This window comes from Ambystoma mexicanum, chromosome 5q (genome assembly GCF_040938575.1).
Source record: "Ambystoma mexicanum isolate Mex_15411 chromosome 5q, UKY_AmexF1_1, whole genome shotgun sequence".
NCBI lineage: Eukaryota > Metazoa > Chordata > Amphibia > Caudata > Ambystomatidae > Ambystoma > Ambystoma mexicanum.
Genome location: NC_090933.1, coordinates 1,234,286,464 through 1,234,358,552, shown reverse-complemented (window position 1 = coordinate 1,234,358,552; position 72,089 = coordinate 1,234,286,464). Strand labels below are relative to the sequence as shown.

General features: G+C 46.9%; 1 long non-coding RNA gene across 1 annotated transcript; it reads right to left on the bottom strand.

The window, feature by feature from the left end:
• Positions 1-16,968: 16,968 nt before the first annotated feature.
• Positions 16,969-68,356, bottom strand: LOC138498698 (uncharacterized). The gene is made up of 2 exons (XR_011278843.1): positions 68,263-68,356; positions 16,969-17,460 (listed from the first exon to the last, which is right to left on the bottom strand). It is a non-coding gene; the product is annotated as an uncharacterized lncRNA (long non-coding RNA).
• Positions 68,357-72,089: the final 3,733 nt, after the last annotated feature.

The window sequence follows — 72,089 nt, the reverse complement described above, 5'->3', positions numbered from 1 at the left end:
TTCCAGGAAGTCAGGGGGTGGCTAACCATCACGGGTCCGCCGGTCTCGTAATGATGCCCGTTGTCTTGTTTGAGCCAGCTTGTTAAGGTTCCTGAATTATGATGAGACCCTCTCTTTCGCTGAGAGTCTCTTTTCCTTGATTTTTTAGATTTTACTTATGATACTGACACAATTGTAGAATTAAGAGGCTGGCTTGTTACAACATTGATCTGAGGGATTGCCAATTGCGCTGTTGTTGTTTTTCCCTCCACCTTTCCTTACGTGTGGGGTAATAGAAGGGTGAGAGTGCAGTTTCCTCAACTAAATTATTTTCTTCTTAGGTGCCCATCAATATAAACTCAGGCAACAGGGGTAATGGCTGTGGTTCTTCTCTATTGTCATACGGAACATCTATTTTATCTGTGCTCGAGCAAACTTTGCAGATTTAGAATCGCATCACCTTGCCAAATGAGGTCCTCATGGATTCTGTCATGCAATTTTAATAACATTTTGACTGCAAATTGCAGGGCCTCTTGGCTGGAGTTAGAACTTGCTTTAATTAAGTCGTCCACACTGCTGCCTGACAATGAAGACGCTTTCGAATTGGCTCGACAGTCGACTTCAAGTTCTAGGTCGTGCTTGAAACTGATACACAGTGAGCTGATAATCATTACTGATTGTTTTGAGTAGAGGAATTCTGCAGGTTTTGCAATAAAGGTAACAGTGCTGGCAGGGTCTCTCCTGTCACTCATAGCCATAACCCCATCCGACTGATCAGCAACCTTAGTCTCCAGGTCAACAGGATTTTTTTTTACAGTGTACTTTTTTTAAGGTGTGGCTTTCCTAAAATTAGACACTTTTGTCCTGTTGGTTAATTTCCCAGACATTTATTTTTATTTTTTATTACACAGATTTATATGGTTTTCCTTATTTTAAACCTTTAATCTGTTGTAGACCAAGTTTCCGTGATTTGTCTACCACCTTTGTTTAGCTCACACGTCTTTGGTAACTGTCCCTTTGTCTGTGTCACTACGTAGCCCTTCCAACTTTTTAAGTATTAAAATCACCAGTCTTACAAGCGCTATATTGATTTTCATTATTTCTCCTTCTATGAGGATCTTCCACAAGTCTTCTGCGCTCCTTGTCACGAAGCTTCTCAGGGCATTGCCCAAACATTGCTCACAAGCTTCTCGTAGTCCCGTGCAATGGAGTGTGAGATGTTTCAGGGTTTCTTTTTCTCCTTCGAGTTCACACACTCTGCATTTTGCATCTCTGCTCATGACTTTCCTCCTTTGTAATACTTCTCCCGTTGGCAGGATGCTCAGTCTGAATCTTAAAAAGAGAGCTTGAAAGTACCAGTTTGGGAATAAAGTCAAGTAGCTCGGCATCTGATTCAATTTTCGTGGTTGTGCCCAGAAGTCTATTTCCCAGGCATTTTTACGGACTCAAAGTCCAAACAGACAATGGCCCTCATTACAACACTGGCGCTAAACCATGGCGCTATTAGCACCATGGTTGCTGCCGGTATAGTAACGAGTCCACCACAGTGAAATGGGGAGGTACCACCACATTCCAAGGTTGGCGGGGTGGTACTTCCCCATTTCACCATGGCCCTTCCCCATCCCCATTTTTGCCCCATAGGGCATAATGGGAATGGGGAAAGGCGGTAATTACGGTACCGCAAATTGCGGTACCGTAATTATCGCCAGGGTCCCTTTGCGGGTCCCTGCAATAACGGCTGGTTCCAGCCACCGTTATGGGAATTGGGCGCTAAGGGATTACCGGTACCCTTACCGGTACCGGTAATCCCTTACCGACGGGGTCGTAATGACCCCCCAAAACTTTTAAGTGGTCTTTCTTTCAATGTAAAGTGCGTATCACAGATATATCACCAGTAATTATACAATTCTTGGTCGGCTTATCTTACACTCCTTTGGGTAAGCACCTGTCTACGGAGTACGGAGTAGATATTCTAATCCTGGGGCTGTGCCGATCCCTCTGTCCCCGGAGCAGACCACATACAGACTACTTGTTCAACCACTTTGCTTACCACGCAGCACTCCGCGCTACAGCTGCTGTTTTATAGCAGTCCATGTAATCTTGGGCGAACAACTCTTCGAGCAGTTAGCAGTGAAAAAAAGACTATGAGGGTCATTACAAGGTTGGAGGTAATGGAAAAACGATGCCGTTAAGAGATTACTGGCACTGCATACCACTCCGAGCTATTGCGACTCAACAACCCGGCATTAGCACTGCCGCTGATAGCGTGCATCCCCGCGCGGGCACGCGTCCCTTGGGCCCGGCAATAGCAGGTAGGCGCTAACAGGAGGACATCACAAGTCAGGCGGACATGTAAATACCGGCATCATGAAGGCGGTAAGGAGGGATACCGGGATGCAATACCAGCATCACGAACCACCCGCAAACAGCAATGTGCTGTGTTCCCAACTGCCACAAGTGCACACAATTAGCACAGGTGGTGGCAATGGAGTCTGGCCCAGCACAAAAGGAGCACACCCACACACCACACCCCTTACCACACCAAAATGATTCCACTTGTAGTAGCAATACTGGGGCTGGAGAACATGCTCGCATTGCTACACCAGCAACAACAACAGGCACCACAGAGGAGACGCAGGAGGAGAAGGAGGGTGAGACAGGGCCAGCAAGCCCCACTAGTGCAGCCAGTGGTATCACGCAGGTAGCACCCAATCCCTCGCATCAGAGCCAGTCCATTCAACCTAACCCCTGAGCAGATCCTCACCCTGTACCGTCTGGACCGGGACACCATCACCACCATTGTGGACATGATACATGATGACATTGTCAGCCTGATTGAAATACGCACCGCCATTCCACCACTACTGAAGGTAGTGTTTGTGCTCCACTTCCTGGCTACAGGCACCTACCAGCACACAGTGGGGCACATGCATGGCATTTCACAACCCTTATTTTCTCGCATGCCGATCCAAGTGCTGGATGCCCTCCTGAATCACACAAGGAACTACATATCCCTACCACGGACTGCCCAGGAGATCTTTGACACAAAGGTTAGTTTCCAGGCACTGGCAGGCATGCCAAATTATATTGGTGCACTTGACTGCACCCATGTGGAATTGGTGGTTCCGCATGCAACGGAGGTGGTGTACCGCAATCGTAAGCGATATCACTCAATCAATGTACAGATGGTATGTGACTCCAGCAAGATCATCACACATTGTTGTGCCCGATTTCTCGGATCAACTCATGACTCAATGGTCCTGCGGAACTCCACGCTACCACGCTACATGGAGCGACATGCAGGACGACGTGCCTGGCTGCTTGGTAAATTGCATGACAGGCACATGGAAGTGAAATGGGGGGAGAGATGCACACACCATCATGGTGTCATTGTTGTGGTGAAAGCACTATGTTCACATCCCACAACACTGTGCCTCAAAGCATCCCAAACCGAACCAGACAACCAATCTCTATAGCAATGAAGGAAGCTGCACACCAATCACAACATGCCAAACTTTCAACCACCCCACATCCAACAACACGTGCACCACCCATCATCAGACCTCACCCTCCGTAACACAATCCAGCAACATGCTGTGAGTATACACTGCGTAAATGTCAGCGTCAAATCACTACACAGGACAAGCATCCATGAGAGCGCACAATACAAAATCACCAAAGGAATCCACTGCTTGTCACAGGACCACCACCACAGTAGTGCAGCATGTCACCATGGGAATAATCAGCGCTGAATGCCAATTAATGCAGAGACTACTGCCAACGCTGCCAGTAAGCAAATCATACAGAACACTACACATCACATATATAACACAAACACATCGGTATGCATCCACAATGCATGAACAACATCAAGGCAGTGTACACCATGTATCATCTTGAAGACATAATCCACACCATAAGACCATGGCACAGCACACATTGAGGCAAGGTAACATTTGTTGGCCGCATGCACATGTCCCCGGTTGTATGCACACATATCTGCAGGCATGTGTGATAACTACAGCAGTCTATCATGAATTGACTAACACATACCTTATTTTGCACCCATGCAGGTAATAGTGGCTATCCCTTGAAGACGTGGCTCCTCACCCCTGTCCAGAACCCACAGAACAGGCACGAAGAGGGCTACATTCGTTCCCATACCTGTACCCGTGTGGTCATCGAGCAGACCTTTGGCCTGTTGAAGGCACGTTTTCGCTGCCTCAGCCGGTCGGGTGTGGGCTCTCCTCTACAGGCATGAGAAGGTGGCCAAGATCATCATGGCATGTGTCATGCTGCACAACATGTGTATCCGACGGAACATGCCCCTGCCCCCTGACAATGCAGTGCAACCACCAGGTGCTGATGAAGACGATGAAGATGTGGGTGCACATCATCGCGGTGCAGATGCACAGGAGGGACGTGCTGTGCGTCAGTCTGTGATTGGCCAATATTTGTAAGACACATGGGTGCAGAGGGTGCCATGAAAGTGGGACTGAGGGCACTGGTTGTGGGAGTACATTTACACAATGCATAGTAGACCAATAAATGACACATATACAATAATGAATGTCCACTCAAGTATTTTTTCTGGTACACAACGGGTGTATTAAACAGTAAAATAGTGAACAGTGCTCATGCCCTCCACCTCAAACACACCCTTTCCCCCCTTCCCCTCCCCCCACAACTCCCCCACACACCCTCTCCCTCCTCCCTCTCCCCCCACAACTCCCCCACACACCCTCCAACCCCTTCCCCCTCCCCCACAACTCCCCCACACATGGTGTCCAAGCAAATGCTGTAGGTCTCTGCATCAATTGCCATTATCAGGCTGCCCCATCTACTTTTTTCCACTTCCCATATCTGGTGGCAACATGTCTGAGCGCTGCAAGGTGCGCGCAGACCTGCGAAGGGGGCTGGTCTGAGTGGAGCTCGATGATGATGACATGCCCGCTTGCTCCAGTCTCGGGGCAGGACGCTCTGCCTCCAAGGCATCAGCTATGTGGGAAAGAACATGCCTCAGAGCAGACACCTCCTCACAGATACGAGTAGTGCTGTCCTCAATGGCCTGTCTCAGGGACGCAGTGTTGTCTCGTCCCTCCTGCCTTGCCTGGGCACCGTCCGTTACAAACTGCCTGACTAGGCCTGTCAGCTCCTCCTGGTGCTGCACCATATGTGCCATTTGCTGCACCCCATCCAGGACATCAGTGGAGGTGGATGCTGCATGTGGTAAATTACCAAAATCGTGTGGGTCCTCTGTGGGGCTCATGCTCCCTTTCCCTGGCTCCCCTCCGGACTGCACCTGTAAGCTGTCAGTGGTGGAGTACAATGGTGTGATCAGAGGTGATGGTGGGGGACTGGGTGTGGCAGGTAAATCAGATGAGTTATCCTCCACAGGGACACACACCTGGCCTTGGCTCTGCACATCCTCGTCGTACTGGGGTGCCATGGCTGCCGCCTCCCCAACAGAGCTGTTGGCAGTTGAAAGGGCCCTATCGGCCACTGGCTCCTGTGCAGGGAACACAGATGTTGTGGGGACTGTTGCTGTAGCAGTGGCCTTTAGCCGCAGCAGTGATGTGGCATCCTCCCATGCCTTCCCATTCAGTGGCAGTCGTGGCTTGCCTGGCCCTTTTGATGTTAAAGGCCTGTCGCCTTCTGCCCTGTCCCTGGCCTTCTTCCGGGTAGTTTTTGCCTGTGCCGCTGAGTCCCGGGCCTCGCTGTCAGGATCTGAGCCTGTGGAGACCGAGAGAGGGACGGCATCAGTGATGGATCTACAAGCATCATGCATATATTGGTATTATTGCTGTTCTACACATTAGAGGGGATTATGTATTGGAGTTTTGACAATCAGGTTGCTTTCTATATGGAGGAGCATGCAGGCATACGTCAGGGTCACACATGTTTGAGGTGGTGTATGCTGTGTGACATGCATTTCTGTTGTGGACTGCGTGCACTGTGACTAATGCTGTTTCCATGTTTTGTTTGTGGGGTGTGTCTCAGGTATGGCATTGGCATGCTGCATGCATGTGGATGTGTCAGTGCTGAGGACGGCATCTAGGCAGGGATGTGTCCTGTCTGTAATGGGCCTTGTATTGCCTCATGGCACGGTCAAATTGCTGGAATATCATCATACTTTGCTTTACAGTGTTTTCTTAGGACACTCACCTCCATCTGCCAATGAGGTGGCGCCACGTTCCATGTGGCCCACACCTTCAATCGCCTCAATGCCAATAGTGCTGGCACAGTTTTCCTCCCAGCGGCTTAGTTTGATTGGGGATCTAGGCCCACCGCCAGTAGTCCGGCCCTGGCTCTGGTTGGCCGACATGATGTTTCGGACTCTGAGGCGCAGGTCGTCCATTCTTTTGCACACATCCTTCACTGTGCGGGGGGTGTTCCCAACTGAACTCACTTTCTGGGCAACTATTTGCCAGATCTCTTTATTCTTGATTTGAGCTTCTCTCTTGAGGTTTTTCGTAAAGACAACCTCAGCATTTTCTGCCCGTGTGTCAGCTAGCATTGTGAACTTGTCCTCCGTGAAGCGCTCTTTACACTGACGGGATGCCCCTTTTTTCACTGCCTTTGGCACGATGTTGGTGGTGACAATGTTTTTCTGCTGTCGGAATGAGTCTCCAGGTGCTGTTTAGAGAAGTACCCGCTAATGCCATATCCATTGATGCCGGGCACATTATTTAGAGGTAGACGGCGGTGGTAGTGCTATCTGCGCTTCTGATGATGCCACTAAAGGGCTTTCTAGGGACTTTAACAACATGTCGGTACTGTTGATACCGCCATGCCGCTACGCTCATGCACACAAACTCGTAATACGCCACTGTTAGCGGACTCTTTCCTAAACGGACACGGTATTTGCTCCATGCCGGTAAAAACTGTTTTTTACCTCCAACCTCGTAATGACCCCCTATGAGTGTCTGACCACGAACAGGCCACTTGTTCAACCACTTTGATAACTGTGCAGTGCTCAGTGCTACAGCTGCAGTTTTACAGCAGTCTAGGTAATATCGGGCAATCACCACCTCAAGCAATTAGCAGTGAAAAAAGACTATGGGCCTCATTACACGGTAGGTGGTAAGGGATTCCCGGGCACTGGTAATGTCACTGGTACTGGTAATCCCTTACCGCCCTACTACGAGGTCCCTTAGCGGGTCCCTTCCTTAACGCCTGGTCTGACCAGGTGTTAAGGACGGGACCCATTATGGGACTTCAGAGCTAATACGGTACCGCAAATTGCGGTACCGTTATCAACTCCATCCCCATTCCCATTTGAGCCCTATGGGGGTTCTAATGGGAATGGGGAATGGTTCCCGGAATGGGGACTTAACGGTTCCTCCAAGGTTGGAATGACCCGGTAAGTCCCTATTTCGAGAACCCGGACCCGGAATGCGGTAAGGGGGTAGCCATGGTGCTAGTAGCACATGGTTACCTCCTACCGCGTAGTGAAGCCCTATGAGTGTCTGACCACGAACAGACCACTTATTCAACCACTTTGCTAACACAGCAGTCCAGGTAATCTCGGGCGAACACCTCTTCCCGCAGTTTGTTATGAAAAAAGGCTACGAGGGTCTGACCATGAACACACCACTTATTCAACCACTTTGCTAACCATGCAATCATATTATGTAAATTAATGTCAGATATAACAGGAAGAAGTGTTTCTTTTCCCAACAAAACTGCCTGCTGCAAAGAGACTTTGTTTGTGCAGCCGTATTTATGAACAACATACAGATGTATACGAACAGAAGATGACAGGTCGATGTTTATTATAAATAATATAGATTGAGCTAAATTTGCTAACAAGTCCTACACTTTATTAAATTGTCATTATCGGGTATAATTTCAAACAACATTTTTCCCATTTGACATGTAACTTTGAAATCATCACATTAATTGAACTCTAGCTAAACCTGAGTTATATCTATCCATAGCTCAGCTCAAAAGGCAAAGAGTGCACAGGTGAGCTTTCTGTAAAACAGAACTTCCCATCATTCAGTGTCTAACTCATTGACAGAGAATTATGCACAAATGTGTGTGCTCAGAAAAAAAGGCTTTATTTTAAAATATCAACGCAAGCCACATAGCCACATACTAGAGTTAAATCAAATGAGTGTTCCTTTAGGTTTTTTTTTGGAGAGCAACGTCACAATTTAGGATACATGGTCATCCAGTAGTAGTAACTTCAAAGGAACAGAGGCACGCATAAAACGCTAAATTAAGCAAAGTGGGTCCAAGTACATTAATAGGAAAACAAGATATTACTATGCATATTATTAATGCATTAGTGCATTTAAATAACTGTGTTATTTCTGAAGTTAACAAAACTTGAAGAATATCTCTGAATTCAGAATGTTGTTGTGATTCTGAACATACAGGCCTCAGCAATGGCACATGTCAATTAAAGACATTACAAGGGAAAGACATATTTCTGTCCAATTTGAACACAATTCTTGAGTGGAGGGCTAACTCAGTTTGATTCCTCCGCTTATGTCACAGCAAAATACATTGAGCCCATTGAAGCAAAAAGAAGGAATTTTCTGGTGTGAATATATGAAGAGAAACTATCCAGGCTCCAAGCAATTTGATATTGCCATGTCAAATGATGCTGCATAGGTGGAGTTTGTTGAGTATTTGAAGCTAAACAGAGAGAAAGTGGAGGGAATTTATTTTGTAAAGCAGCAGAGGAAGAGAGCTGTTTGGGGTTCCAGCTAGATGAAGTGTATGGAAAATCTCATTAAAAATTACTTTTCCATAGGAAGCAAAATACAAAAGCCTTTCCCAAGGCAGATCCAGGTTGCCTGAGAGGTATTTGGGAGCAGGGAGAAAGAAGAGCTTACCTCACTCAGTTACCTGAAGCTGTAGATGTCCCTACCCTGGCCCTTTAAAAGACAAACCCATACTGAGTACAAAAACCCCATTGTATTTAGATACATGTCCCGATAATTCATTTAATCTCAGATAGCAACTATATGTATTTTGAGGGAGCCCTGTTTACAAATCTTTTCACTAAATGGTGCCAGGGCAATAACTGAATTTCGTGGAAGTATATTTAAAATAGCATGCCCTACAATTTATAATTGTGCAGGACATATAAGTCTCAGACAATCATGTTCACATTCATTTTCACATGCACACATTACATCTGGGATTGTAAGCATGGTCTACAACGTGGCTCAGGAATTAATATACTTCTTGGACTGTGAAAACTATAGAACTCAAAAGCAACAAATCCTGATTAGACTTTCTACCCCTCAAAATTGATAATAAGGAAATTATTTCTGCCCTTTAATTCCCAAGGAAATAATGTCAATTTAAATTATCAACATCACTTTTGCACAGAAAAGAAAGGATTCTGCATTAAGCGGGCTCCTAATGACAATTAAAGTTAATTTGATGATTCAATTTCTACTACAATTATATGATCTTATGCTAGTATCTCAAGCAAGTTTCCTTTTAAAGAACACAGGGTTTTTTTCTCCCAAAATAAAAGCTTCTATCCTTAACCTAAACCTGTAGAAAAAGTATCCAAATTGACACTAACAAACATTACTGAATATGTGTCCAATCTAGAATCCAATAGTGTACAACCTTCTAATCTGTTACAAGTATATAACAACGTACAATATATGAAGCCACAGTGATCGATAGTCTGTAAAATGTATTCTGAAAATTGCTGTGCCCTTTTAACATTGATATTCAATGGTAATATGTTCATATTATAAATATTATTTGTATTATTATTGTTAATATTATTATTATTATCATTTATTTTTATACTGTCCAGTTCACCTATTGCAGAGAATTGTATTGTTTGTCTAGAACAGTTATTCTGATTTCCTTCTATACATGTGAACGTTTGCATGCATCGGCAATGTAAACATTAGCAAGACAATAATTCTATTTATCTTCAAACTGCCTATATTTTGGTGGAATTTTGTGGGTGACTCCCCATTATTGAAAGTTCAGGGACTATCTTTAAGTCTGTGTTACATTATTTTAAAACAAAATTTTAGGATTAAAACAGCTTGTTTTTTGTCCCACATTTTGGGGTGGGAGTGTCTTGGGGTAGGGTGGTAAATCAAAGATATTTCTTTGTCAAAGAACTGATGCTAAAAATGCAGATACATTTCATTGGTTAAAATAAATCAAAACATTGATGAATTGTGTAACACAGGTTGTGCCCAAGATCACAGAGATGTATGACATTACATTTTCTATACTGAATTGGATGGTTCCTGTTGGATAATCTCATAAAGTGTACATGTTCTTGGAATAAGAAAGAGATAGATAGAAAATATGAATTATGTTGTATATTTGCAGGGTTGTGGTGTGAGGAGCAAATCAGTTTTGGAAGTGAGAATACAATTCAGGTAGTTTGCTTATTTGGTGAAAGATGAATAATCGTTAATTACCAGTCTACTAATGCCTTGAAAGTTAATGGCTGATTTAGAAATGGTCCAGGATCATGTGCTGCCTAGAGGATTTCTACAAGGGTAATGCATGACAACATGAGGGAAAGAGTGGAGAAAGTAGAAGCAATCATTTGGGAAGAACAGATTCTGTTAGAAAAGTCTTTGCAGAAGCTGTACATGACCTTCACTAACAAAGGAGAACCTTCCAACGCATTCCTTTTTCCACCTCGAGTTTGTGGAGGACAGACTAGCTGAAAGCGAAACTTGTATGAATGCAATCCGAGAAGCTGATCAAATTACATCAGATTAATTAACATGATTCAAGAAGTAAGTGATCAGCATGAGCAAAAAATAAAAAGCATTAAAAGAGGCCCTGGAATACACCATTTGTCATTACAAAAGCAACACAGACTTTATGAGGCCATACCAGATTAATTGAAAGTGTGCAGAGAAGCCAGCCAATACTTACAAAGGGTAGTGTTGAATATTAATGGCACTCATTTGGCCTCATTACGAGGTATGCCGGCAAGGCAAAACCGATGCCGGTATACTAATACCGGCATCGTTTACCGTCCTGTCGCATTCTGACCCGCAAACCCGGTATTAGGCGCACACTAAACAACGGTGCCGGTAATAACGGCATATGCGCGTACACACGTACCTTCAGAGAGCAAATACCAGCATGCCGGTAATAGGGGGTAATTCCAACCCACGGATACATGCAAATACCGGCATCGCAAAGCCGGTAATCACGGGCTGCACGATGCCGGCCATACAGGCATCGCGGACCACCCGCAAACAGCAAGCAGGATACAAGGCAGCTGCCACAGGTGCACACAATCCCCACAGGTGGAGTCAATGGAGGCTGTGCCAGTATAACCTGAGCACACCCACACACCACAACCCCCCCCACAGGTGTAGGCAATGTTGAGTGGCCCAGAACAAAAGGAGCACACCTACACGCCACCCCCTTCCTACACCAAAATGCTACCACTAGCAGTTGCAATCATGGCGCTGGAGTACATGCCTATACTGCTACAACCACAGCAACAACAGCAACAACAACAACAACTACAGCAGCAACAACAGGCAGCACAGATGAGACGCAGGAGGAGAAGGTGGTGTCTGTGCTACACCTCCTGGCCACAGGCACCAACCAACACACAGTTGGCCAGCTGCATGGCATTTCACAACCACCATTCTCACACATGCTGGACCACGTGCCTGGCTGTTCGGTGAGTTGCACAACAGGCCCATGGGCATGCTGTGGGGTACTGATGTGTGCGGATGTAGAAGGGGTGGGCCTACTGTACCTGGGTGGGAAAGGGGAGGGGGATAGTTCACCAGGGTGGGAAAGGGGGAGAATAGTGCACCAGGGTGGCAATAGCCAGTGATTGGAGAATGCATGCAGATCTAAACACACCTCACCTGAACTAGCCAAACGGAACATGACACATTACTGGGCCACATATCCCAAATAATTCATACGGATGACTACAAGTAAGTGGCACAACCAGGGCACCATGGTGATGGCAGGCAATGCATGACTGAATAGGATGGCAATTGTGGCAATGCGGCTAGTGTGACCATGCATAGTAAAGAATATACATCATTAATTGGAGGCTAAACATTGTTGCACTACCACTGCACTTCTGCCACAGCATGCATGATTGCACCCTGCATCATCTATTGAACCCCATCTAGTGTACCGCACCCCTTTACAGTATACATTGCATATAGGTGACTATTTTGTACACATACTGGGACATGTGCATGCCCACACCAAATAGCTGCTGCCATGACTGTGCTCCCTGAAGGTGGCAGTTCAGAGTGACACACTCCTATTTGTATCTGCTTGCAGGTGATGGAGGATATCCCTTGAGGCCGTGGCTACTTACCCCTGTGCGGAACCCGCAGAACAGCCATGAAGAGGAGTAAAATCGTGTGCACACTCATACCCGTGTTGTGAATGAGCAGACCTTTGGCCTGTTGAAGGCGCGGTTCCGCTGCCTAAGCAGGTCAGGCACTCCCATATAGGCTTAATAAGGTGGCAAAGATCACAATGGCCTGTGTCATGCGCACAACATGTGCGTCCAAAGGAATGTACCACTGCCACCTGACATTGAAATGCGTGGGCCAGGTGAGGATGAAGGGGATGGAGACGGAGGCGAAGGAGCCCCCCTGCCAGTACGTGATGCATGGGATGGCCATGCTGTACACCAAGCACTGATTGACAGATACTTTTGAAATGCAGGGACCATGAAAGTAATGTTCCTGTGACCCACTGGCTGCATGTGGACATGCACACTTGTTTTGTCAGAAGTGCCCCACTGTACACCATTACACATTAAATGTACATGCACAAAAAGAAGTATGTCCAGCCAATGATTTTCTTGCACACAACGGGTGTATTTTCCAGACATGTGATAATGTGAACATAATCCCCTCACAACCCCCAGTGAACTCCCTCACCCACCCTAAAAACCCCAAAAATACCCAAGTAAACTCCCTCACCCACCCTACAAACCCCACAAATACCCAAGTAAACTCCCTCACCCACCCTACAAACCCCCCAAATGTCCCCATATGTACAACAAACATTGGTCCCTTGACCAACGTACATTTTTCAAATGTCATTGTCTGCCTACTCTATTTCTTTGTTTTTTTGGGATCCGGGGGTGCCATGGTCAAGCGCCGTGCACTCCTCCGCATCATCCGCAAGGGGCTCGATTGGGCCGAGGTAGAAGGGGTTGTGGCAGTGGAGGTGTCGATGGTCAGTCCCATGCTTGCCCCAAGGTGTGGCCGCTGCATATGAGGCAGGTTTGCAAGCAGGGCTTGCGTAAATGCCCCCAGACACTCCTTCATGGCACTTGTGGATGCCTCAACAGCAGCAGTGTTGGCTGCGATGGCTGTGGCAATGGCCCTCATGGAGTCATTTCCATCTCATATTTTTTGCGGCATCAGTTCAAGCATCGACTCCTGTTGTGCCTCAACCCTTGACAGGCGAGCCTCGGAGGAATCGTTGGCTGCAGGAGTGCTGGTGACCGGGGTGGTTGTAGGCAGGGTGGTGGATGGCACTTGTGTGGTGCCCACGTCCAGGGCACACTCTTCCTCAAAGAGGCATATGTCTGACTCATCAAGGTCTGAGTCGTGGAGGCAGGGATCGTACATGCTCTCTACCTCTGTAGGGGTAGGGATGCTGGTAATGGGGCTTGGGGTGGGTGTGCCGGACATGATGTCACCCTGATTCTCCACCTCTGCATCCACAACGTCCACAGTGGTTGGCGGAGCATGAATAGAAACACTCCCACTGTGTTGGGTGGCTGCTGCTGGACAGTGGTTGCAGGTGTTTCCTGCAGGGTTACTGCCTGGTGTGACACACTGCCTGTTGCTCTGGTCAGTTTCTTGGGCTGGGTGGTGGCGGTGGCCCTGGTCCCTTGCCGTGCAGTGGATGAACTTGCACCCCTGTCCTGCATGCCATCTTCCTCATCGGTGCCTGGGGGATAGAAGAGATGCAGGTCATCAGTGATGGTGTCACATGGCAGCGATAATCCATTGCGCTGTGATATGTTCATACATTCATGCTTCAAATTATTTTAGGGGTGTGGCAGTTGGTGTTCTGAGGGGGCATGTGGGCAATCAATGCATGGCTGGTGGCATGGCATTGGTATGGTGGATGTGTGGTGAGTTCCATGGGCACGGTTGGGTCACATTGCACTTGTGTTGGGATTGGGATTGGCACTCAGCATGCGTGTGTAGCAGGGTGTGGCACACATTCTTGACTGGATATGTTGATGTGGGCCTGGGACATGCATTGCCTTGGCTAGTCTCACTTCCACGTCACTTGTGCCACATCATGGTTTAGCCTATTGCAGCCCTCCTGTTCTCTGACAATATCTTCCTCACCCTGAGGCGGAGATCATCCTACCGCTTCCGACAGTCACGCACACTCCTTGGGTGGTTCCCACTGCTGGCACCCTCTGTGAGACCTCCTGCCATACCTCCTTCTTTTTGGTCTGGGCGGCATGCTTCATGTCGGTGCTCCTGATGGTGTCCGCATGCTGGGCCAGGTTGTCAGCGAGCATACTTAGCTCAGTGTCTGAAAAATGTTGTTTGCGCTTCCTGGGGGTCGCCTTCCTGGTAGCCTTGGACATCCTGCTTCTATTCTGCCACAGCACAACACAAAAGAACTGGTGGTTGGGGAGCAAGGCAATGGATTGTGTTTTTAAAGATGGCCGCCGGCCCATTTCCCGTTCCTGCGCAATGACGTAATTTCCGGGTCAGTTTTTTGCGAACACGGTATTACCATGCCGGTATTACCATGCCGGTATTTAGGGGTTGGTATGAGGTGGTACCGCTATCGGCGGGTCCCGCAATGCCAGTATAGGGGGGTTGGAGGGCCTTTAGCGGCATGCCGGTATTACCATTACCGGCATGGAGGCTCGCACGTGCTCGCGCACTCGTAATCACCCGCTATTAGCGGGTTCATACGAGCACGGACCCGCTCTTACCGGCATGCTGGTAATGGACCCGTTTTTACCGGCCAACTCGTAATGAGGCCCATTGTCTTAGAGTTTAAAGACGCATGACAAATTAAAGAGCAAATTAAATGATCACAACACTTACACCAATGCATTGATATTTTGGCATTGTGTTTATAAAAATACAGCTCGAAGAAAGTCGGAAAACAGCTGCTATGTAAGGCTACCTGTCTGTGCAGGAGCACTGACCTCAGCTGCATCTGAGGCCTCCATCTGCCTCATGGACCCCGTAAACCTCAGCAACATGTGGTCTGCTTTGATGGCAGCAAGTTGTTCATTACGAAAAACGAAGACACACGCCATAGTAAGATAGATGCTGCCATTTGTCTCCATCCGCCCTCCCCTGCCATTTCTGCCGAGCCTCCGACCACGATGTGCCCTGATAGGCTGTCCTTTGCCCAATTGTCTGCATGCAAGAAAAGCCGGCTGGCCCTGCCGCCTGGCCCCTAGAGCGAAGACCCAGAGCAAAGGCTGATATCTCTCTGTGCAAGTCCGTGCTCCGATGTGCAGGCAACTATCCCCCACAAGTCGAACCATCCACCCAGCTTCAGACGTGATGGCGATCGCCCCGCCCTGGAATCCGCCTGCATTCAGACCCAACAACACGATAACAAGAGTGCCATTGCTGTTAGAAACCTCCACAGCACCCCCAATGTTTACATGATCTCCATAACCCCACGCGTTCTCCTTTTATATATCCCTGTATCCCCCACAACCTGTGAATATAGCACTAGGGAACATGCATTCATGATCCACAAATGATTGACCTCTTTGAATGAATCTTGTGCCCATCCCCCCGGATTACACTGCATCAGCCTCGTGCTGCACTTTCATTATGCATCATTTATCAGCCTTGCACTACTTCTGAATTGTACTTGTAACCTAACGGACTACACCTTTTTAGCCTCGCTCTGCATTTTGAACCTTCAATGACTTATTAGACTTGCACTACATATGTATGATGCCTGCAATATACCTGGCTATGCTTTTTCAGCATCGCCCTGCATTGGCATACCGTTTTATTCCCAGCCCTGCACTGCATTTGGATTTTGACCCCATCCTACCTGACTATGCCAATGCAGCATGTCCTTCTCAGGAGGCCAAATACAGCATTTCACTTTCCCAAACACACCCAGAGCGACAAGAAGAGCTGACATCCCTGTCAGATACAGAAGAATATCTAGACCTTCAGGTGAGGGGGTGGGGGAGAATGGCGTCTCACTTAGGATGACGTATTCCTAAACAATGATTCATAGAAGAAAACAATAAAAATGAATTCAGAGAACAAGAATTACAATATATTATCCAACAGCCCATCTGGCTAACCTTGAGAAAATAAAAAACTTTCCACAGCAGGCACTTGGAAAGGAAACCCAGAACCCTTAGGTAGATGGGGAAACACTGATTTTGAGCAAAGACAGAGAGAAACACAATATAATCCAATTCCTCCGAAAATATGTGTGTTCCACAAACGAGAAGAGGAATGGAGGGAAGGGAAAAGGGGGGTCCCCCTGTAAAGTACACATAACAAACCTTGCTACAGTCACTATGACTGTGATAGTAAATATTCAATCATGGAGTGGGGTTCAAGTAGTGGTGCCAGACTCTGATTCTGATGAGGAGAATTGAACTTGAGTAAGAACATTTAAGCCCTCCTTACTATTTTGTTGGTATCCTGCTGGTAACACCAGCGGGATACCACCAAACGGAATTAGCAATCCCTGCACCTGCTATCCCGGTACTACCGGGACATTTCAGCATCGGGAATGCGGGTAATTCCACATTCCATGGAGCCCCATAGGGGGGAATTAATTGAATTACCGGCATCCAGTATTACAGGTGCTGGTAATTCTGGCAGTTTTCGACTGGAGGCAAATCAGTGACTTGTAATTTGCCAGTATGTGAAAAGTGCCCATAATGGAATTACCAGCGCTTTTACTACCACTTTTCCCACACTGCAAAAACTGTAATGAGGCCCATAGAAGGAAAATCACAATCATATTTTGTGAATAACAACCTCAAACAGATTAAGGCCATCACAAAGTGTTTTGCTTGCTTTTCATTAAAATACAAAATATTATGTTTAAGAACATTTAGAATTGTATGAACAGATGATGGCACCATTTTGACTAAAAAAGGACTGCATGCATATTAAATGCATTCAATGGACGTTTTCTCAACTTTCTTTCTTTAGGTTCAAGTTAGTTCTAGTTTCATTAAGGGACTGGCAGCCCAAAATCATTAGAAATGGTCCTCTTACATGGCAGATATTTTAAAATGTGTGTCTTTTTAAGACCGTGTCTTTCTTTCTGCCCACAGGTGTTGGTTCAGATCTTGATTCTGTTGCTCTATGACAGGCTTAGACACAATTGTTAGATGAGCTACGGGCACTACAAGAATAGCTGAGTGCAATGTTGTTAATGCACAGGTGCCTCGCCAAGATGGTGGAAGATGCAGGTATGCTAGCTGGCCACACACCCAGTAGAGAACCATTAGGGCTGCGGTTCCTCTTTCGAGATCTGGAATGAAAAAATGAAGTGTTTTATTAAACTTGATATTTGTGCCAACAGGAATTGTTCTGTGCCCTAGAAACCAAAACTCATATTTTTCCACTGCTTGGATCTTCACTGGAATTTCTCATTTCACCATCCAAGTCAATTTTGAAACATACACGGCCCATATTGTGAATCAGTTCTTATTGATATTCCATATCCCTTCTTCTCCGAACCTTGCTAACTCCCCTGCCGTGCAGCTCACCACCACCTTTTCCCACCTGTTTGACACAAACAACACTCCATTCAATTTTAGCATGGGTCGTAGCTTACATTAAGGGGTGCTATGTTCTTTGGTACATTTTCTTTGTCTTTGTCCATTACTACAACTTGTACTTTGTGCCGTTGCAACAGGCTGTGAACCAGACGCAGCACAAGAGGAACCAAACACTAGGTTTCCAAGGACACCATTTATTGTGGCAGTAACATTTTGGGAGCCCTGGCATGTGGGGGATGAGGGAGCAGACATAACAGCTCCTGTTATACCTCTGTTTTGCCACCGAGCTGATGTGGCTGTACTACATGTTGCTAAATTCTGGATGGCGCACATCAGACATTGTGGAAAGAACTACTCCTTTATATTTATTATACTCATTTTCTTCATCAAATCCCCTTTAAATCACAATTATTCAGTACTGTGGTCATAAAATCATTAGTAGGTGTTGTGATGTCAGAAAGTACTTCCGAATATACTTTATTTCCACATCCCCCTGCTGCATTGCACCTCCACCCCCCTTATATGTCCTAACGAAATAAACCTACTTGACAAATACAAAAACATACCCAAATGAAATCTGCATCCAAGATAAAAAACAAACTGTTGCATAACAAGACCTAAAAAACAATGGAGTGCCTTCCGAACATCAGAAAGTTGTACCCAATACTGCAGGTCTTTCATCTTGACCATAAGTGGAGTGGCATACACTACCGTATAAGGTCTGTTATAGCGTGGCTCACTCCACCTGCGGACAGCGCTTTTGACATACACCTTGTTCCAAGGTAACAACTCGAGTGGTGGTGAGCTTGCAAAATCTGGTGCAGCTCTATTGTCCTCTTCCACTCATGGTGATGAAATATGTCGAGAAAGACATTTTATGCATTTTGTTAACTCGGTAAAATAACATTTGAACTCACTTCCTAAAATTGAGCCCTGTGAGAATCAGATGTGCTACACACAGGGATATGTCCCCCTTCACTATCTCATGAGGGGAGAGGTGAAGGTACTTGGAGGGTTGAGTCCTTAAACTAAAAAGGGCCAAAGGTAAACAATGGACCCAGTTATTTCTAAGTGTGACATACAGTTTCGATAACTTTGCCTTCAAGAGGCCGTTCATACTTTCAACAACACTGTTGGCCTGGCGATGGTAAATTGAGTGAATCTTATGTTTAATCACTAAAAAGAGCTGCAATTTCTTTAAACAGCTTATTAAAAAAGTGGATGCCATTATCACTTTTAAGAGTTTCATACACTTCCCATTGGGGAAATACTTCTCTAACTAAACATGTGGCTGCTGACTTTGCCTCGGGATGTGTGCATGGACCAGCCTTAATTCAATGGGAGAAAGGTCATACCACAAATATGAGATAGCAAAAGGTGTTGCACTATTCTCCCATATCGGCAATGTCAATATGAGGATCCCAAAATGGGCCAGTGAGATGGGGCAGTGTGCCCCGCAATGTCTTTAAGGTGTGCCCAGTGTTGCATGGCTGGCAAACCACACAGTTAGATGTAAACATATTGAGAAGTTCCTGAATATTCAGCTCATACCAGTCCTCTTGTATGTCAGCAGTGATGTGCTGCTTAGACACATGTGAGGTGTAGTGCAACTGATCAGATGCTACTAAAACCAATTCCTGGAACATCACCACCTTCCCTGTGCTAACCTGTCTCCATACTAGGTCTGTAGGCGACTATGCACACACCCTCCTTTGCCACAGGAACTTTTTACTCTGGGGTGCTTGAGCATGTAACTCAATGACTTGGGTAACATATTATAAAGGAACAGTATTTGAGATTGCATACCATTAGTGCTGGGTGTTCAGGGATGTCCGTACTGGTAAATATGCGGCCACTTTTGTGGCTATGTCTGATGCTTCGTTGCCAAGAGAAATGAAGTCTGCACCACTGGTATGGGCGGCACACCTGACAATTGCAGAAAGTGTTGACTGCGAGAGAGCATGAATCAATCTGTCTAAAAGAGCTGCATGCTGTACTGGGCACCCATCGGCTATCCAACAATGCTCTTCTCATTCATTTCAACAATCCCAAATGTACAGTTGTTGTTACATATGCTGAGTCCAAAGAAATCATTGCTCAGCATCCTTGTGCTGCTTCTAGCGATTGAAAGAGAGCAATCAGTTTCACCACCTGGGCAGAGTAATGCCCCGGTAGACTCCATTGAACAAAGACCTTGTTCTCTCCATCAACCAGTCAGACCACATTTGACCCAGTATGTCGCTGGTCAGTCTCCGGATCACTTGTTGATGACCCATCAACAAAGAACACCTCTCCATCATCTAATGCATAGTCTTGTGCTTTAGGAATGTCAGTGTCCGTTCCTTCATAGGTAACCTCATTATCTTCAGTAATGGGTTCTGTCAAAAAAGGTGGCAGGATATACTGTCTAGAGTGAACAATATGAATGGTCGTGCTGAACTGTGTAACTTCACATGCTGAGGTCCTCTGTGTGGTTATTGTGGATTTGGACATCTCAAATATCGCAAATACTACGTGTTCTACATATACAGTCACTGACAATTGTGGTTGACTTCTCAGTAGTGAAAGCAGCTGCAGTTACGTGTTCACAAGGGAACTGTCCTTGCATGACAGAATCTAGCATACCAGTGTAGTACGCCAGAGGTTTGTGGGCCATAGAGCTGTGTTGTGTCAGGACTGCCGTTAACATTTGGCAATCAAAATGTCACAAAAGATCAAACTTTTTAGTATAATCAGGGAGTCGCTAAAACAGGAGCAGTCAAAATAACATTTTTCAATTCCAGAAAACTGGTAAGCATCTCATCAGTCAAAATACATTAGTTTTGTGTTAGTTGTGCTTATTTAAGGGCCTGCAGCAGTGGCCGAGTATATGATGAATAGTCAAAAATCTAAGCCCTGCAATAATTACACAGCCCGAGAAAATTATGCTTATCCTTAACCGTTACTGCCTGTGGCATGCCATGCACCTCTGCTGCGCTTTCTGGAGTCACTCTCTTACCGTTGACTGAAATCAATAGCGCTAAATACAACACCTCCTGCAGACAATACTGCAACTTTGCTCTATCCATCTTGTATCCTTTGCCCGCCAACAACTGCAATAGTATAATAGAATCTTTCCTTCACTGTTGCTCAGTGTCGCTAAACACCAACAAGTTATCCACATATTGAATGACGGTACTGGGCCCTTGAATGTTACCCAAATCCTCATGCAGAACCCTGTTAAAGATAATGGGGGACTCATTGTGCCATTGTGGAAACCTAGAATGTTGAGATCGCAAACGTAAACCCATTGCGATATAAAGAATCAGGATATAATGTGACCAAGAAGAAAGCATTCTTCTGGTCTACCCACCATGGGTATGTTACATAATATTGTGGCAGGATTAAGAATCACAGGAAATTGTTCCTGTACTACATTTTGATTGGGTGTAAATCCTGTACCATTCTCCAACTTGCCCCCTTCGATTTCTTCACAGGATAAATAGCTGTTAAATGGAGAATTGGATGGAACTATGATACCCTGGTGTAAAAGGGCCATGATGGTGTCAAGAATTCCTTCTTCAGCTGTCCTAGACAGGGGGTATTGTTTCACTCTGGGTAACACTGTGCCTGGCTTCAATATAATGAGAATTGATACAACACTCTGCAGGAGTCCTCCATCATGAGGGTTACTTGCCTACAATTTGTCAGGTACCTGAGATAAATCTTAATGGGCAAATGAAGGGGCACTCCTCACCAATAACATCAGACATGGAATGTGTCAATACTGTATCATTACTTCACAAGGGACACACACTTCCAATAATATTTCTCCATCGTTATCGTTGTTCTCAAAAAGGTCCTCATCAGTTATAGCTCTCAGAGGCTGGGTTGGGTCAATACACAAAACTGTACACCACTCTCCCCTGTCCGGGTCTGTGGCGATCAACATAATCCTTTCCTTTCACACAAACACTCATTTTATGTCAAATATGATGATAGCCCCTGCAACAACTTCTTGAGGCTGAGCAGGATTGAGCAAGAATTCAGAGAGCCTGCACCAATACTGTTTGGCTACCTGCGGTTCTGCACTAATAAGAACTGTGATCCCATAAATAAACAAATCAGGGGCCACTGGTATTCCTCTCACCACTGCTTCATTTCCAAAAGCATGTGGCTCTGATGAAATGACCGCTGGGCCGCAGGTGTACAGGGAGGAGTAGTCAAAAGTGTCCTTTTAGGTTCACTATGGTGACAAGGACACTTCAATACTATATTTTCCTTTCTTTTGGGCTCATGGCGACAGGGTCACTTCAAATACCTATAATTTATTGTCTTTCAGGCTCAAATGCATCGAGACAGACTTTTCATTGTTGAACAGGGAGTCTTGGAGCTTTTGAAGGCACGCTGGTATTAAGTTATGGAGCAGTCCTCGCACTTACACCATTGAGGTGCCATTCGGCCGTGGTGACGGCTTGCATGTTGAAGATGCTGGGAGTTGCTGGCAGTGTTGGATCCACAGCATTGGAAGACTCAGTGGTTTAGATTGCGGATAAGCAGAGGCTGGCCTTGAGTGGGCTCAGTTTAGGACGTAACATGGCACCTCAGTACTGCAGCTAATTCTTTTTTGTTTCTTCTCTCCTCTCGTCTTGTTTTTCCATCCATGAACCATAGAGACAAGATACAGGTTTACGATCTTTGGCGATTGGCGATATGCAAAAATTAAATGGCTACTGATTATTGATGGTGTGAGTGTATTGTCATACCATGTTTATATGTTGTACTGAAGAATGCAGGGCATTACAATGAAGAGCCTTAATGACAAAACTAGCCCAAGTAGAGGTTTGATGAAAATGAAGTCTCCTTGTTTGATATTTATTTGTCTTATTGTGTCATCTGTTAGTTGTTAGTTCTCATTAGACAATATATTAGTGATTGTACTATTTGTTAGGAAAGAGAATATTTATTGTTTATGAAATCAATTATTTATTTTCTCTATTAAACTGTCAAAATTACTCTTTTTAATATGTCGATGTGGATGGTTGAAATTGTGATATTGACCTACTGTATTTATTTTGTGATAAATAACTCGTTCAATAGCATTTAGATCAACCCTGGTGTCATTCGGCTGCTCACTCATGCAGAAATAGTGCTCTGTTATTGTGTTGATTACTTGTTTCCCATGCGACTCTCTACATTCATGTGTTATAGATTTTTGTGCTGCATTACATCATCACCGTTGTTATTGTTTTATTTATGCTACATGGTACATTCATGAACTTATTTTTGTTTACTATTAGAATGTCCTCTGTATTTGCCTGTGGTTGCCATTGTTAATGTGTTTAACCACTTAAGTGCCATGGACGAGTATGCTCGTCCCTTTTGCATAGACTTGCACAATAGCTTGGCAGTTAAGAACCAGTCTTCCAAGACATGATTCAGAGAGTGCAATTCATTGTACCATTGCATATAAACAAAAACATATCTCCTGCAATGTTGTAAATGACTGCCAATTTCATTGGATACATTTGTGTATTAGCTCCATGATAATGTTTCTAACTGTGGGCTCAATTCATGGGGGGTCATTACGACCCTGTAAAAGGCTGCGGCACCATTAACCCCTAAGCGCCTAATTACGAGGTCCTTTTGCGGGACCCGACCTTAACGGCTGGTCTAGACCAGCCGTTAAAGTAGGGACCCGCAAAGGGACTTTCGAGGTAAGTACGGTACCACAATTTGCGGTACCGTACTTACCGCCTTCCCCATTCCCATTATGCCCTATGAGGTGAAAATGGGAATGGGGAAGGGCCATGGTGAAATGGGGAAGTACCGCCCCGCCAACCTTGGAATGGGGTGGTACTTCCCCATTTCACCATGGCGGACTCGTTACAATACCGGCACCAACCATGGATTTCCAAAACCCCTTTCAACGATTTTTTGTGGAATCGTCTGCACTGCACTCACTTTTTTCGTAACTTGCGGGGACTTCGCTGAGGCTCAGCACATCTCTGCAAATGGTCAAATGCCTTGCGCTAGACACCACGCAGAACGTGGCGAGGCCTGCACAGAGGGAAGAGTAGGGGCAGAACTCTGAAAATGAGGAAGAACAAGTGAAAAAGTGGGCATTACGAGGGACGGGTGGCAGGCAGTCCATAGTACGCGCACAAATGCGCACAACAAAGCGTATTCATGGTGGTAACCGCGCAACCTCTCACCTGCAAAATGCCCACGCAAATCCCTCCATCTCTCCACCACCCAAAGGCAGACGTAAGAACACTTGCACATAGGAATCGCAGAGCGCAGTTGGGTTTGCATGTCGGATTTAGGGGTGTGTGTATGCAGCCGGGGATCCGATCAGACTTAGGGTTGCATGTACACATTGTAGTGTGGTGCAGGAAAGGTTTTCAGGGGTTCGCACGCAGATATTCTGAGTTTTACCTGAGATACCATGTATCGTACTCATGTTGTCGGCTTGCTGAGAACAGTTACGGGGGAACCCGTGCAGGGTCCCCGAGTTGCAGGGCCACTTGCGGGGGACCGCACACACTGTTTAAATGGTGCATGTATTTGTGCCTGGGGGAGCATGCAAAGGTAGCTGTTCTGGCTGTTTATCCTTTGCATTGGGGCGTGGCAGGGGGCGTTCCATTTACGGCTTGAGTGTACGGTTTGTTTGCGCAGAAAATTCCATGAATACACGGGGCGTGTATTTATCATTTTGCACGCAGGCTCAGGTAGTGTTGTCCTCGGGGCATGCCCTTTGCGCGAATAATGCACCCTTTTCCATGAATCGGGGCCACATGTTTTGCTGTGTGTGCCAGCTTTCAGCAGCAGGTCGTGATGTAGACATAGTGACAGTGAACTAATCGCTGGACTACGTTACTGGAGAAAATGTTTTGCTTACAGACTAGGAATGATTTCAAGAAATTGTAATTCTTGTACAAAATTGCTGGTGGGGAGGTGTCTGTGTGTGCATTTCTTGAAATAACTTGTGATATTTCTCACGAGGAAGAAACCAGCAGAATCTCATCCACGAACCATGTGTCAAGGCCTTGGAATTCTGCTCCATGCATGACAGATGCTGGTCAGAGCCATTAGGCCGCGTTTTCGCCACCAGTGTTTTACACGTCTGCACTTTCGACGTGTTGTTTTCGGCACCGCATTTTTCATCGCGTTTTACTTTACGAATACACATGTGTTGTGTGTTTGGGGTAGGGATCTGGGCGGTGGCAGGTTAAGGTGGTCGGTTTGAGTTGGATGGGGTAATAGTTGGGACCCCCATTTAAAAAAATAAAAAAATAAAAGTAACATCGATGAAAACACCTGCGGCAACAACTGCCCTTTGAAAGTGTAAAATGTGTAACACACTGGCGGCCAAAACACATGGCTCCATTAAAACACGACTGAGGCTGCAGGGAAAAAAAAGGGTTTGGGAATCTGGCAGACACCACTCATTGGACGCTTTGAGAATTACCTTCAATGATGAATCCGCAAAAGTAAGTATTGGCAAAGCCAACAGTTCTGGCACTGTAAATGTAGAAGTAAATGTAGCAGGGCTTTACAAAAAACAAAAATAGCCTATTGGATCTTCCGAATGTATGTTTTTTTCTTTTTTTTTACTTTTAAGGAATCTTAGCCCGAGAGTTTATGGCTAAAGAACATGTTTCTCCATTGTTCAAATCTCACAGCAAGGTTCATGCTGGTGGATCTGTCCTTTGATTCCAAGGAATCCCTCCAGGTTCCTCAAGAAACTGAGTGAGGACCTGCAAGTCAATTTAAGCAAAACCAAGAGACATCCACGGGGAAGGTGCAGATACAGGGGGGCACCCATATTCAGAACTGGTGTAGCCGTGGGTGTCTGGCATCAACACTATAGCTTGAGTTGATTATGTTGTTCAAATCATGGGCTAGAGACAAAATCAATATCTCATGGGACCTCCATTAATTCTAAATGATTCTAAAGACACGGAGTACAGACCATATTGGAAGAAATTGAGAGCGAAAAGGTCAGTTTGGGCTACTCATATATCCACATAATTTTTGATCAAATTCTTTATTTAGTTGATATTCATTTTCTTAAATTTATTTAACGTACAGACTTATATATAAACATTTACAACATACAACAACACTTTCTGTTAAAACAAGCACATATATATCATATAGATCATCACATGCTTTTATCCACATAGGGTAAACTCTTTAGTGCAAAAAAAGTGCATGTTCAAAACAGGAGTCAATAAAACAGCGTTTTATTGACTCCTGTTTGTAAATGTTGTAGGTGTTTGTATTGTATTGTATTGTATTGTTTATTTGATAATGCGCACAAAACCCAGGGGTAGCCGGGCGCAGCAGGTACAAGGTTACTTAAGCTTGGGTTACATACAGAGTATAGGCGAGAAACAACATAACAGTACAGTAAGACATATCAATACACGCCGTGTGGAAGAAGAAAAAAAACTAGCATATTGTAGATTTGAGGGAGTGTACAGGTATAGGTATGAGAACAGAATCATTTTGGACAACGGTATCATGGTCATTGGGTGCCTCAAGAGTTAGTTGTCGTTTGTCCAGAGCCAGTTTTTTACCTTGCATCTAAAATTGGAGTAGGGTAAGTTGGCTCTTAGTGCAGTGGGCAGTGCGTTCCAGGCCTGGGCAGCTTTGACAGGGAAGCTTGCTCCGCCCGCTTTGGAGCGTCTGAATCTAGGGGTTTCGAGCAGGTAGTGGTTAGTAGCCCTGGTATGGTGCCTGGATGATTTTCTAGTCAGTCTGGCTGAGATGTAGGGGGGAGCAGTGTTGTTGAGCCCTTTATGGGTAAGCGATAGTGTCTTGAGCAGGACTCTGTCGCTGATTTTGAGCCAGTGGTGGTCTTTCCTAACATTTGAGATATGTGCTTTGCGGGGTATGTCAAGGGCTGCTCTAAGAGCGTTGTTTTGAAGGATTTGCTTTTTATTTATGATGGATTTGCTGGCACCTGCATAGAGGGCATTGCAATAGTCCAGTTTGGACATGACTAACGCATTGGCAAGCATGATGCAGTTGGTTTTAGAGAGGTAAGGTCTACAGGTCCTGATTAGTTTGCAGGTGTACGCTGTAGAGGATGCCAGGGTGTTGACTTGTTTTTTGAGGGATAGAGTGGAATCGAGGTAAAAGCCCATGGTTTTTACTTCGGTAGCCACCTTGATTGTGTTGCCATCTATGTTAAAATTACGATAGTTGGGGCTCAGTTTTTTTAGGTTGGAGTCGGAACCCAGTATTAGTATCTCAGTTTTGTCGTCATTTAGGCAGAGGCCGTGGGAGGCCATCCATGCCTGAATGAGGAGGTAGATTTTGTTTACTAGAGCTGTATCTTCGACAAAGTTGCATGATAGAGGTATGAGAATCTGCGTATCGTCCGCATAATTCGTGTAGGTTACCCCTAATTTGTCAAGTTTGTCGAAGAGAGGCTTAGTAAAGATATTGTACATAGTCGGGGAGACACATGAGCCTTGTGGGCCACCACAAGTGATCTGGATTGGGTCCGCTGCTGCTACAGGGGAGAACACTCTCATCGAACGGTTGGCTAGGAAGGATTGTACCCATGCTATAGCTTCACTTGAGAAGTGAGCGGCAGACGCTAGATGGTTGCATAATACTGCGTGATCCACAAGGTCAAAGGCCGCTGACAGGTCAAGGAGGAGGAGCATAGCTGTATTACCTTTGTCCTTCAGCTCGTCAATTTGTGTCTTGAGGTCAATGAGGGCTGTTTCGGTACCGTGCAGTGGTCTGAAGCCAGATTGCCGTGTACCTAACAGTTGGTGCGTCTCCAAATGATTTTGGATTTGGAGGTAGGCTACTCTATCAATAATTTTAAGGAGGAATGGGACCGTAGTAATAGGCCTGTAGTTAGTGGGGATAGCTGGGTCAAGTGTCTGTTTTTTGAGAAGGGGGAGAACCCAGGATCCTTTAAGGTTGGTGGGTACAGTGCTCGTGCTAAAGGAGGCATTGATAAGTTTCGAGATGAAAGGTGCTAGATCTCTGGCTGCATCCTTGATGATTTGCGCAGGGCAACTGTCGCCTTGGCAGTTTGATGGTTTAAGGGACAGAATGACCTTTTCAGTTTCCAATATAGAGATATTGGTGAACCTGAAGGGTTTATCGTTGTTTTGTGAGGGTGTGCTGGGTAACTCCTTCAATGGGGTGGTGTGAGTACCGTGAGGGTGCAAGGAGGCTTTTTTCTCAGCAATTTTAGATTGAAGGGTTGTGATTTTATTTGCAAGAGCATTTTGGATGCTAGTGCACCAGGATTTGTCCTTAGGGACATTGTCTGTGGGGGCAATAGGGTTTTCCAATTCACGAAGAATAGTGAAGAGCTCTTTGGAATTAGAATTGGCTTTACTAATTCTATGATTGAATGAGTCTTTTTTCGTTTGAATAATTTCCTTTTTGTATTTTTTGGCAAAGTTAGCAAGTGTGGTTTTATTGTCGGCAGAGGGAGTATGCCTCCAAATAGCTTGGAGTTTACGTTTTTGGATACGCATTTCTTTGAGATGGGGGGTGAACCAAGAGTTAAGGTGAGTTTCACGTTTACTTTTGTGAAGTTTGGTAGGGGCAATCAAGTCTAACGCTTTGGTCATGGCGTTGTTAAAGGATTCAACTAACTCACTAGGGTTGGAATCGTTAGGACTAGCTATGAGAGTTGGTAGGAGAAGTGGGAGTAGTTTTTCAGCTGTAATTTCTTTTTTACTTCTTGATGGCATGGGGGGTGCTATTTTATTCTTATTGGGTTTGGGAGGTTCGATGTTGGCTGTGAAGTATATAAGATGATGGTCAGTCCATATTTGAGGTAGGATACTGGAGATGGTGATGTTGCAGTTGTGGTTGGCTATCCAGTCTAGCGTGCGGCCTTTTGTATGTGTAGGAGCTAGGACATTTTGGGTAATGTTGTGATTGGCTAGAATAGATTGGATTGCTTGTGCTTGTTTGTCTTCAGCGTCATTAAAGCCTAGGTTAAAGTCGCCTAGTAGAAGGAGCTGAGTGGAGTCTTTAATGCTGTCAATGAGGAGGCTAGATTGGTCTTCCTCAAAATTGCCTAGTGGGCCTGGTGGTCTGTACACAAGAAATATTGTTAGTGTGCTGTTGTTTGAGATAGGTATTTTGGCTGAGAGAAGTTTGCACGATGTGAGAGCTGGGTGTGAGGTGAGTCTGGCAGCTAGATGTGTTTTGGTTATGATGGCTAGGCCACCTCCTCTAGTGTTGGGTCGGTCGACTCTAAGGATATTGAAGTTATCTGGTATGGCCGTCGAGAGGGCAGGGCCAGCTGCATCATGGAGCCAGGTTTCAGTGACAGCAAGGATATCTAAATTGTCCGAAGACAGTATATCTGCTATTTCGGTGTTGTGTGCTATAATGGACCTAGCATTGATGAGGGCTCCTGATAGTGTTGGATTTATATTGTTATCTTTGGTAGTTCTGGGATTGGGGTGGTTGGGTCTCCTCTGTTTGTAGCATGGGTAATCAAGTGGTTGAGGACGATTTATCGTCGCAGGGTCTAGGAGGTTAAGATTGATGGTAGTGGAGGTGCTGGTGGGTTGGTTCTCTTATTTTTGATGTCATAAAGTCGTGGGAGCCTAGCTCTAAGTCGCAGGTTTCTCTCTTGCAAGTTGCAAGGTGTAGAGTTGGTAAGGGCCATTATGATGGTGATGGTTAGGAGAGTCCAGGCTATGGTCCCACGTGAGTGTGAGAGGCAGGTAGTAGTGTACATATTGTGAGAGCGACAAGATAATGCTTGTATTTGATGAGTTCGGAGGGGATAGGGGTGCAAATGTACTATCAGTCTAGGTTGGAAGATCCTGTTAGTAGTTTATATTTGTAACAAGTCTGTATGTTAAAAATATTTAAGAAAATGAATATCAACTAAATAAAGAATTTGATTAAAATTATGTGGATATATGAGTAGCCCAAACTGGCCTTTTTCGCTCTCAATTTCTTCCAATATGGTCTGTACTCCTTGTTTTTAGAATAATTTAGATTTAATGGAGGTCCCATGCAGCATTCCCCTTTGTCTCTTCTCTAGTCTATTGATTCATCCCCAGATGCCCATGAAGAAGGTGACACCCACTCTACTGTTTTTGATGTTTAGATCCTTTCTCAGGCTCCCATCTTTCTAAGGGAGCAACATTGATCTGGGTCAAAGCAATTAGTGAATGGATAAGCGGTGTATGTGTAATATTCTAACATATACACGGCTGTTGGAATTGGGGCTGCTTTTTCATGTAGATTCCTCATTTACCATTTTTAACCATCAATTACAAACAGTAAGTCTGCTGCATATCATTCAATGGTGCAAACAGGGTTATGCTTGCCTCCCCCAAACCATATTGAATTCTCCTATCTAAATTGAAGTATCTTTCTAAATGAATATGATCTACTGGAAGCCTTAGGTCTGCCTAAATCAATCATGATTAACTGAAGTTAAATGCATTACAGGAAAGGCATGCTGCAGCAGAAATGGCACGGAACACCTGGAGGCGGTCTTCTGCCTCATCTCTACTGGCTAAAATTCATTGGCTTCCGGTGAGAAGGCATACAAAATGTAAAGACCTTTGCGTTGCACATCCTGCTTTTTCTTTCACCGGCCCATCTTTGAGTCTAAAATGATTCGCTATGCTGCCCGACGTTTTCTGCGTTCAGCCTCGGCTAATTTGTTGCAAGTTCCGCGCTTTTGTAAAACTCGAGCAGGAGGGCGTTTTTTCTCGATCCTAGCCCCTGCACTGTGGAATTCGTTCCCTACTTGCTTGCGGGACATTTCGGATCATATGTGCTTCCGTAGAGCTCTCAAGACTTTCTTATTTTCAGGAGGGAGTGTGGTCCAGTAGGTTTTCTTGCTTTGGCTTTTAGCACTGTGTTAGGGAGAAGTCTCAAAATGTGCTAATTTCCCTTATCTTTTGAGACCCCCAGCAACTTTGCTGGATTTCTAGGACTTTATTTTTCTAACTGGGAAGACTGTGAGCCTTTTTTTCCAACTCTTCCATGTATTTTGTGTGTGTTTTACTTTTCTGTTCTTTGGTTATGGAGTTTTAAAACACCTCCAGTGGCATCATCTTTTTCTGTGTGTCACACAGCACCTTCAGTGCAGTGGCACAGGGATGTCTTTTAGACTCCCCAAGGTTTAAATACCTTCTCTGGGACTGACTACTGTCTCCAAGAGCATGTAAAGTTAAATTGACTTTACTAGTCTCTTTAAATTTACTGACCCGGCACACCCTATCTTCCTATAGAGTGCTGGAGGGGTTGCCCAGCTTTCCCTGAGTCAAATCACTCATGTAACAGTAAAATTGTACCCGTTCCTACTTTAAATGGCTGGTGGCAGTGGTTTAGATCAAACTACCATGATTTTTCCCGACCGCTAACAACGGTAGCTAAAAATCGGGTCAGCCACTTTTTTCAATATGCCACCCAAGACCTATCTGTAAAGGCAGACTCCGGTCACCTTTTTTCGCCATTTCTTTTAGGAAAGGTCCTTCTTGTGTTTGTCTCTGCGCGCAAACCAGGTTTGGTCCCTTTGTTTGTTGGTCTTTGGCCGGCTTTAGTGCTGAAGACCTCCTCTGGCGCCAGTGTGTCTGGGGTGGACAGGATGTGAGGGAGGTGCCCGAAATTCTCTGTGGTTAGTCTCTTAGGAGACCTGAATGCTCTCCGGCATGATTGGCCAGCTGGCTGTCCGGCAAGGACAGCCACCATGCTGTGTGAGTGACAGTCAGACTGAAAGGAATGGGGGAAAACTGTTTAAAATCAGGTCTCTGGGGCTTGGACAGCAGAGTCGACCACTGGAACGAAAGAACCAAAAACGAGCTGAAGGAAGAGGACTGCTGCGACTCCTGGACGACCAGTGAAGCCCTGCTGCAGGTGCAAATTGCATGAAACTCCATCGACAGAGAAGCCCTTCAAGGTTTATTTCTTCCCTTGAGTTTGGTGGGAACAACCAACTCGCAAGCCTCCTGGACAACGTCCCCATCTGGTTGAATTTTCATCAGAGTGCTGTTGAAAACCGGATAGACATAGGGAAGGAAACCAGCTTGTGGACTTTAAGGCACTCACACCTTAAACCAACGTCTTGCTACAGCTTTTGGCCTCATCCCTGGGCAGTGCAGGTACCTCCTGACGTCCTTCTTCTTGTCCCCACGACTAAAGCTCAGGAAAAGCGAGATGTGCTTGAACTGCCAGGAACAACTGCCTCAGCTACAGCTTCCTTCATTGACAAGGTACTGTGCAAACGCGGTGCGGAAATCTTTTCGGCCATCGAGAAAGTGTGTGAAACTTTCCTCAACTACGAAGGCTTGTCCTTCCCTTCACATTCGTCAAACATTTCACCTAGCCAAATTCTTCTAATCTCCATGGCAAAGACTTAACCGTTATCTACCAGAACTGTGCTCTCCTATACAAAAGTCTCTGAACCATTGACTATGGCCCAGGCCTATTGAGAAGAATTGCTGGTTATATTTAACTGAAACCCTTTGCCCTGCCTATGAATGTATTTCGGCTGTCTATTCTTATAACCGTGTCTTTTTACCCCTTCATTAAGTATCTGAAGTGCCATTTTGATCCCACTTCATTTGGATCTAAATTGTTCATTTACTTACCGGTTAGATTTTTGTGGTTTATTAGTGTGTGATATTGAGCTGTTTATGTTAGTGTAACGTTTTCTAACTGAGTGAGTAAATAAATGTATATTCTTTCACCAAGAAACCTTGAGTAAGTAATTACTTGAATCACTGTATTAGTTGGTCCTTTGTGTAACTTGTTCTACTGTTTACTTAAACTCTTGAGATAAGTCTGGCTGCTCAGCCATCGCTACCACTTTACTGTGTAGTACAGGCTTGTAGAAAAGGTGAAATTGTGCTTACACTTGTAGTCCTAATTGCCTGTAGTGTTCCCAAAGGGTACTGCAGGAGATTCTGCCTAACACACCCAGATGCCTTCTGGTGTTGGTATGCGCGCAATACATGTATTTGCAACATTACATTACAAACAATAGGCTTGATTTTGTTTTTCCCTTTTGAGCAACACGTGTGCAATATGCCCAATGTGCACAGTATATTTTGTTTGACTAAGAATGATCTAGAACTATAGGACAGTAAAGGAAAAAGCACCAATTGGAAGGGCCTGATGGTGACGGCTCAATGCCAGCTTCCGCTGGTGGGCTGAGGAGCGTGGCCATGGATATTTTTCCACTCACTCTTTCTCTGCAGACACACTTGATAGGAAGCTTGTCAGATTTGGAAGACAGAGGAGACTGGAATAGGACTTTTTTCCTCTCTTTTTTCTGCCCGAGCACAATGTGATTTGTCTTTCTTCATAACGCTGCACATCATGTCTTTTCAGGTCCCAGCCGCATCCTTCCCTTTACCGCCAAAGTATCTATATTTATAGCAATGGCCTTAAGAGTGAGCAGAAGCAGGAGGCAAGAGCAAATTGTGCTGGAGCTGCACTGATTGAATTGCTGAACTATATAAAAAAAAGACACCGGAGTGAAGCAGACATGGACAGGTGTCGTGAAGGCACAAAACGCAGGGCCTGTAAGCTTGATCTTCAACGCATGCATTGCCAATGTAAGCTTCCCTGGACAAGAATAAACAGCGCCAGCCAAATAACATTTGACTGACACCTTTGTAGGCCAAATGTTCCTGGACTCTGATTTTTTCCTTTCCTTTCCTTTCCTTTCCTTTCCCTTCCCTTCCCTTCCCTTCCCTTCCCTTCCCTTCCCTTCCCTTCCCTTCCCTTCCCTTCCCTTCCCTTCCCTTCCCTTCCCTTCCCTTCCCTTCCCTTCCCTTCCCTTCCCTTCCCTTCCCTTCCCTTCCCTTCCCTTCCCTTCCCTTCCCTTCCCTTCCTCGATCCTTTCCCTTCCATGCTCTTCCTCCCTTACCATACCTTTCCTTCAATTGCTTCCTCGACTCGATCCTTTCCCTTCCATGCTTTTATGGACAGCATCAATCCCTGCTACCAGTTAATTGTGTCATTGGTGTCCCCCCTGCACTCTGTGCCTACCACTAAGGTCACTCACTCCAGGGTAGTATGCTGGCTTCTCTCACTGTTAGCTGCGTCTTGTCTTGCAGCTTATCCTCTGCTTTTTCATCAGCCCCCCCCCCATTATCACTTTATTTCTTTCCTGCACTGAAGACTGTCAGCAACAATGGGCAATTCTAGGAGACCTCGCTCTACAGACTACTCCTTTGAATTAATTTGGGAATCATAACAAGAAAGTCGACCATGGTTTGGGCATGGAGTTATTCCTCATTTCCTTCTTTCTTCAGGACAGGATAGGTAGATGGGATACAAAGGGGGGTCTGGGAATATCTCTTCCAGCACAAACACAGCCCAATGACCTGTTCTTGGGGGAATAACCTCTGGGAGAGACTCTACCAAGTCCTTAGCTCACCGTCCCTTTTACAGAGAAGAAATATCCCCGCATATCAGACTTTGTCCTGCCCAGGGGCAGTCCAGCACCAAAATGCTAGCAATTCTCCTCTGAACAAGAGTACCAGCAGCATCTCCAAACACGTGTTTCATCCTTGTTGGGCATCATCAGTGAAGTGAAGCTGTGCACCTCTAAGAACAGTGAGCAAGGGGTCCACGTCTGGATCGCCCTGGTAACCTAGGGTGAGACCCTAAGTTAATTTATGCAAAGCAAAGGGGGTCTGGGAATCTCTCTACCAGCACGAACACAGCCCAATGACCTGTTCTTGGGTGAATAACCTCTGGGAGAGACTCTAGCAAGTCTTTAGCTCACTGTCCCTTTCACAGAGAAGAAATATCCCCACATATCAGTCTTTGTCCTGCCCGGGGGCAGTCCAGCACCGAAATGCTAGGCCATTCTCCTATGAACAAGAGTACCAACAGCAACTCTAAACACGTGTTTCAGCCTTGTTGGGCATCATCAGTGAAGTGAAGCTGTGCCTCCCTAAGAACAGTGAGCAAGGGGCCCACATCTGGATCGCCCTTTTAACCTAGGGTGAGACCCTAAATTAATTTATGCAAAACAAAGGGGGTCTGGGAATCTTTCTACCAGCACAAACACAGCCCAATTACCTGTTCTTGGGTGAATAACCCCTGAGGAAGACTCTACCAAGTCTTTAGCTCACTGTCCCTTTAACAGAGAAGAAATATCCCCACATATCAGTATTTGTCCTGCCCAGGGGCAGTCCAGCACCGAAATGCTAGGCAATTCTCCTCTGAACAAGAGTACCAACAGCAACTCCAAACATGTGTTTCAGCCTTGTTGGGCATCATCAGTGAAGTGAAGCTGTGCCCCTCTAGGTACAGTGAGCAAGGGGTCCACGTCTGGATCACCCTGGTAACATAGGATGAGACCCTAATTTAATTTATGCAAAAAAAGGGGGTTTGGGAATCTCTCTACCAGCACGAACACAGCCCAATGACCTGTTCTTGGGTGAATAACCCCTGGGTGAGACTCTACCAAGTCTTTAGCTCACTGTCCCTTTCACAGAGAAGAAATATTCCTGCATATCAGTCTTTGTCCTGCCCAGGGGCAGTCCAGCACCAAAATGCTAGGCAATTCTCCTCTAAACATGAGTACCAACAGCAACTCCAAACACATGTTTCAGCCTTGTTGGGCATCATCAGTGAAGTGAAGCTGTGCCCCTTTAAGAACATTGAGCAAGGGGTCCACGTCTTGATCGCCCTGGTAACCTAGGGTGAGACCCTAAGTTAATTTATGCAAAACAAAGGGGGTTCTGGGAATCTCTCTACCAGCATGAACACAGCCCAATGACCTGTTCTTGGGTGAATAACCCCTGGGAAAGATTCCACCAAGTCTTTAGCTCACTGTCCCTTTCACAGAGAAGAAATATCCCCGCATATCAGTCTTTGTCCTGCCCAGGGGCAGTCCAGCACCAAAATGCTAGGCAATTCTCCTCTGAACAAGAGTACCAAAAGCAAATCCAAACATGCATTTCAGCCTTGTTGGGCATTATCATTGAAGTGAAGCTGTGCCCCTCTAAGAACAGTGAGCAAGGGGTCCATGTCTGGATCGCCTGGTAACCTAGGGTGAGACCCTAAGTTAATTTATGCAAAACAAAAGGGGATCGGAATCTCTCTACCAGCACGAACACAGCCCAATGACCTGTTCTTGGGTGAATAACCACTGTGGGAGACTCTACCAAGTCTTTAGCTTACTGTCCCTTTCACAGAGAAGAAATATCCCCGCATATCAGTCTTTGTCCTGCCCAGGGGCAGTCCAGCACCAAAATGCTAGGCAATTGTCCTCTGAACAAGAGTACCAACAGCAACTCCAAACATGTGTTTCAGCCTTGTTGGGCATCATCAGTGAAGTGAAGCTGTGCCCCTCTAAGTACAGTGAGCAAGGGGTCCACGTCTGGATCACCCTGGTAACCTAGGGTGAGACCCTAAGTCAGTTTATGCAAAACAAAGGGGGATCTGGGAATCTCTCTACCAGCACAAACACAGCCCAATGTCCTTTTCTTGGGTGAATAACCCCTGGGAGAGACTCTACCAAGTCTTTAGCTCACTGTGCCTTCCACAGAGAAGAAATATCCCCGGATATCAGTCTGTGGGCCTCATTACGACTCAGGCGGTAAGGGGTTTACGGCAGCGTAAACAGCGCCGACCCTTACCGCCTGATTCCGAGGTCCCTTAGCGCCATGGAGGATTTAACACCTGCTTTTAGCAGGTGTTAAAATTCATGGCGCTAAGGGACCTTGTTGTAACGCCTTCCCCACTCCCATTATGCCCTATGGGGCAAAAATGGGAATGGGGAAGGGTAAATGGGGATTGGGGACTTACCGCCCCGCCAACCTCGGAATGGGGCAGTAAGTCCGCCAACCACCATGGCGTAAACGTAGTTTACGCCATGGTGGTAAAGGTACGACCCAGGCGGTAACTTACCGCCTGGGTCGTAATGAGGCCCAGTGTCCTGCCCGGGGCAGTCCAGCACCGAAATGCTAGGCAATTTTTCTCTAAACAAGACTACCAACAGCAACTCCAAACACGTGTTTCAGCCTTGTTGGGCATCATCAGTGAAGTGAAGCTGTGCCCCTCTAAGAACAGTGAGCAAGGGCTCCATGTCTGGATCGCCCTGGTAACCTAGGGTGAGACCCTAAGTTAATTTATGCAAAACAAAGGAGGGTGTGGGAATATTTCTACCAGCACGGACACAGCAAAATGACCTGTTTTTGGGTGAATAACCCCTGGGAGAGACTCTGTTCGTGCTGGTAGAGAGATTCCCAAACCCCCCTTGTTTTGCATAAATTAACTTTGGGTCTCACCCTAAGTTAAAAGGGCAATCCAGACGTCGACCCCTTGCTCACTGTTCTTAGAGAGGTGCAGGTTCACCTCACTGATGATGCCCAACAAGGCTGAAACACGTGTATGGGGTTGTTGTTGGTACTTTTGTTCAGAGGAGAATTGCCTAGTATTTTGCTGCTCGACTGCCCCTGGGCAGGACAAAGAGTGATATGCTGGGAAATTTCTTCTCTGTGAAAGGGACAGTGAGCTAAAGTCTTGGTAGAGTCTCTCCCAGGGGTTACTCACCCAAGAACAGGTCATTGGGCTGTGTTCGTGCTGGTAGAGAGATTCCCAGACCGCCCCTTGTTTTAGGTAGATGGGATGATTTTAGAATAACACAGAAACATCCTGTTATGTAAATGCAGAATGTACAAAAATCATTTCATGACCCAAAATGTATATTGAGAAAAGGATATCAGTTTAACTGTTATAGAGAAGCATGTTTCCATGGATATACTTTTCAGGCCATATAGCACCTACATCAACAATATTTATTATAATTAGAACATAGGCATTTCAGATGGACCATTACAATTAAGTGAGCTTCCTAGCCTTTGATCAATTTACTGGGATTAGGCCTCATTACGAGTCCAACGTTAACCTTGCCGGTGCTACCGGCAGGTTGCCACTGGACGCGTGAAATTTAACCGCCGCCTGACATCCCGGTGCCACTGGGAGATTCCAAGTCCAGCGGCCGGGGAAGTCAGGCGCCAGTAAAATGTAAGTCCCCATTCCCTTAGACTACAATAGGACTCTTTGGGAGTGGGGAATCTGAAGCGCAGGCACCGTTGTTAACGGTGCCAGCTGTCGGGGTGATTCTTCCGGGTCCGGCAGAGCCGTCCGCAGGACTCCGGCTGGGGAGGCCCCAACTCCACCCGTGTACCCAAAAGGAGTATGAGACACACAAAAGAAGCAAGGTGGTTCTGCTGTTTATTATAACAACGGCAGGGATGGGTCTCGGATCGTACGCGTCCAATGAGACTCTCACTCATAGTGGGGCTCGCAGGCCCTTTTTACGGCAGTATGACGCGCTTCTCGCGTCACCTGAGAAAGTTAGCACAAAACCTATCGCCACTCTGGATTGGTTCCCCGAGTGGTAGGGTTAGTATAGGTAACATATGGAAAGAAATATTAGTGGATGAGGATGGGTCACTTGGGTTGTCCCTTGCAGTTGTTACTTTAGAATTGTTACAGGGGGACCCTTGGTGATTGGTTAAGGGTAATGGCATCAGTAATAAGCCCCCCTGGATTCTGATTAGTTCTCCCGCGAGCCCCCAAGCCTGGGACCATCGTCGTTCCCAGCTCACGGTGTACCTGTCATTAGCAACAATGTGCAAGTATGTACTTGTGCAGGCAACGGACAGGTCTGCTCATGGCTTGTGAGCGGGTCTTTCCCATCCCTGTAGGTGTCCATCTTGCCGCTTCGTTGTTGCAACCTGTGTCCCAGACGTGGGACCTTGGCGACTTTCTGTCTCGTGAGCTTGGCACTTTGTCAGTTCGGCTTGGTCACGTGTGGAGAGACCGTAGCTGGAGCAGAATTATGAGCATTAGATTTGTATTTCATTTCTGTGGGCTTTGCATTTTACAGGCATAACCTTGGCGCTGGGCTTGCGGCATGCGGGTTGCAACATTGTGGTCTTAGCTGTGAGCTCTCGCCGCGGACTTGTTCTGCATGGTCAGCACTTGTACTCTTGTTCTGGGAGGATTTTCATTGCTAGGCTCCTGCCTGGGGACTCTTGCTTGCGGCCTTCTCAGACCTAGTTCATGGGTGGCGGTACATAATCCCTGGTATGGAGGTCGCGGGTTGACAGGGTGTCACAAGCAGCATGAGATATAATTGATGGTATTGTCATAGGGGTGGGTGGCGGGAGAAGCGTCAGCAAGCATATACACGAGCTCTTCAGGCGTCTTGCATTTACACGGTGCTGTAAAAAGGCTTATGTGAAAAATAACAACGATGCACGTCAGTGGGTGTGTCAGTCACCTACATCATAGCACTGTGTATGTTCATCATGTAGGTTGGTGTGTGAATGACCAGTGTGCATGGTGGTACGCGTGTTCTTGGCAGTTGGCTATGTCATTATGGCATCTCTAATGATGTGGATACTTGCGGCTGTTGTTGTAGTCGAGCTCATCCATGTCGCAGGCATCGGCTTGATCAGGCGGGCTGGTGCCGGGCATGCTGGTGGGCATACTCCTCTTACGTGTACGTTTCTGAACCAGGGTATTTTGTCATCTGGTAAGTAGACGAACTCGTCTCGTGGGGGGTGTCTGGATCGTGATCCTCTAGGCCATGGTCTGGATGAGATTGGGGGGAGGGTATTGTCCCATTCTCCCACTTCAGTCCCCCCTCTGGTCGATTTGTCAACCACAAACTCATCCTTTTCCTTATCTCCTTTCACTCTCCATACTTTTGTTATTCCAGCCAAGTGCCCATAATGGTTGACATGATCTTCAAATGACCAATACATGTAAACGCAGCCGCCGCCGGGTTTGCAGTATACCCATTTTCCGATATAGCTCCTCGGGTTTCTTGGGTTCTCCACCTTCACAGATGGTGGATCCATGTGGTTGTCAAGAATCTGTTTGCGCAACCTCTCTCTTTCCTGTATTATCATGTCGGTGTGCTTGCCATCATCGGCGGTAGTAAGGCGTGCATGCCGACCATCTCCATCATTTCGTCCGTTGTGCGTGCTTTTCTAGCTTTCCAGAACTTTATTACAATCAACACAGCTGCAGCTAATATTATACATCCTACTATTAGCTTCAGCCCATCTGACAGCCATGATGACATCCATGACCATATGAACGAGAACCAGCTGGCATCTTTCTTTATTCCTTTACTTTCTTCCACCATTTTGGAGTGCATCAGGGCCAGTTATGATATTGCTTCAGTAAGTGTTCCATTGCCTGCGTCGTTAGCAGGAGAAACGTACAACATGATTGTCCTATTTTGGCACAAACTCCCCCTTCCATCGCCGTGAGGAGGTCTAGCACATACCTGTTTTGTAGTGCTACCATTCCAACCGCCCTCAGTTCTTCTTTTATTGCGTTGAATCCCTTTACTGTCGAATTTATTGTCATCATCAGCTCCCATCTGGTGATCTGTAGCCATTTTGCATTTGCATATGCCTGTATTCCTTGGTTTATTATGGATGAGAAGAACATTGCTGCTCTGCTGAATAGCCTGTGTTCTGGTGGGATTAAGGTGAGGGCTGTTTCCGATCTTCCCCACAGGTAGTTTCCTGTCAGTGGTTCCCCTTGTCTTTTCACTCTTGGCAAAACGTTATTGTCGTTATTCTTATCGCCTTCTTGTGATTGTACAGATCTTTTCCTCCTCTTGTTCCCTTCATCCATCTTGGGGAAGTCGGCTATGTTGACATGTTTCTGAGCCACACACAGGAATGGCACATTGATGTGTACCATAGTGCATATTCCATTCCATGATGGAGGCAATGTGTGGTACGCCTTATCACCACAGGCCCAATAGTGGTCCATTAGAACTGCTGTGCCAGCACCCCACTCAGGTATCTCTACCGTGCATTCACAGTTGGTGTTGTATCCCACATCCACATCACCTTTGTGTTGATAGCACAGTGTGGGTGCAGTTAGTGGTAGTATGCTTATTGGATCTTCGTCCTCCATCCACGTCAGCATTGATACATATTTACCCCACATCGTCCAACATCTGTCGTTGTGCTCTTTTGTGGTGGTAATATTTTCTCTTGTTATCATGTTGCTCCCAACCACTCCTATTTCCCATTCATTGTTCATATATATTTTCCCAGTTATTGTTATTAGCGGTCTTTCCCAGCACCCTTGTTCACCAGCAACTTCAGTTGCATACCAATCACACGGCAGGTATTCTAGCGATACTTTCTTTGTTTCTCCTTTGTCGGGGCCATCCGTCATGTATCTGAAAGCTTCAGCATGTAGGCTTCTTTTATGGTAGCTCAAATATGTTTTGAGGAAATTGTTTTCGTATGGATATGTGTACCTTGTTTTCCATTGAAGTGTCACCACAATTCCATTGGAATTGTTTTTTGTTTGGAATAGCACCAAATATATCAGACATTGCACCGTTTTTGCTGGCACTTCAGTAGCCACAAATGTTCTAGATGTGCTCATAGCGTACGGGATCAACGAGCACACATAGCAGTTGTCCTCTGTTGTCTGCTTACCAATTTTGGTCATGTGCTTTTACCACATGTTGTTCGAGATGTGTGCTGAATCTGTAAGATATGTGTCAATTCCCTTATCTCCATATGTGCTGTGTTTAACTCTATGTCCCTTAGCTCTAGGGTTTCTTGTACCACCTGACATCATACCTGTTGCAGCTGTGGGGGGAGGTAAATTAGTTTTGGGTGCAGCCATAATCTTTAAAGCATAGTTTTTCTGCCAGACAGAGGCAGCCAATAGACCAGTGACAACCAACACGCCTATGATCTTTATTACAGTAGCTAATCTCACTGGCATTTTTGTTCTTACGTTTGCTGCGGTCCTGCAGCTTATTCTTTGCGATGATAAAGTACACGCGTATCCTTCTCCTTTTCAGATACTTTGGCCTCTTTATATGGTATACAAATTGGTGTGATAGGGCCTCAGGGGTGTTATCATCTGTGGGTAGCATTTACTTCTGGGCAGAACACGACCTTAGTTACGTCACCGTCTAAACAACACAGTAATATGCGGTACCTTTATTCGGTGATGGCAGGGATGGGGCTGAGCGGGGCAGAGGTTTGTTTGCTTCGAGATCTCGTGACCATGGGGTGAGCTACGGGCGATTGTCCAAAGTCTATGGTGGTGTTTGTGGCTGGGGAGGGGTCAGGGGCAGTGTCACAATTGTCCTTTTTTGCAGTTGCTGTGTCTGTATCTGTCGCTGGCGTTGCTGATGCTGTTGTTTTTACGGTGGCCCTGCTGTCAACGCTAGGGCGGGTCTGGCCTTTGTAGGGCTTGACATCATGCAGGTGATGCCAAGCTCATTTGTCTTGTAGTTTAACGGCTCTAGGAGCCACTGCATCTACCAAGTGGGGCCCCGTAAATCTGGAGCTGTTCCACTTCCTGTTGAAATTGCGGAGGAGAATGTTGTCTCCTTCCGCAATAGTCCACTCTTTTTGCTGCTCTAGTTGTTCGTTTGTATCTTCTGGTTGGGTGATCTTCGACCCGCCCCACGTACGCTTGAGCTGTTGATAGATAAAGGCGACACTAGTAATCAAGGAAGACACATATTGATACACTTCATCACCAAAGACATTTGCAGTACTTTCATAATCTGTGAGGGCTCTTGATGTTGATGTTAGTGAAAGGTGCATCTGACGTCCAGTCCCCATCTCGTGGGGAGTGAGGTGGTGATCAGACCCTGGCCTATTCCTTAGCTTGAATAGGGCCAAGGAAAGGCAGTACAACCAGCTTCTCATAGTTGTCTGCTGTATTGTGGCTATCTCCTCCTTTAGCAGGCCATTCAGGCGTTCACAGACATCATTAGCCTGTGGATGATATGCACATGCAAACTTGTGCTTTATGCCCAGCAGAGCTGTGATGTGCTCAAACATTTCGTTTGCAAAGTGTGGGCCATTATCTGACCACAGCACTTCGCAAACACCTCACCTGGGGAAGACCTCCCTCACTAAAAATTTAGCTGCTCAGAAAGCATCCGCGTGTGAGCAGGGTCCAGCCTCAATCCACCTTGAAAATGGGCACACCACTACAATCATGTATCTTTATCCTTGACATACCTTATGTCAACGTAGTCAATATGTAAGTTTAGGCCGGGGTATAGTACCTTTTATCACTTGCAGCATGTGACTGGCTGTAAACTTTTGGCACGTTAGACAATTGCTGATAAAGTTTGCAACATGGGAATTTAACCCGGGACAGAACCATGCTTCTTTAATTCTTTAATTTGTGCTGCAATCACTTCACGTACCCATCCTTCATCAACATCTGTCTTGCTATCAACCTCCCTCTGGCTCTCTCGTGTTCTGGGGGAATCCACATTTCGCCAAAATATGCGGCATGCTTGGCATGCGCGTCTGCTGTTTCATTACCTTTTGAGATAGGGTCATCTCCATTTTTGTGTGCCTGACATTTAACCAAAACTATTTCATGAGGATCGTTAATTACTTCAATCAATTCGGCCAGTAGGAGGGCATGTTGCACCTGGGTGCCATCAGCTCTTCTAAACCCCCTTCTTTGCCATTTTATTAATCCCGAGTGCGCCATTGATTTTACATATGCACTGTCAGCGTATATGGTCACTCTCTTGTCAAAGCTTTCTTTTAGTGCCAAAATCAGTGCTACCAATTCTGCTGTCTGAGCTGAATAATGCAGTGGTAATGGAACACACTTCACTGGGACATATATCAAATCCTCCATCATTCTAACCACTGCTGCTCCCGTTCTCCTTATCCCATCACTCTGATCAATAGTTGATGACCCATCAATGTACATTATCTCACCCCCTTTTAGGGCATCCTCCTCAACCTTCCTTGTGCTGGAATACGTTTCAATAGCCTGTGTGCCATCATGGGTATAATAACCTTCCTCAACTACTTCTGCTATGAACCTAGCTGGGTTTACATTACTGCACCTGACGATTGTCAACTCCGGTCTGGATAGGATGATCTCATAACCTGGTGCCCTCTGTGTGGTCAGGGTGGACTTGGGCTTGTTCAAAATTGCGAACAGTGCATGTTCCACAAATAATGTGGTGGGTCACCCCATTGTTATTGATGATGATTTTTCCACTGCAAATGCAAATGCTGCGAGACTCTGTTCGCAAGGGAAGTGACCTAACATTACAGGGTCCAAGTGGCCGCTGTAGAAAGCTATTGGTTTTCAACTCATCAAACGCCTCTTTCATTTCTCTTGTCCACCCCAAACTTTTGTCCCCTTTTTGTGCTTCTCTTAGTGCTTCGAGCAGGGGTCTTATGTATGAACTGTAATCAAAAACCCATGCTCTGCAGTAGTTGCATAGTCCCAGGAACTGCTGCAGTTCCCGCACTGTTTGTGGTTGTGGTGTGTTAATTATTGCTTGTGCTCTCTGTGGGGCAATGTTTCTTCCATTCTGGGAAATGAGTTGGCCAATGTATAGTACCTGTCCCTGAAAGTACTGTAACCTTTCCTTGTCCACCTTGTACCCTTTCTCAGCCAACACTGTCAGCTTCTTTACTGAGTCTTCCCTGCACCTTTCTTCAGTGGTGCTGCAAATTATTATGTCATCAACATATTGCAACACTGTGCTCTCCATTTCAATGTTTCCCAAATCCATCTGTATTCCTCTGTTGAAGATGGAGGGTGACTCACAGTACCCTTGAGGCAACCTTGTGTGCTTCCATTTTGTGTTCCTGTACGTGAAGCTTGTGAGGTCTTGTGAATCTGGGTGTAGAGGTATCGAGAAAAAGGTGCTTTTGAGGTCAATTACAGTAAACCGTGATGCCTCTGCTGGTATTCCACACAGTATTTTGGCTGGGTTTGCGGCTATGGGGTACTCTGCCTCTACAATGTAGTTCAAGGGCCTAAGGTCCTGGATGAAACGCCAAGACCCTCCCTTCGCTTTGCGCACCGGGTACACAGCCGTGTTGCATGTTTATTCTGATGGTACCAATATGCCATTGTTTATCAGGGCTGTTATTGTTTCGTTTATGCCCTCGTCTGCCTCTTTTGATAGTGGGTACTGCTTTACCCTAGGTAATATTGCTCCCCTTTTCAACTTTATTTTTACTCCTCCAATACTCTTTATGCAGCCCACGTCATGTGGACTGGTGGTCCACAGTGATGCGGGAACGTTAGCCATATCTTCCTCATAAAATGGTACTGGGGTAGGGACAGATGCTTCTAGTGCCACTGCCATTTCTAGGGCCACTTGCTTGTATGTCACTCTTAACCAGATATCAACACTCATCATAAACACCATCTCCCCTCCTTCTTTATCATCTGAGAAGAGCTCCTCATCTGATACCTGTGTGAGCCTGAACCCCTCAGCCAGTGCTATTACTGCTCTCCATGCCCTTCCCTCCCTGTCTTGGGCATGAACTGCGATGTAATCTGCAGTTGCCATGATGCTCTCAATGCTCACTGAAATCACCTTCCCCTCTGGTTCATTTGCTGGTGTCTCTGGCCTGAACAAATATGCTGCTGGCCACCTCCAAATCTTGCCCTCAATCCCTGGCATCAATGCGAATGCCATGTCTGTTCCATATTGGAACATCTCTCCATCTACTGGCTCAGCCTGAGCTACTGTTTGGCCACAGTAAGCTTGCAGTATTTGTCGTGCTGTGAGCATGTTTATTCCCGGTGTGGAGCAAATTATGCCATTCTCCCTGAAGGAGATTGCCATGTTTAACCTGCTCATTATGTCCCTCCCAAGTTTGTTTACTGGCGACTCCTTCGAGTACAGGAGCGGGACAGACATATCATTATCTCCTATAGATAAGGAGATGTTATCAGTAAAGGGAACCAACCCTCGAGCCCCAGAGAATCCTTGAGTGTGCATGGCTTCACCTGCCATCTTAAATTTACCCTCCCATATGCAGGACCTAGTGGGCCCGGTGTCAACAAGAAAGGAACATTTTTTGTCACCTATCGCTACCTGTATGCGTGGTTCCTCCGCACTATTAGGTGTTACCGATAGGATGGGACACATCAAGGACATCTGTGAGCTGTCCTATTACGGGTACAGTGACTGGCCACCCCCTGGATAAGGGTTGTGCCCCAATATTGTCACCCTCCCCAATTGTATCTGATGTAGGGGTACATCAGTTGTTGATACTGCATTGTCCTGTATCTGTGTGAGCTGCTGGACTGGTTGCACTTAATGTTGTTGTGTTGCTATCACTTGTTGTGGTAGTGCGTATGTTTGTATCTGTGTCGCTTGTTGCTGAGGTGCTACGTACGTTTATATCTGTTGCTGCTGTTGCGAGGGTGTTTGCACTTGTATCTGTGGCTGCGGTTGTTGCAGTGGCATTTGTTGTTGTGGGGTGCACTGTTGTGTTCCTTGTTGTTGCTGGTATACTTGTTGCTCCCCCATAAGCCCTTGTTGCCCCTCTTCCCTCCAAGCTGTGGGATGTGCACGACATGTGTCCCACCATCCCACAGACCCAACATGTTGGTGGTTCTCTGGCCTTCCATGGAAAGTTCCCTGTGTTATCCTGATACCCTTGTTGCCCGTTTGAGTAGAAGCCCCGGAACACTCCCCCTTGTTGTTGTGCATGCTGGCCATACCCTCTCCCTCACATCACCCCCCCTTCCTCTGTAGCTGTTATAATATCCATTTCCCATTGGCATATATCCCCCCCTGCGGTTGCCGTGTATGGTGGGGGCGGGGGCATTTGCTGTTATCATTTGTGCTGGCTGCTGAAGTTGTGCTACATGTTGTTGTGCCATGCCTTGTGCAACTATGGCCTGAGCAGGTGCTGGTGTTGCTAACACGGGCGCTGCTAATAATGCTCCTTCCATGGCGTATTAGGATTGTTTTTTTGTACCAATTTTGCCTCCTCTGCCTTCCTATATTCCTCCTTTTGCTTCATCTTTTCCTGCCACATCCTACAGTGATGTACTATAGTTAGTTGTATTTCTGGCCATGGCTTTACCTCCATCCCCACAATTTTCTTCAGCTGTCTCTGCACTTGTTCGGGGAGACCTTGTATCAGTACGTGGTAGAAAATGGCTAGTGTTTTATCCCACGGTTCCCGAGTTTCCAAGCGCCACTTCTCCTGAATCTCCTGGATGTAATCAACAGGATCTTCATTCTCACGCATTTTGTGTGACGTAATTTCCCCTATGTCTGACGTGTCTGGGTACTGGACCCTTAATACCTGCCATAGTGTGTGCCTGCAGTTGGCAAATGGTGCCCCGTCATGTGACGTGTCTGTTGTTGTGACCCCTGGGAAACCTGCCCTTTTCAAGATGTCATGTGCAGCATCCCCTAATATTGATATTAGGAGCCCTTTCACATCCCCTACCGCTAGTTTTTGTCCTGCAGTATGTTTCTCCATCTCATATATCCATTTCCCAGCTCCACCACTTAGAGATGGGAGCCTGCACTTTATGTTTTCTTTATCGCCATGCTTCCATGGGACGTATTGTGGTCTGCCCCTCCCCTTTCTAGAAGTGGCATTAAGTTCCCCCCCTTCACTTCCCTAATGCTCGTGGGGCTATGTCAGTGTATTCGTCCTCTTCCTCCGTGTCATGTGATGCTATCATTATATCATTACAGTTATCTGTTCTGTTGTCCCCTCCACTCCTCCTCCCTCTTATGTTACCCACATGTTTCACCACCGGCGTGCTCGTCCTGTCCTCCTGTCTGCACCCCGGGAGATCTCTAAGTCTGTCAACATATGGAGTGTGTGCAGGTGTGGGTGTCTGAGGGCGTGGTGTTGGTGTCACTGGTTGTGGCGCTCTCCCTGCTACTTCTCTTACCTGTTCTTCGCTCGTCTTTTCCTCCTCCCTTTTCCTGCATGCCCAGGGTGATTCGCAATTTACCTATGTAATGTACAGTTTGTCTAAGCTTTCCCGGTTGTCATCTCCTCCATTCCTTCTGGAAAATCCTTCCTCCTCGCTACAAAATTCATCAAGGAAAGACAATCTCCAGTCTGTTAGTTTTCCCCCCACTGTAACTGTCTTCAAATCGATCAAGTTCGCCTCCTTGCGTTCTCCTCCTTTAATGGTTGTCCCAGAGGTTTTAGGCACCTCTGAGTCCTGGTGAGTGTATGTTCTTACTTCATTCTCCGTTCTCCTATCCCCCCTCTCTTTTCCCTCATTTCCCAATATTTCACCCCCTATTTCCTCTCTCTTTTTGCTTAATTCTTCCATTACTTCGGCACTTACCGTCGCCAGTATCCTTTCGTCTTCTTCCCGTCTTCCCCATTTTGCCCCTCCTCTTTTCAATATGCTCTCTATTACTTTAACTTCTTCATACTTCTGTGTGCTTTCAGACAATATTTTCTTTTTCCACATTTCCATTTCTTTTTCCTTTTCCTCCTCCTTCCTTTTCATTTCCCGCTGCTCCATACGCAACACTCTCTCTGCTATCGCTTTCATTCTTTCTGCTTCTTTCTTTCTCTCCTACAGTCTCTCCCTCATCCTCTCCTGCTCCTCCCTACTCTCCTTTCTTTCCTTCTTTCTCCCCCGTGTTTCTTGCTCCTACTGTCTAATCAGGTTGCTTCGTACTTCTCTTAGTTCAGCCAATCTTTCCTCCAGCATCTCTCCCTCCACCTATGATAGCCGTCCTTCCTCTGTGTTACTCACCTCAGTCCCTGTCAGTGTGTTTTCCATTCCCTCCTCTTTAGTGTCACTCGGAGTTTTAGGAGTACCTGTGCTGCTATCCATTCATTTGGTCCTATGCTTGCAACTAGTTCTCCACTTTTCTTCCCTCCCCCCGTACCGTCCTGTGTTGTGTTGAACTCTGGCACGCCCGTTGCTGCCGCCCCCCCCTCTGGTAGCTATCCTTAGGGGCGTAGGGTGGAGAGCTGTATGCGGGGTTTGAATACCCCTCAGCAGCTGTTAATTGTGGCCTAGCGGCTTCTCTTAATTCCGTCACTGGGTACAATCCTCCCTCCTCTTTTTTTACTACCTTCGCTAGAGGCATATCGTCTGTCCCTTCCTTCTCCATCTTTACTTCTGATACTGCAACCGGTCCTCCTTCGTGCCCTCCTCCACACGTGGGGCATTGCTTTTTGCCGTGCTCATGTCCCCATCTTCTTCCTTCATCTCCTTACCCTCCTTTGTTTCTTTGCACCCCTTCTCTGTTGCCCATTCCATAGTAAACATCCCTGTTGCTCCTGGCCTGAATCCCTGGGACATTCTCCACAAGTTAAATATCTCTACATGATGAGCTAATTTCTTCCCTTTGTATGTGTTATGTATGAACGTCAACAGCGAGTGTTGGGCGTATGGGTGAAAGCTGCCGTTAGGCGGCCATGGTGTCGTCATTTTGTTGTCTGTTCCTTGTGTCCAATCTATACTATACTTGATAAGTTTCTCCTTGTGGGGTGATAGTGTCTTACAGATGTGTTGGAGGGGGGTAGTTAGAGCTTTTCCCCACCCCCCGTATCCTGACCCGTGAGACATTGCTATGTTATATTTCAACTTCTGCAGTAACCAACTTCTTTACCTGGCACCGTAATTGGGGACTTCCGACCGTCCGCTGAAATGTAAGGCAGTGCAAATGTACAGTTCTTTTCCTCTATTTGTTTTTCCTCGTGTTTCTTTTCTTTGATATCACTTGTATGCCCCCTGCGGCCGCGGCGCACGGAGCCACCTGCGGCTGCATGCCCTGTGTGACGTGCTAGTACAGCCGCCCCACCTTTCCTTTCCCCTTTTCAAACCTCTCCCTCCCCTTTTCAACCACCTTGCTCACGTGAACGGTGTTCTCCGTGCGCGGCCACCTTTCCCCTCTTTGCCCTCCCCTTATCGAGCGGTGCCGGCGTTCTCCGTGTGCGGCCTCCCCACCTCTTCTACGCCTCCCCCTCCACGATACTTATTCCCTGGCCACTCCTTTTACCAACAAGGTGTGTTCGCGGTGTCCTATGGAAGCCCTACGGGTGACGTCACCAACTTCTTCAAACTATTACTGGTATGAACTTCTATATATTGAGAGAGCGCGCGATATGTTTTAACTCTTTGTCCCCGTCAACGCCACAGCTGTCCTCTTGTTATGCCCGGAACAAGGTAACCAACAATAAACTCTTAATCGAACTGCACATGCTGCGTCACTTCGCGTGTGATACGCACCTCGCCGGGGGTGCTTAACCAGCCAATTATCTTCCGCACTCGGCAACAACCTAGCTACCTCCTATGGGAAAACATCATCTACCTAATGAGCTTCAACACTCAATTAGTAGGGATCCTTATCTACTCATTGATCCAAAACGCCAATTCATAGGAAAGCCACACCCCTTTCCTACAGGTGCCCACGATCTAGACAAATCAGTACCTTCGAGCAACCGCACGTGGTACCTTCTGGCTCCACCCACCCTGCTTCTGTGATGCGGTAGGAGACGGCGCTTGTGCCTGTCCCTCTACGACTCACTCGTCTGTCAACATTTATTAATCAAATCTTTGCAACACACTGTAAAAACACCTCTCGCCGCCCGTATTACAATTCCTCCCCCCTCCCTCAGAATGTCACATTGCTTGTTGGGTGTGTCATACTCACCAAGTTCCCTTGGTGCGGGGCCGCTCGACTGCGTGCTCCCCTCCAAGCGGCTCGCCACCTCCCCTCGTCTGGACCACGTCTGGTCACTCGCCGACCGCGGGCGGGATACTTCTCAATCGGCTCCCGATGGCCAATATCCGGACTGCGCTGTCCGGTCTTCTCGCAGTTCTGTGATGGTCCTGTAGTCCTCAAAAGGGGGCCACGGCGGAGGGGGCCGTGCTGCCGGGTCACCTCGCTGCAAGGGCCTTGGAATGAAGTTCCTAGGAGATAGACCTCAAACAGATCTCAGCAGTGCCTCCAACTTGTCGGGGTGATTCTCCCAGGGCCGGCAGAGCCGTCCGCAGGCCTCTGGGCTGGGGAGGCCCCAACTCCTCCCGTGTACCCAAAAGGAGTATGAGACACACACAAGAAGCAAGGTGGTTCTGCTGTTTATTATAACAACGGGTCTCGGATCGTATGCATCCAATGAGACTCTCACTCTTAGTGGGGCTCGCAGGCCCTTTTTACGGCAGTATGACGCGCTACTCGCGTCACCTGGGAAAGTTAGCACAAAACCTATCACCACTCTGGATTGGTTCCCCAAGTGGTAGGGTTAGTATAGGTAACATATGGAAAGAAATATTGGTGGTTGCGGATGGGTCAGGTGGTACACTTGGGTTGTCCCTTGCAGTTGTTACTTTAGAATTGTTACAGGGGGACCCTTGGTGATTTGATTGGTTAAGGGTAATGGCGTCAGTAATAAGCCCCCCTGGATTCTGATTGGTTCTCCTGTGAGCCCCCAAGCCTGGGACCATCGTCGTTCCCAGCTTGCGGTGTACCTGTCATTAGCAACAATGTGCAACTATGTGTTTGTGCAGGCAACAGACAGGTCTGCTCATGGCTTGTGAGCGGGTCTTTCCCATCGCTGTAGGTGTCCATCTTGCCGCTTCATTGTTGCAACCTGTGTCCCAGACATGGGACCCTGGCGACTTTCTGTCTCGTGAGCTTGGCACTTTGTCAGTTCAGCTTGGTCACGTGTGGGGAGACCGTAACTGGAGCATTACATTTGTATTTCGTTTCTGTGGGCTTGGCATTTTACAGGTATAACCTTGGCGCTGGGCTTGCGGGATGTGGGTTGCAACATTGTGGCCTTGGCTGTGAGCTCTCGCCGGGGACTTGTTCTGCATGGTCAGCACTTGTACTCTTGTTCTGGGAGGATTTTCATTGCTAGGCTCCTGCCTGGGGACTCTTGCTTGCGGCCTACTCGGGCCTAGTTCATGGGTGGCGGTACATAATCCATGGTATGGAGGTCGCGGGTTGACAGGGTGTCACAAGCAGCATTAGATATACATGATGGTATCGTCATAGGGGTGGGTGGCGGGAGAAGCGTCAGCAAGCATATACACGAGCTATTCAGGCGTCTTGCATTTCTGCCGTGCTGTAAAAAGGCCTATGTGAAAAATAACAACGAAGCACGTCAGTGGGTGTGTTAGTCACCTACATCATAGCACTGTGTATGTTCTTCGTGTAGGTTGGTGTGTGAGTGACCAGTGTGCATGGTGGCACGTGTGTTCTTGGCAGTTGGCTATGTCGTTATGGCATCTCTAACGGTGTGGATACTTGCGGCTGTTGTTCTAGTCGAGCTCATCCATGTCGCAGGCGTCGGCTTGAGCCGGGCGGGCTGGTGCCGGGCGTGCTGGTGGGCATACTCCTCTTATGTGTACGTTTCTGAACCAGGGTATTTTGTCATCTGGTAAGTAGACAAACTCGTCTCGTGGGGGTTGTCTGGGTCGTGATCCTCTAGGCCATGGTCTGGATGAGATTGGGGGAGGGTATTGTCCCATTCTCCCACTTCACAGCGCTTCTGTGAATGGCCTGCCTACAGCGGCTGCTTCGCCCGGCAGGGTCAGACATGTCGGGCACGGCAGCCACGACAGGCAGACACATAATATGCCGGTCTGGAAACATGGGTGCCGGTGAGCTTACCGGCACCCTTGTCTCTGGACTGGCAAACTTATAATGAGGCCCATTCCTTTGCTATTTGCTTGCGGTAAAGTGATGGGTGTGCCAAGGGGGCTGGGTGCCACCACCATTCCGCATTGCTGGCTTTGGAACAGTTCTGGAAGGATTCTCGTTCTCAGCCACCATACCCGTAAGGTTTGCAGGGGCTAATCACTGCAAGCAAATATTTTTCTCTTTCCATTTTAGGGGAACTCCAGGTATTGGCAGTACACCCGGATCCTAACACTATGGCACACATATTTACAAACCAGCTGCATGAATTATCCCCAAGATTAGCATGACATGTTAGATATTTCAATATCCACACGGTGAGGGGTTATTCAAAGCATGAACACTTCTGGTAACCTTCAGGCACCCTTGTAGAGCAGAATAGCTCAAAGCACAGGCAGCAGCTACCAAACGTAAGTTATGTTTGCCATGGATCTGGTCTTCCTCACAGTACCAGCGGTTGCAGAAGTGGAACCCTTAAAGCAGTCTCTTCTGCAGGCCACAAGCAGTAAATCAATAATCTGAGGAGGACAAGTCTAACAGAGGCCCAGTCTGCCTCATGATGCAATGTGGTGCCCACCGTGGTACCCGACGCGGTTCCCAACCTTGGGCTTGATTCATGGAAAAGTATGCAGAGATCAACTTGCTGACTCTTTGGAGCATGCGTGCAAAGATTTTTCTGCACACTCTGCTATTCATGGAATTATTCGCTCAAAGTAATCGTAAACGCGAGTCCTGGCCAGAACGCCCCAGACACCCCCCCATGCAAAGCAAAAACAGCCAGTAACAGCTACCTTTGCATGCTCCTCCAGGTTCAAATACATGCACCCTTAAAACAGTGCATGGGGTCCCTCGCAAGCAATCCTGCATCTCAGGGCCCCTGTGCAGGGTCCCCGTAACTGTTATCGGCACCCCGACAACATGCGTACGATTTAGCGTAACTCTGAAAATATGTGTGCGAACCCTGGTAAAACATTCCTGCACACGATAAACTGCGTCTGTGTACCCCTAAATTAGATTAGAACACTGGCTGCATACACGCACTGTTAGGGAGAATTCTCTGTTTAGGCTGAATTTCCTAACCTAGTGAGTCCCCCAGCAGCTTTGCTGGATTTCTGGAGTTTGTTTTTTTCCATCTTGCCAAGAGGGAGTCTCTTTTTCTCCCACTCTTGGACATGAATGTGTGTAATTCCTTTGAATGTCAATGTGTTCTATGGGCTATGGGGTCTTTTACTCCATAGGGTCTCATATGTTTTGCTATGTCTGTTACACTGCACCCTCCGTGCCGTAGCACTGGGGCGTCCTAGCGGACCTCCATCATAGACTCCAAACCCGGGGACTGACTACTGTCTCCCCGGGCATGTAAAGTGACCATTGGCTTTACTAGACCTAAATTTACTAACAGAACTAGTACAAACCATCCTATTGTGGACGTACTAGTAGTGGTAATTCGACCCCGAACATAACCCTATGGGATTTTTCCCATTGTTGGAGATTGATACTTTTCCTCGTTAATCTCTAGCGTACCACCGGTTTACTTATCTTAAATAAGTCTATCGGATGGTATTTTCTGCCAGAACTCGGTTTTTAAAATGGCGTCTGTGTTCGTCTCTGTGACTCCTAAACCAAAAGATTGAGCCCTTTGTTCCACTTTTGGCGGGCTTCTGTACAGAGACCCTCCAAAGTGGTGCCATTCTGTCTGGGTTACCACAGGGGTGTGGGAGGGGGTTTAGGCACCCTGGACTGAGTTGCCTTGCCAACTCCAGTCACACTCTGGTGTGATTGGCCCAAGTGGTGAGCCACACCGCTCACCACTTAGCATGTTTTGATTGACAGCTAGGCTGAATGAATGGGGGTTTTCTGCATAAAAGCAGGGCTTTTGGGACTGGATCTTTAGAAGCCGCCACAGGACCTAAGAATCCGACAAGGGTAACGCTGAGCCGACCTGCAACGACAACCTCCGGTGGAGCCCTGCGGAACGGACTCACCACTTCCCGACGACAGAGGAGATCTCCCTGCCGGAGAGTCTCTTCCCCTGACTGGTGGGAACAACCAGTCCCCTTTGCTTTTTCTTCGCTCCAGGACGCAGTGGTCGAATTGCCCATGCAGAGCACCTCGGCAACCGGATAGCCACTACCCCTGTAAAGCGACCAAAAGATGGTGCCTTGTGACGGAGCACTCCGCGGCTGGTCTCTTCCCTGGTGGTGCACCGGACTTCACTTTTCTTCGACGACGAGATCATCTCTACTCTTGGCAAAGACCCGACGTGCATCCACTACCAGGAACAACTGCCCCCGCCGGAGCTGTCTCTCCACAAACAAGGTACCGTGTCCGCCTGGCTTCCCTTTCTGCCGGATCGAGTGAGGTGTCTTAATCCTCGCCTTTCCATTGGGTCGCCTCCAAGCTTTCTTTAACGTGTTGTTCTGAACTGGTCCAATCTTTCCATAACAATTTTGCGATAAAGACTCGAAGCGCATTTCCACTGAGACACTTTTTGGGACATATCGCCTTGCCTCTCTCCGAGTGGGCCTGGCCTCTGAACTTTGTGATCTGCAGTAGACCTTGCCTTACATTTCTCCAAAAAGTATTGGTACCGAGTTGACTTCATAACCTGCCTTATTTTTCTCTCCCGAGTACCATCTAGGTTAAAGCATACACCTCTGTCTGCAAATAGGTGATGCCGGTGAACCTAGACTTGCCAAACTATTGTTAGGGGGATTGATCTTTTTCTTCGTATAGTAATTGTGATTGAAGTTGTTTGCCGTATTAGTGCCAGAGTGTTTTCCGTAGATGTGTTGTTATAAATAAATACCTTTATATCTTTACACCGAAGCCTTGTTCCGTGTTTGCTTGTTCTACTGTGTAGATTGCCCTATATTGTATACTCCACATACTGCCTAACTCTTCTTGAGGGAAGTCTGACTGCTCAGCCGCAGCTACCAAGTGAATCTGTGTTGTACAGACTGCTACCAAGTGGGTTTACTGCCAAACACCTGTAGTCCTAAATCTTTTGCAGTGGTCCCAGAGGGAACTGCACAGGTTTCCGCCTAACACTGGTGTACAGCGGTGGGATTTGTATCGAGTATACAGTTTAGAGTGCTTTTCGACACTTTAGGATAACTAACCACAAAGCTTAGCACTAAAACGCAACTTTCAAAAACATGTCTACTATGGAAGCTTACAGTCAAGAATCCTTGTCAGGTGAAAATACTGAGGGTTTACGAGCTCTCTGTAGGCAAGAGAATCTTTCTGTAAGAGGCAAGAAGTTAGAACTGATTGTGAGATTGCTGGAAAACCAAAGTCTGGGTACTGGTTCAGAGGGACCAACTTCTCCAGCAGATGTAGATAACAGTGATGGTGTTGATCTAAATCGTAATTCTGACGATAGTGATGAAGAGGCTGACGAGGAAGGAGAGGCTAACGAAACTGTCTCCCCTGCTCCTCTACCTGCCTTACCAGCTGTACCTACGGGGCCCATACCAGGTCCCACATGTAACCCTGCTTATTTTGAACTTGAAAAAATGAAGCTCGAATTAGAATACAAACGGTTCTTGGCTCAATCGGAACAAAACCAAGAGCTCGAGTTCAGACGGATGAATGCCCAGGCTGAGCGGAAGCAAGCTGAGTTAAGACTCAGGGAAATAGAACTTAATCACGAGTTAGAGATGAAAAAGTTGTCTGTGGAAAATGCTTCTCTCTCCTCTGGTTCCTCTAGATGCCGAAGGAATTAGTGGGTATGTATGAACCGAGATTGGATGTGTTGGATTGGTTAAAACTGTTTGAGTACAATCATGGGCTCCAGGACATCACCGGGAATGATTTACCTCTCTGGCTGTTCTCTAGGCTCCCGTTGCGACTGATGTGGTAATGGAGTTGGGGTAGGCGGATAAGACGGATTACGAAAGTGTGAAACTAGCTTTGATAGCTAGATTTGGGAAGACCCCTTCCCAGTATCTTAAGAGGTTTAGAACCCTCAAAAAGCATGATGGTACCCCTTGGGCTACCTGGGTGAGTGAAGGGTTGTAAAACTTAGAGGGATGGATTAAGGGTTACAAAGTGAACACTTATGAGGGTATGAAGAATCTTTTTATGTTGGAGTCGATTTATGATGCCTGTTCTCCTGAGCTCAGACAGCACTTGGCTGATTCGAAGGAAGTGGATTCCCGGAAGCTAGCTAAGGCTGCTGACTTATGGGTTGCCAACAGGGCTACTCATAAGGATTCTGGGGCAACTCAGAAGAAGCATGAGGGAAAACAGCCTAAAAAAGACTCAAAAGAGAATTCGAATAACTCAAAATCCAAAGAGGGCCCCAAACAAAACCAGAAGGGTAAGCCACAAGGAAAACCGTAGCAGAATAGTGTCTCTTCTGGTGTCAAACCGGAAGGAGGCCAGAACAAGCCACCATTCCAAAAAGCATTCAGTAAATGCTTTGTTTGTGGCTCGACTGCCCACGTGAAAGGAGATCCCAGATGTAAGGGTAAACCTTCAGGGGTCCAGCTTTTCTCCTTAGCCTTCGCTCCAGAGGAGGAAGTCCAAATGGCAAGTGGAAACTTTCTACTGCTAGCTGACGAACCCATTGGAGTCTCAGCCAGCGTTTCTTTAGTATCTCTGGGGTTGTGGGAACAACAGAATTTAGATGTCTATAATTCTATACCCGATAATACTAAAGAGTATTATAAGGACAGTGTCCAGGTGAATGGTCAGGAGACTCCAGCATAACTGTGGTGGATAAATCGTTTTTTCAGGCTGAGGATGTTGCTAAGGCACCCAAACGCCTCACCAAGTTAGCTGGAGGGCCTTTGCAGATGCTTCCCCAATTACCAGTTCTCATCCAGTGTAACGACATGACTGTGAAGATACCTGTCAGCATACAGAGTGAGGTACCAGGACGCGTACTGTTGGGTAACGATTTGAAAACTCTCGGAGTTGTATCACATACTCCCAGACCTCCTAGTAAACGGTTACAGGAGCTAACCAGACCCGCAAGAGAGAGGACCATGCGCGGTACTCTCGAGGAGATGATGAAGAAAGAGATCACTCCTGCTCCACTGGAATTGTCGGCAGCTGTCTCGAAGAAATCAGAAGCGAAAGGGAAACCTAAGACTTCTACCCCGAAACCAGCAGCCAGCATTTCAGTGCAGCCAACACGGACTTCCCCGCGGTTGTCCAAAGTTACACCCGTAACTCCACCTCCAGCTGCGGCTGAGAGGGAGGTACAACCCTGTGTGGTAGAATTAGACTCTGAGGAGGAGCTAATAGAAGGCCAGGAACTCATTGGAGATCTGGATCCTGTTGACCATCCTGAGCTGCAGTCTTTACTGGCAGAAGGTGGACCCAGCAGGGCAGACTTCAGTAAGGGACAGAGAGAATGTCCAACTCTGGAAGGTCTTCGCCACCAGGCAGAAGCTCAGGCTGAAGGGCAAGAGCCTGGGAAATACAGGTTGCACTGGGAAGATGGCCTCTTCTACAGTGAACCGACCGAGTCTGAACCTGGAGACTACGAGCGGCTTGTAGTACCCGAAGAGAACAGACCACAGTTCTTGCAGTAAGCCCATGAGATTCCTTTGGCTGGTCACTTGAGTTTCAAGAAGACTAAGGAAAGGCTATCTCTCTACTTCTATTGGCCAAAGATGGGGGCCGAAGTAGAAAAACACTGCAGGAGCTGCCACACCTGCCAGACCTCTGGTAAGGTTGTCTCCAAGAATGTGGCACCTTTAGTGCCTCTCCCAGTTGTGGGAGAGGCACTAAAGGTGAGAGTAGGGATTGACATTGTTGGTCCCCTTGATCCTCCAACCTCCTCAGGCAACAGGTTTATACTTGTTGTAGTAGACCATGCTACTAGGTATCCTGAGGCAATTCCTATGAGGACTGTTACAGCTCCGGCTGTGGCTAAGGCCCTCCTTGGTATTTTTACTAGGGTCGGGTTTCCTAAGGAAGTAATCTCTGACAGGGGGTCAAACTTTATGTCCCACTACATGAAAGCCATGTGGAAAACCTGTGGAGTTACTTACAAGTTCTCAACAGCTTACCACCCACAAGCCAATGGATTGGTAGAACGGTTCAACCGAACCATGAAGAGCATGATAGGTGCTTTTGAGGAACCCCTTAAGCGTAAGTGGGACCTTCTACTGCCATGCCTTCTCTTTGCTTATAGAGAAGTCCCTCTGGAGGGAGTAGGTTATTCTCCCTTCGAACTTCTCTATGGTCATCCCGTCAGAGGTCCATTGGCCCTGATTAAGGAGGGGTTGGAGAGTGCTCCTTCCCCCAAGCCAGTCAGAGTGACTGACTACGTGATAGGTCTCCGGAGGAGAATGTCGCACATAATGACAGAAGCAAGCGATAACTTGAAAGCTGGACAAGCATTGGTCAAGCACTGGCACGATCAAAAGGCTAACATGGTTGAGTTTGCTCAAGACCAGCTCGTTCTCGTTATGATCCCAACAAGGCAGAGGGCCTTGCAAGACAAATGGATGGGACCCTTCAGAGTTGTGGGTTAACTCGGAGAGGTTAACTATCTGGTGGACTTGGGCAATCCCAAGGAGGCTCCGACAGACTTCCACACCAACCGACTCAAAGCGTATGTCTCACGACCTGATGTAGGAGCGTTGCTTCTAGCATCATCCGAGGAAGAAGAAGAGAGTGAAGCTCTTCCGGATCTCCTCAGAGGCTTGCCTTTAGACGAACAAATTGAAGGAGTAAATCTCTCCTCCAATCTGACACCCGAGCAACAAGAAGAGTGCAAATTCATGTTGAATCAGTTTGCCTCTCTGTTCTCGCTTTCACCAGGCTTGACCCCTTGGGGCCAGCATGACATACTCACTGGTGACTGTCTGCCAGTCAAATGCAGAGGATACCGAATGTCAGAACACGCACGAACCCACATCAAAGGTGAGGTCAGCAAGATGCTTGATCTCGGGGTAATAGAGGCCTCTACTAGTCCATGGTCTAGCCCAGTTGTGTTAGTACCAAAGGCCGGATCTAAAAAGCTTAGATTCTGCATGGATTATAGAGCTCTTAATGCAGTCACCAAGACTGATGCCCACCCTTTGCAAAGAACAGATGAGTTGGTGGATAAACTTGGCGCCGCCAAGTTCCTCAGCACATTTGACTTGACGTCAGGCTATTGGCAAATAGCCCTGACAGACCATGCCAAGGAGAAAACTGCATTTTCGACCCCCGTTGGCTTATACCAATTTAAGGTAATGCCTTTCGGATTGAAGAATGCACCTGCTATGTTTCAACGGATGGTAAACCAGGTTCTGAATGGGATGGAGGACTTCTGCATGGAATACTTGGATGACATTGCAGTGTTCAGCAATTCCTGGGAAGAACATGTAACCCACCTGAGAGATGTTTTGCAGGCTCTTGGACGAGCCAATCTCACCATAAAGGCGAGTAAATGCCAAATTGGACAGAGTAAGGTAGTCTATCTTGGACATGAGGTAGGAGGTGGAGAAATAAGGCCTTTGCTCAGTAAGATTGAAGCTGTGCAAAATTGGACAACACCTACTACTCAAACCCAAGTGAGAGCTTTCCTCGGCCTCACTGGGTATTACAGGAATTTCATCGAGAACTATGGGACCATAGCTTCTCCACTGAATGTCATCTCCTCGCCCAAATTTCCTAAAAAGGTTAGATGGAACGAGGAGTGCAATCAGGCTTTTGAAAACCTGAAAAAGGCTCTTTGCCAAGCCCCAGTACTCAGAGCTCCTGATTACCGCCAACACTTCATTGTGCAGACAGATGCTTCAAAAGTAGGAATAGATGCCGTACTCAGTCAACTGGATGGGAAAGGTAGGGAGAACCCCGTTTGCTTCATCAGCCGCAAGCTGAAGGATCCTGAAACAAGGTGGACAACAATCGAAAGAGAGTGCTTTGCTATCGTGTGGGCTCTGAAGAAGTTTAGGCCGTACTTGTATGGTTCTACTTTTGTCATTCAGACTGACCACCAACCCTTGAGATGGTTAATGCAAATGAAAGGGGAAACACGAAACTATTGAGATGGTCGATCTGCCTGCCAGGGTTTGATTTCACCATTGAGCACAGGTCAGGGTGTCACCACCAAAATGCTGATGGTCTCTCTAGAATGTATGTCATCGACTAGAGGTATGAGATTCATCCAGGAGTGGATTAAATCCTCCTGTCCCTTAGTCTGGGGGGGGGGGGCGAGTGCTAGGGAGAATTCTCTGTTTAGGCTGAATTTCCTAACCTAGTGAGTCCCCCAGCAGCTTTGCTGGATTTCTGGAGTTTGTTTTTTTCCATCCTGCCAAGAGTGAGACTCTTTTTCTCCCACTCTTGGACATGAATGCGTGTAATTCCTTTGAATGTCAATGTGTTCTATGGGCTATGGGGTCTTTTACTCCATAGGGTCTCATATGGTTTGCTATGTTTGTTACACTGCACCCTCCGTGCTGTAGCACTGGGGCATCCTAGCGGACCTCCATCATAGACTCCATACCCGGGGACTGACTACTGTCTCAGCGGGCATGTAAAGTCACCATTGGCTTTACTAGACCTGAATTTACTAACAGAACTAGTACAAACCATCCTATTGTGGACGTACTAGTATGGGTAATTCGATTACTCATGGGTCTGTTATTCGAGGGGGCACTGTCCCGTCCCCCCTCGTCGAGTTTTGGCTGGTGGCAGTGGAAACTACTTGTTATGTTCGACCCCGAACATAACCCAATGGGATTCTTCCCATTGTTGGAGATTGATACTTTTCCTCGTTAATCTCTAGCATACCACCGGTTTACTTATCTTAAATAAGTCTATCGGATGGTATTTTCTGCCAGAACTCGGTTTTTAAAATGGCGTCTGTGTTCGTCTCTGTGACTCCTAAACCAAAAGGTTGAGCCCTTTGTTCCACTTTTGGCGGGCTTCTGTACAGAGACCCTCCAAAGTGGTGCCATTCTGTCTGGGTTACCACGGAGGTGTGGGAGGGGGTTTAGGCACCCTGGACTGAGTTGCCTTGCCAACTCCAGTCGCACTCTGGTGTGATTGGCCCAAGTGGTGAGCCACCCCGCTCACCACTTAGCGTGTTTTGATTGACAGCTAGGCTGAATGAATGGGGGTTTTCTGCATAAAAGCAGGGCTTTTGGGACTGGATCTTTAGAAGTCGCCACAGGACCTAAGAATCCGACAAGGGTAACGCTGAGCCGACCTGCAACGACGACACCTCCGGTGGAGCCCTGCGGAACCGACTCACCACTTCCCGACGACAGAGGAGATCTCCCTGCCGGAGAGTCTCTTCCCCTGACTGGTGGGAACAACCAGTCCCCTTTGCTTTTTCTTCGCTCCAGGACGCAGTGGTTGAATTGCCCGTGCAGAGCACCTCGGCAACCGGATAGCCCTTACCCCTGTACCAAAAGGTGGTGCCTTGTGACGGAGCACTCCGTGGCTGGTCTCTTCCCTGGTGGTGCACCGGACTTCACTTTTCTTCGACGAGATCATCTCTACTCTTGGCAAAGACCCGACGTGCATCCACCACCAGGAACAACTGCCCCCGCTGGAGCTGTCTCTCCACAAACAAGGTACCGTGTCCGCCTGGCTTCCCTTTCTGCCGGATCGAGTGAGGTGTCTTAATCCTCACCTTTCCATTGGGTCGCCTCCAAGCTTTCTTTAACGTGTTGTTCTGAACTGGTCCAATCTTTCCATAACAATTTTGCGATAAAGACTCGAAGCGCATTTCCACTGAGACACTTTTTGGGACATATCGCCTTGCCTCTCTCCGAGTGGGCCTGGCCTCTGAACTTTGTGATCTGCAGTAGACCTTGCCTTACTTGCCTTCCATTTGTCCAAAAAGTATTGGTACCGAGTTGACTTCATAACCTGCCTTATTTTTCTCTCCCGTCCTAACGAATACTAGAGTACCATCTAGGTTAAAGCATACACCTCTGTCTGCAAATAAGTGATGCCGATGAACCTAGACTTGTCAAACTATTGTTAGGGGGATTGATCTTTTTCTTCGTATAGTAATTGTGATTGAGGTTGTTTGCCATATTAGTGCCAGAGTGTTTTCCATAGATGTGTTGTTATAAATAAATACCTTTATATCTTTACACCGAAGCCTTGCTCCGTGTTTGCTTGTTCTACTGTGTAGATTGCCCTATATTGTATACTACACATACTGCCTAACTCTTCTTGAGGGAAGTCTGACTGCTCAGCCGCAGCTACCAAGTGAATCTGTGTGGTACAGACTGCTACCAAGTGGGTTTACTGCCAAACACCTGTAGTCCTAAATCTTTTGCAGTGGTCCCAGAGGGAACTGAATAGGTTTACGCCTAACACGCACCCCTACATCCAACACCCAATCTTACCTCTGCGTGGTACATCCTAGGTGCAAGTGTCTGTACGCCTGCCTTCGGGTGGTGGATGGTATGAGGGATTTGTGTGGCCATTTCCCCACCAAGAGGTTGCGTGGTCAGATCCATGAATATGATATGGCATTTATAACGCACCTATACACAAGTGTTTGAAAGCGCAAGATACATATTGTTCCACGCAATAACGGGCGTGAGATGGACTGTCTGTGTGCCGTCCCTCCCAATGCCCTCCTTTTCCCTTGTTCTTTCTCATTTTCTGCATTCTGCCCCCTACCCTGACCTCTTCACAAGCCATGCCCACGTTGTGTGGTGTCTCGCGCAGGGCACTCGGCTTCTTGAAGTGACATGTAGAGCCTTCGTGAGGTCCACACAAAGTACAAAAAAGTCCCATGCAGTCAATTCCATGAATTGACAAACAAGATTTTTCACGCAGTTTTGTGCACAAAGTCCCAATTTTCTATGCAGATAATCCACAATTTGGGGCCAATATGTGCACTTCGCTGTGCAAAGAAAAGTACATGTCTTTTAGAATAAATACCTGTAGAATCCAGTGCATTCTCGCAGCATGAAAATTACCTGCTTGTGTAAATTCATTTATTTTAGGCAGTTAGAGTGGCTAGATTAGTCGAAAATGTTGATTCCTTTCGTATCCTGCTCTGCAGGACTACAACGGCAAAATCTCCCAGTGTGTTAAGTAAAGTGTAATATAAAGCATAGACCTTAAACACACACTTTACACACTTCAATTTACACTCCAGTGATTTGGCAAATCATCGCATTAGTGTATTAAGAGCAGGGCTCAGCTCACCTGTGTTACAGGTCTGACTGTGGCAGTGAGGGAGAGCAAGACAGTAGCCCTAGGTCATGTGACCATCCCAAAGTAAATACCCTACTGCACAACCAGGCAGTCTAGGAGAGGTTCAAGCCTGGGTCATGGGCCATCTGGATTTTGCTTTTAAAACGTAAATAAATCAATAAACTAGAAGGGTTATTGAAGGTAAGTCCCTCTTTAAGCACACTCCAGAGTGAATGCAACCTTCTAGGGAAATAAAACAGAAAATAGCTTTGCAAGGATAACAAGGTTGAATTGTACAGAATACAAAATATCAGCAAACGACTCTGCTGCTTGGGAACATTCGACTGTCAGAATGCATGTTCAAGCTTTTGAGGGGCCACAGCGTCATAGGTGACATCACATATATGGTCTAAACCAGGGGTGCACAACTGATTTTGACAGAGGGCCGAAAGTACCCTACATGATGGCTATAGTGGGCCGAAAAGTAAATGTGGGTGGGGCGGTAGGCGTGGCCTGGCAGGAGGCTTTTTCAACCCCTAATTTTTATTAAACACTATGCCCCATAGCCCCTCCCCCTCAAGCAAACACTATGCCCCATGGCTCCCACCCCTCATGCAAACACTATGCCCCAAGGCCCCCACCCCTCAAGCAAACACTATGCCCCATGGCCCCCACTCCCCAACCAAACACTATGCCCCATGGCCCCCACCCCCCATGAAACACTATGCCCCAAGACACCCCCCCTCAAGCAAACACTATGCCCCATGACACCCCCCCTCATGCAAACACTATGCCCCAAGTCCCCCACCCCTCAAGCAAACACTATGCACCATGGCCCCCACTCCCCAACCAAACACTATGCCCCATGGCCCCCATCTCTCATGCAAACACTATGCCCCAAGACACCCCCCTCAAGCAAACACTATGCCCCATGACACCCCCCTCAAGCAAACACTATGCCCCATGGCCCCCACTCCCCAACCAAACACTATGCCCCATAGCCACCATCCCTCATGCAAACACTAGGCCCCAAGACACCCACCCCTCATGCAAACACACTGTCCCATGGCCCCCACTCCCCAACCAAACACTATGCCCCATGACACCCACCCATCATGCAAACACTATGCCCCAAGACACCCACCCCTCAAGCAAACACTATGCCCCATGGCACCCCCCTCATGCAAACACTATGCCCCAAGGCCCCCACTCCCCAACCAAACACTATGCCCCACGGCCCCCACCCCTCATGCAAACACTAGGCCCCAAGGCACCCACCCCTCATGCAAACACTATGTCCCATGGCCCCCACTCCCCAACCAAACACTATGCCCCATGACACCCACCCCTCATGCAAACACTATGCCCCAAGACACCCACCCCTCAAGCAAACACTATGCCCCATAGCCCCCACTCCCCGACCAAACACTATGCCCCATGACACCCACCCCTCATGCAAACACTATGCCCCAAGACACCCACCCCTCATGCAAACACTATGCCCCATGACACCCACCCCTCATGCAAACACTATGCCCTAAGACACCCACCCCTCATGCAAACACTATGCCCCAAGACACCCACCCCTCATGCAAACACTATGCCCCATGACACCCACCCCTCATGACACTATGCCCCAAGACACCCCCCCTCAAGCAAACACTATGCCCCATGACACCCCCTTCAAGCAAACACTATGCCCCAAGTCCCCCACCCCTCAAGCAAACACTATGCCCCATGGCCCCCACTCCCCAACCAAACACTATGCCCCATGGCCCCCACCCCTCATGCAAACACTATGCCCCAAGACACCCCCCCTCAATCAAACACTATGCCCCATGACACCCCCCCTCATGCAAACACTATGCCCCAAGGCCCCCACCCCTCAAGCAAACACTATGCCCCATGGCCCCCACTCCCCAACCAAACACTATGCCCCATGACACCCATCCCTCATGCAAACACTATGCCCCAAGACACCCACCCTAAAGCAAATACTATGCCCCATAGCCCCCACTCCCCGACCAAACACTATGCCACATGACACCCACCCCTCATGCAAACACTATGCCCCAAGACACCCACCCCTCATGCAAACACTATGCCCCATGACACCCACCCCTCATGCAAACACTATGCCCCAAGACACCCACCCCTCATGCAAACACTATGCTCCAAGACACCCACCCCTCAAGCAAACACTATGCCCCATGCCACCAAGCATGCACCATGCATACATACTCATACAGACCCCAACCCCCCACCCCTGTATACAAACTAACAAGCATACACCATGCACCCATACAGACCCGAACCCCCCACCCCCAACTCAGCACACAAACCCACAAGCATACACCATGCACCCATACAGACCCGAACACCCCACCCCCAACTCAGCACACAAACCCACAAGCATACACCATGCACCCATACAGACCCGAACCCCCCCACCCCCAACTCACCATACAAACTCACAAGTATACACCATGCATCCATACAGACCCGAACCCCCCCACCCCCAACTCAGCACACAAACTCACAAGCATACACCATGCACCCATACAGACCCGAACCCCCCCACCCCCAACTCACCATACAAACTCACATGCATACACCATGCATCCATACAGACCTGAACCCCCGCACCCTCCAACTCACCAAACAAACTCACAAGCATGCACGCATACAGACCCGGACCCCCCACCCCCACATCTCAACATACACTTCACTTGCACACAAACACATTCAGGCAGACCCGACACACACCCCACCCCCGCATCTCAACACACACTGCACTTGCACACAAACACATTCAAGCAGACCCGACACACACCCCACCCCTGCATCTCAACATACACTGAACTTGCACACAAACACATTCAGGCACACCCGACCCCCACACCCCCTCCGCCATCTCAACACACACTGCACTTGCACACAAACACATTCAAGCAGACCCGACACACACCCCACCACCGCATCTCAAAATACACTGAACTGGCACACAAACACATTCAGGCAGACCCGACCGCCCCCCCCCGCATCTCAACATACAATCCACTTGCACACAAACACATTCAGGCAGACGCGACACACACCCCACCCCCGCATCTCAACATACACTGAACGTGCACACAAACACATTCAGGCAGACCCGACCCCCACACCCCCTCCGCATCTCAACACACACTGCACTTGCACACAAACACATTCAGGCAGACCCGACACACACCCCACCCCCGCATCTCAACATACACTGAACTTGCACACAAACACATTCAGGCAGACCCGACACACACACCCCCTCCGCATCTCAACATACAATCCACTTGCACACAAACACATTCAGGCAGACCCGACACACACCCCAGCCCCGCATCTCAACATACACTGAACTTGCACACAAACACATTCAGGCAGACCCGACACACACACCCCCTCTGCATCTCAACATACACTGCAGACATACAAATACAAACACACCCATACACACGCGACACACCCCCACCTCCGCATCTCAACATACATACAAAAACAAAAAAACACAGTCAGGACGGACCCGAGACAGACACACACAATCATACAGCCCCCCCCCCCCCCCAAATGTACTTACCCAGACGTGCTGGAAAGCTGGCGAGGCTGCTGGCACTATCGCTGGCGTGGCAAGCAAGGCTGAAATGCCTTCCGGCATCAAGCCTTTCTGGCCACGCCAGCCGTAGTGCTGGCACTCCATTGGTGCAGCACACACGCACTACATGGCTCGTAGGAGCAGCGTGGTTCGTGTGCACTGAACCAATGAGGGCCAGTGTTTTGTCCGCCCGAAAGACAACAAAGACTTTCCTAATGGAGGGCGGCCGATGCTGCTTGCGGGCCGCCCTCCATTAGGAAAGTCTTTGTGCCTCGCGGGCTGGACAAAACGGCATGGCGGGCCGCAACTGGCCCGCGTGCCGTATGTTGTGCACCCATGGTCTAAACCCACCCAATTGATTGGAGGATGCCTTATACATGATCCTTCTCCATGCGGGATGCCAGCCCGCTATTAGTTGGTTTCTCTGCCGCCTGTCAGGCACCATGTGGGTCAGCTAAGCTCATCCTTTCTGTGGGTGAAGGTCAGGTTGCTCAAGAGACTTACATTGTTAAATATAAACTAGCATACTAAGCTTGCTCCTATGACTGTGCCATGCACCTGGGAGACTTGGGACTCAGTGCCGCCAGGGGGGAAGGTAGGAAGAAATACAGTCATACTGACCCACACATTCTGGGCTTTGTTAATACTACACCTCCCGAACTCAAGCAGCACACGCTTACCTTGATCTACAATGTATCCCTCCCTGTACCTCGTGTTACAAAGGATTTATTTTATGCTGAGGTGCGAAACAGCCTTGCATGTTTAGATCTTTTATGGTCACTTGATTTGTGCTAGGACAGTGGGGTTGCTCGATTATCATGGAATGCAGGGATGTGGGGGTCCGGTCAGTGGTGTGGCTCTGAGTCTGGGCTGGCTGGGTGGGGGTTAGAAGCCTGCTGGTAGCTTGGTTGTGATGAATGGGCACTGTGCGGAACCTGGTGTCTCACACTCTTGGAGGGTGCATTCCTCCGAAAGATACTAAATGTTTGCAACAATGAAGGGACATGGGGAAAGTGGACTTCCGTGAGAACTGGCGGTGCAAGTCGGACCTGGCAGGCAGAAAGGCCCCCGCGAGCACAGCATGTCGGATGCACCGCTACCGTTATAAACGGCGCTGGTGCATCCAACCTCCCCATTCACATTTAGCCCTATGGAGCATGAATGGGGAGTAATGGATTCCAGCCTGTGGCAATGGGGACATACAGGGCCCTCCAAGGTCGGAATGGCCCTGTATGTCCCCATTGCCAGAGGCTGGAAAAAACACAACTCCGCCGGCAGCCATGCCTGTGTGACCGGCATGGCTACCGCCAGGGTTGTAATGAGGCCCAATGTTTTAAAGGCTGTGTTTCAGGAGTTTACTAACAAAACCTCATACATACAGACCTGGAATCTACTGCAGTAGCTGTTCTCCCCACTCTGCATTGACTTCAAAAAGGTACATATGATTTGAAGAAAACAACTTGATTGTGCATCACTGGCAGCACACCTAAAAAAAAGGTTATACAAATATTTAAAGACGCTCAACCATGTGATTGCATGCCAACATTACACTGCAGACAACACATAAGATGTAGATCTATACAAAAAACATGCAAAACAATAGTGGGGATTTAGTTAATTACTTCTGACACCCCAGGTAAGTGGTGCTGTATAAACACAGTTATGTAATATTAACTGGGTAGGTTTGGGTATGTGCATTAAAGAGAATCATGCACACACTTAGACATTTAAAGCATATTGGATAATATATAAATGGACAATAAGTAGAGTGTGTGTCTTAAGCAAAGGTTACATTTTCTGTGTTCTATGCACTTGCTCCTCATTCCCCCGGCATAGCTCCTGCCTAATTGGTGATGCCTGATGCAAAATTTGCTCCTGGTCATGAAATCCTTTCACGCCTGCAATTGTAACCACCAATTTTCTCTAAGACGCCAAACTCTTGCTACACCACACCTACATGTCTTATGAATTGTTGGTTAATCATCCAGTTATGGCTCTTTAGTTTGTCTTTCTTTTATCTAAATTCAACTCACTAAAATGTTGTCAGTGTGCCAGAGTATCAAAATTAACTTTCACATGGCAAATTAGTACAAGCAACAGCTACATAACATGTATACAGCTATGTGAACCAACTGGTTAGCGGGTTTAAAAACGAAAGAAAACAATGTATGCTGAACATTAGGCATATATGCTGAACATTACATTGGCCACTGGCAAATGTAATTAAGAAAAAACACGGATTAAGGCAGATTGAGGTTCTACAGCACATAGAAGAGAACTGTAGATTAAGCTCATGTACGCTATATTGGAAACGCACAATAAAAGCATGCGATATACAATGCCCTATATTTAGAGAAGCCCAGCATTTGCACCTTCGAGCATGCTAAAGTATTGGTGTACGCTTCAACCCTGCTTCGACGCTAAACACCAGTTCTAACCTCCCAGAGGTTTCATCAAAATCACCATTATCCCATAAAGTATCCAGGATGATTTTGTATCCTATGATTGGAGAGGGGAAATCTGACTGAAACGCAAGCAACAAACAAGGCACATGCATTCAAAACAGAGTAATTGCAATGAGTGTGACACTGGTCAAGTAGTTGTACACAGTGAGCCTTCCAAGTATTGGAGCATGTTGAAAGTGGTCATTAGAAATATAGGAACAAACCTATGGGCAGTTAGACACATCTGCTCTGTCAATTCCCTTCTGCATCATCTTCTTAGCATCAGCTACTGATTACTTTTCAGAGTTCATAAAATAGTATATTGACCACCTAGAAAGCAAACATAAACTCATGAGAGTATTGAATCATTGTTTGGAAGAATATTTCCTGTGTAAAAATCATTTGTGGCATATAAGGGAATAGAGGCCAATAGACATTGTAATTTGGCAATGATCAGAGTGTTGTCAAGTGGGGGACTTACAAATAAAGTCTACTAATTCTCCAGTTTATTGAGGCATGTCACTTACTTTTGAAACAGGTGTCCACATCAATGTGTTCCCCATACCCACTTTGTAAAGTTTGGTCTCCCCATTGTGATGGTCTTTCTTCTATGTGCCATGATTATGGAGCTATGGTTCCGTTCGCCACTTTGTGAAGCCCTGTATCCCCCATGTGAACATGGGTATGAAATGAGCATTGTGTGACTGACCACATACACACGCATAACTGAAATTCTAAAAAAGCAAAACGAGGACTATTAGTTAATTGTGACTTACTGCTTATAATGAAAAGCAAGGAAGAGAGACAGATAGGCATGAAGAGAAGAAGGGAGAAAGAGGGAGAGAAAGAACCATTAGCACAGAGTGGCAGACCGCTTATAGCGAGCGCCTCCTCCATGGCAGATTGTAAGAAAGCAAGCTAACCATTAGCAATGTGTGGCAGACCGCTTGGAGCGAGCGCCTCCACAGTGCCTCTGATTCAAAGAAAGGAGGAGGGACATTAGAAAAGTGTGAGGCTGCTTAGAGACAGATATTTACTTAGGAGCCAAGGGAGTGGAGGGAGGTTGGAGAATTCCAAGCTGGAGTGAGAGAATTGCACAAAGAGGGTACAGACAAGACCAAGCTTTAAATGCTGGTCTAAAAATGTTAATTGGGACAATGGTGCAGTTTACATCACTAAGCCTTATGCATTATCAGACACTGAGGAGTCCTGCCTTACATTAGCTGTTCATTACCGCTTTGCATGCATGTGAGGTCTAAAAACTACTAACCCTTTAAACATATTCCCTTAGCCCCTTCATTTCAAGAGGTACAACATTCTTCGGTGAAGATGTGTCTGTGAGGCTAAGTTCTATAGTGCTTTTAATCAACTACCAATACATTCACAACCGAATCAAAACAGCCACCCCAAAATGAAGAGAATGTATTTATTACCAATCGTGTTTAGCATTAAAATCCACCACCAACATAAGTCAGTGTGGTGCTGATGTTCCCTCCGACCTAATCAGATTACCAGAAACCCAACTCATGATTGTAAAAGGCATCAGGTGCAAACCCTGGCATGCAACTAGGTTTCATCCATTTTCAAATGCCCATCCTTACACTAGCAGTTGGCTAGCTCTCTTACCGGGCAGCTGGAATGGCATAGAAGTAACTCTTGGAACACAGATTGGGCTATCAGCAATTTGGCTTATAACTGAAGTAATTTCACTATCTTCTACCAGTTATTACCAGCACAGATTTTGAGTGGGGACATGTTCCTACTACTCAAAATAAAGATTTGATGAGAAGGAGCTACATAGGAGCAGCTCCAATGTATACGTTAATATCTAGTATACAGGAACTGTGTCTGGATAACTAGAAGCTAGTACATGGCCTGCCACAAATGTTCATTTGAAATCCAAACTAATTTCCATTATATATGCCTTGCTGTAATTTTCTTTTTATTATGGTGTGATTGTTTTGTGGAAGGTTTATTTTAAGCATGATATACAGAATGTTTTATTATTAATATGCTGCATGTTTTATATGTGTCACAATGCTCCTTTATACACATACCCAAAAGAGGTTATTTTCATATACTTATATTTGCATGGCGCCAGTTTGACTAGGGAGTCAAATGTAGCTCCTGGTATTGTTTATTGCTTGGTGTCAAGCTAACTGGGTTCTTTGAATCTACAAGTATGGGATAAATAGCTCCCAGCATTTTCACTTCCTTCATTCCATTTGAGGAGGACAAAAGATAACAAAACGATCAGTCTTGCTCATGGTGCTAACATTGTTCATATGGGCCGAAGCTTTGCACTTTCCACAATGCAAAATAGATAATCTACTGCTAAAACTGAATGGCACACATTCCCACCCCCCCACTCTTGTTACATTACATGTGAACCATGCGCATATACATCACCAGTTGCCAAGATGAACTCTGTGCAAGCCTCAAGCCACACATTTTTCGGTTGTCCTCACACTGCTTTGTTCCTGGCACCACACTAACTGCAGCTTCATTGGCAGGGACTGACACAAATACCAAGCAAGCACCATTATTACCAATGATGGCAGCAAATAATCATTTGAATGAGATAATAGAGATGTACACACACACTGCCCAATATGAATGGATACATGGACAAATAATGGCACAAACTCGAACAAATAATGAACACACACCACAGAGTGCACATGCAGACACAAAAATAGCCCCATGACACCAATTTGCTTCTCCTGCCCCAGCATGGGTGAATGTGTGGATGAGTGACTGTTTATC